Below are 72,089 nucleotides of genomic sequence, written 5' to 3' on the forward strand. Positions count from 1 at the left end.
GGGTTCGAACCCAGACTGCAGAGGTAAGAGGCGTACGAGCTAACCGCTCGGCCACCGACAACCCATTTTTTTTTTTTTTTTTTTTTTTTTTTTTTTTATATATTATATTATGTTCAAAATATGTTACGCTTTATTTTCATTGGATTATATCTAGGGACGTATTACTATACTCTGCAGAGGAAATAAGATGATGGATTTTTTGCATTTGAATGGATTTTAGTAGTAGGAAAATTTATGTTATTCCAAGTAAAAGTGTCTACCATTAGATCTCTGATTTACTGACAGGGATGAATGGAGGGATGGAGTGATGGATTGATTATTTGATTGATTGATTGATTGATTGATTGATTGATTGATTGATTGGTTGGTTGGTTGGTTGGTTGGTTGGTTGGTTGGTTGGTTGGTTGGTTGGTTGGTTGATTGATTGATTGATTGATTGATTGATTGATTGGTTGGTTGGTTGGTTGGTTGGTTGGTTGGTTGGTTGGTTGGTTGGTTGATTGATTGATTGATTGATTGATTGATTGATTGATTGATTGATTGATTGATTGATTGATTGATTGATTAATTGATTATCTTTGACAGTCATCTTCCAAAAACATCAAACCAATGACCAGTACAAAATTTTCTTATTCCTGTACTTTGTTTACTATTAAATACAAGATTTAGTGAAAGTTACAGAAATAGACAAGAAACTCCAGAATCAATATCAGAACTATGGATTAGTGAGTTTTGACTATCTTTTAAGAAAAAAAAAGAAGAAAAAAACTGTTTTACATCTCTGTTTGTAGTGGATAACACTCTTGAAGTGTGATGGTGAACAAATTTGCTGTCACCCAAATTATTAGTATAACCAAAGAAAACAAAAAACCATAAGATAACATTGATGACATTAAATGAAATACCGGTAAATGTAGCAAAAAGTCCTTTTTTTCCTTAGATTTTAATCAGATTGTGACTATCTTATAAACTACCAATGTTTGGTTTTAGTGGTTTTCCCTTGCTTTGTGTTCTATAGATGTGTATTGAATTGCATCTTAACCAACACAGTATAGAAATGTCTGTGTGTAAGTACTCGGTAATGTTTTAAACCCAGCTCTAGAAAGATATAGGATTACACTATTCATCATCCAGAATACTTCACACAAAAAAGTGAGTCACCAAGAAGATTATGGCCTGCCATGTCATGATGTATTGGTAAACCATAGTGACTGGGTTTTATGGACTTTAATGACACTTTAAGATGTACGCCTACCAACAACAAAACCACAAAACACAACTTAAAGAGGATTGTCATCTTGTTAAGGAGGGTGCATCAGGTCTGAACATTTGGTCCGACTTTGAGAGATTTTTACTCCAAATTAAGTACGAAGCACATTTATCATGTGAGGAGAACATTTAGAGTTTATTTGTAAGAATAATTTAGATTTATTTGAAACATTATGGATGTAAAATAGATGGAGATCTCGAGTTCCTCGATATCTTTTTTGCTTTGTGAAGACTTTCCTTAACAATTTAGTGACCATAGACTAATTGAGTTTGCGACCTAGATGTCAAATTGTAAGTGATAATGAGGTACATGTGTAATGAATGAGACACAAAGTGAAAACGGTTAACCTCTTTTTAACCATAGATACCCACGCAGTTATTTGACTGGGATAAGTACAAGAGACAGGTGACAATTTCTCCTGAGAATGCCCATTTTTGATACACTTTACTCTAAAAAGTGACAGAAAACCATTGATATTTCTAATAAGCATGAGTAATACCAGTATCTTTCCCACTGTTTCTCAAAGAAAGGTTCTTGAAACCCCCCCCCCTTTTTTTTTTGGTGTCATATCTTGGTGAACACATTTTTAAAATCTGTCATGGCAGTGGAATTATGAACATTTTTAAACAAAAATTTAGATGTGGAGTCATTAAAACATCTCACTATTTCAGTTCTGAAATTTAAGAAATTTAAAATTGACCAGAAAGTCTCAACAAACAAGAATTTTTATCTGAAACATTTTGGCGGGAAAGTACTTTGTTGCCTATAAAATGTGCCAGTATTTCACATGTTGATGCTAACTTCTCTAGAATGATGAACAGAGTTTATTTTTTGGGAAAATAAAGCAACCATATGTATAGATCTCCAGAGATAAATATTCGATATGAAAGAAATAGAACTTTATTTGTTGTTTAAAAAAAATAATGTTGTTGTTAACTATTTTAATGGGTAAATGAAAATTAGCTGTATAGCTACATTATTCATTCTGGTTGCTGCTTGATGCCAAAACTAAGTACATGTAATAATATTAAAAGAAAATAACAGTTCCTACTCCCGTAGGCTACCAATCTTCCAATTTGGTACTTCAGGAGACTTAGGGATGATCGCACAATGTCATACAAGCTCAATAAATAAACTTTGTTCATTTAGGGTGTGAGGGGGGGGGGGTCTGACATCAATGCTATTGTTGAACTTCATTTTCACTCTTCTAATCAAATTTTGAAACTTTCATGCCTTCAATTATAACAGGTTCTGTATTTACTACTGAGATGTTGATAAGTTGATTAAAATTGACATATGATTTGATATACAGTGCTGGGTTTCCAGTAGTATTTTAATGTATTTAACATCATGTTTTTACATTGCATCAATAATAGCAGTGTGACCGCTTCAATTTTCATCATGGTTTACATCATATATAAATGTATCGATGTCGTACTTGTGAACGTTTGTTTAGGGGGAGGGGAGAGGGGTGTTTTGTCTACTTTGACTGAAATACAGCAACAGTTTATCACTTAGGAATAAGTTTGTGATCTTTGTGCAATTTTGGATGAGTATGTTACACATTTTATGGAGTAATTTAATAGTTCCATTAATCTATCATGTCCTGGGATTCCACTGGTGACCGTGACAACCACCACACAGAAAATACACCTAAACAACAATAATATACTTCCAATCAGTTCTGATAAGTTGTAGTTAATTCACACGATTCAGTGATTGTAGCCAGCAATTAACATTGTTTGATACTTGATTTACCTAATATTCATCCTCATGAATATTGATGACTGATTAACACTCCTTTTGGACGGTGAAGAACCCTGGTGTCCCATTCAGCTGGTTATCTTTTCACATATGCTACCAAAGCCACAAGTATGGAGGCAAAGTAGTTACAGATTCTTGTTTTTCCAATGATTGCTTTTAAAAATGTGACTTCTTTTTTTCATTTGTTTGCTAGGCATGGAGAGGTTACCATGGTAATGTTTACTTTGAACCTCTAACTTGTCGGAGATTAGACACGGCTCCTGTTATGAGAGACAAGTCATTTTACAACTCCATGGTCTTAAAGAGCAGAGGAACCAGATCCGTCACTTTCTCTCCAAAGAAAGAAATTTTGAACAGACACCAATATAAGCGAGCAACGACAAAGAAGCCAGGAACAAGACAGATGGCATTACTGGATAAATCATCAGTCATACAACGAATGGATGAAAATGTTCAAGAAGACGTCAGGTGGATTAGCGGAATGGAGTCTCTTGGCAGTTTACGAGTCGGCAGAGCTCAAAGTCCTAGTACTAATACAAGTCCTGAGCGTGACCGATATGATAAAATGAAGATCTGTCGTGGATTTGTGAGTCGTAATTCGATGCAGTTCCAAACACTTCCTGTGGTTCCCGTCAAGGGAGGTAGACTCACACATCCAGTGTCAAAGAGCCAGTACTTGACTAGTCAATACCGTGGAAGCAGTCGCCAAGGACTTCTTAGTAATCGCATGTCAACCAATGTATCTCCTGATCTGTATGGCTTTCCTTCATCTCCTCTACCATCACTTGACAAATTACAAGCTAGTCTACAAAATGTGGAAAAGTCCAGAGAAATGGTGTTTAGTATACCATCATATACAAGTATACCTACAACTGATGACTCAACTCCAAGATCACCAAAAGGCAACCCTATGAGCTACCAAACAGATACAAATACCAAACTACAATCCTACTAAACGTGATGATCCTTGACATCAGAAGTGTGGACTATTGTGACATCTCATTCTAGAAATTATGACATAAACAAATTGTATCACCTAAAAGCCGAAATTTGAACATACCTAACCTCAATTTTTCACACTGAACCACCCCCAAATGTAATGGATGTTAGTACTACCTTGAATTGCAAGCCACACTCACTCTGACAAGATGGGTTATACCATTATTATCTGAGGAGGTGCTCCACAGAGGGGGCTACAAGAGAGGAGAGCACTTGAAGCCTACGTAAACTGAGTCACAGTACACGTTTCAACATTTCCATGGCAACCAACTCACAACAATAAGACCTTTACTTTAATTATCTCATGTACATTTGTATAAATAGTCCATTTCTGCTTTCCAATAAATTTCAGCATTGGTGACACAGAAGCATAATGTTTTCGTAATGTAAATAAGAAATATTTGTACACGTTTGATATATTTTTAGACTGTTATGATGTAGAACAACAGAAGTGATGACATAGACACATGTTTGTGTTAATTTTAAGAGCAGAACTAAAAACCACACACATTGCTGTGATGTAGAACAACAGAAGTGATGACCAAACACATTATTGTGATGTAGAACAACAGAAGTGATGACCACACACACTGTTGTGATGTAGAACAACAGAAGTGATGACCACACACATTGTAGTGATGTAGAGCAACAAATAGTGATAATATATAAAGTCAAACAAACTAGAGAATAAATTCCATAATTTCCATAGAAATGTCACAAGTATTATTTGCATGTTATAATGTGAAATACAGATTTCCAAACTAGTATCCAAGCATAGATTAATCTTTGTTTGAAAACAAATTTTGTAAAGGTAAACTAGGCCCTGAAAAAGCTAAGGAACCATTTTTTCACACACATCATGAATTTCCTGTTAAACAATTCCTTGTGCAATACTCTAGTTTCAAAGTAGCTATTTCTAACCTTTGAACTTTAAACTTTGAACTTTTGAAACATTCCAAAATATGACAGCGTGGTTAAGCAACCATATTGTTGTGATGTGCTTGCTTTACTTACCTGTGAATAAAGATCTTGACTTGAATAGTAAATGGAAATCTTTACAAGTTTTAACAAGATTTAAAATGACACAAAGCATTATTACTGTCACTTTCATTTCTGAACTCTAGTATCATTTACTTCCTACCTCACTCGTATTTGTTAACTTTTTCTTGTGGAGTTTATGATTTTATTTTTGTCAAGTTATAATCTACTTTAAAGTAGTAATTCTAGTCATTACAAATTGTTTATGTCTCAGTCTACCATATTTCAACCCTACAACTTCCAGGACCAAACTAGACCAAGGGAAAAAGTCAGTTTCAAAGAAGTAGTCAACACTCCTTTTTGCATGATTATATAAATCACTTTTTTGCATGGACATACCCTATTTCATGCTACCATTATCATAGGGAGCCCAGGAACCATGTTACAAACAAACAAACAAACAAATATGCATGTGTGGCCATGGGTGAATGGAATATCATTTTAAACTCATGTATAACTATTTATATACATGTATATATGTATATACAGGCCTGTATACTATTGAAATAAGATATGGTACTATATTTTTCTCTATATACTATCTATACACTCATATAGTACAAATAGAAACATATGGTACATTCTGTCAATAGCATTCATACATGCCCGTATATATATATATATATATATATATATATATATATATATATATATATATATATATATATATATATATATATATATATATATATATATATATATATTCATGATAAATAAACGTTTTCATGATAAATATGACCTACGACCTTTGAACATGTTGAACTCAGTTCTGAAGCAAATGTAATGTATGTGCAGAGCTCATGTGCCAAAGTATAGTCATGTACATTTATAGCATTGTCAAATTAGAATTAAATACTTAAATACAGCATGAAATTTTGATTGCCATTGTCTTTTTTTCTGCAAACCAAGCCTTGCATGCTTTGGCATACCACAAGGAAAAATACTCGGAAAAATTGAAACAAAATAAAAATTACGAAATCTTCCAATTACCGTTGTTGTGTTTACGTTTCTGTCTTGAAAATGATTGATTATTTTGCTAATTTATGCTTTTGCATGCGACCTTGCTATTCCAACAACCGAACAAACGTTTTCATGGTAAATATCGCCCTCTCGTGGCAAGTACCCAACGTTCTATCCCGATGACATGACAAAAACGAATAGAAAAAGAAAAGATCACGATAAAGTGCAGAAATTCAAAACTTCCGATTTGTTCTTGTTCTGTGGCGCCAATAATAATTGTAATTGTAATCGGTGACTGCTGTGTCCGAAGAGAAGAATTCAAAGCCGTGAGTATTTATAAATCTGCGGTAACTCTTTTGCATCGTCGTTAACCCCAGGCCTCTGCACCGTCCCAAACGTACCCGCCAACCAGAAATATATGTATATTGCTCTGGCTTGCGACAGTGCTCTTTTGTAGAACATGTCCACACTCCTGGAACGATTTCTTTAGCTGGTGAAAATTGGGTCTACTTGAGTATAAGGTTAGGCAAAGGGTAGCTATACTGTACAGTTCACGAAATAAATAAAAGTGTACGTTACGAACTACGTGATAAATTATACACCTTTTTTTACATTCACGCCATTTCAATTGAAGGATACGATTTCTGGAGAAAATGGCTTCATTTTATATTTTGTCCATTTATGGGTTCATTTATTCACCGGGAATACCTTTGGAAGCTAGTCCAATTTATAAAGTAAAAAAAGACAAATGAACATTTTTAATAACCTTAATTACATAAGTGAATCATAAAATGTATATTTAAAAAATTACACGTAAGTGTGAAACATAATTCGTATCGTATATTCAGTGTAAATGTATTAAGACATCGAATTATATCAGGAATAGAATAGTCTAGTTTCTAGTTTCTATACGGTATCGTTACGTTGACATCCAGACTAGGAAAAGAATTATAATTTATGTTAATGCAAGCAGTACTTTTTGCTAAAATGGTCAAGTAACTATGGATTGTGTAGAAAACAAATCAGTGACATCACAAAATACGACATGAAATTATACTTTTACTATCTTTATTTTTAGAAGTTTTACAGTTTACGAAAGTTAAAAGATTCGATTATGAGTTATAAAAACACGCCTTGCTCACCCCCTTTTAAAAACTTACTCGTTTTTACGGGTTTGACGAGTAGTTTTGTCAATACAATTGATGGTAATGGTCTGGAAACTTTAAACAAAATAATCTAAAAGATAATTTCGAAAGAAATACCATGTTTACAGGGTCGATGTATGTGTCATTTTTTGCAATCAATGCAGTCATTTGGTTTGCCTTCACAATATTACAAATGTAAAAATGATTGTAAATCGTTAACAAAATTGTAAGCCATTTGAATTATAAAATGTAAATAATTTTACGCCTACTGTACTGGCGATATCTCACGACGCCATCTCTTGTTACAGCCAGTGCACGGCATGCTACTTGACTAAAATACAACGAATGTCGACATATGTATTTTTAAAAGAATGGAACCGCAGTCGGATTTAAAGTGAATTGAAAATAAGATTATATTAAAATTGTTTTAAGTACACTTTCATTTCCGTGTCCGAAATAGATATTTATTCGTATCCTGATACAGATGGTGCACGACATTTTGGTAAAAATAGAACACAAGTGGTACAAATGTACTTATCGTGTGATAATAAAAATAATGACAGCTCTTCCATCTAAAAATAGTTAGTTGTGAAAGGCAATATGTTACTTCCTAAATCCCTAAAATCTACAGAAAATGATTATTCTTCTACCTTTGTAGTACAATGTCTATTTTTCGATGTCAATGTTTAATTTTCATTTTTTTACAGGAATTGCATTGACTTACTCGATATACAAAAGTTTCCAATTTGGCTTGATTTTGTTTACCAAAAATTATATTAGCCTCGATGTGAATATAAAGAATACAAAAATACCAATACTTTCATCACTATTGATTTTATTTTAAGAATTTTTGAACGGATTAAGTATAAAATCGGGTTATTTATACGAAGAACGAAGGTCATCGAACTATGTGTATTCAGTTTTTATTTTCAAACCAGGCCATTATGAATTTTGAAATAATGCCTTACTCATCCTCTATTAAATCCTAGCGTGCTTTCGTGTGTTGGTAAGAGTTTGGCAAACCTGACCCAAAAAAAGGCCTATTTATAGGAGATAATTCGAAACAATAGCCCCGTCTACACGGCACTAAAAATCCTACCTGAGGTAGGATTCAGGATAGTTTGAAGCCCGTGTAGACGCAAACGTGTCCTGAACCTGTCCTGAAAGCGTCCTGACTTATCCTTCGAGAGGTTTCCTGAAACCCTCCTGACTTCGTCCTATGACTGTCAGGACGGAAGGTGCGACATCCACGCTGTAACCTTCCTACGTGTAGACACAAATCTATCCTACCTCAGGTAGGACTTGGGACTGCCTCAGGTAGGACGACCTACGTGTAGATGGGGCTAATGAGTCTATATAAGTAAACAAATAGATAAACTTATCAAACAATACCTTATTTAGGCAATTGAAAACAGAAAAGATTTTGTTAAAACTAATATAGAATAGTTTAGCGGTTAGATTTTCTGACAACTAACATTTGAAGCGTATGTTTTTTTTTCCGTTTTATCAATCTTCTTACCTCACTTTGGTTTGTTTTGTTTGTTCCTGTATACTCGTCTTTTTTAGTAGTGTGTGGATTTTAATTTTTGTTTCTGCTGCTCCTAACAATCTTAGTGAGCACTTGATACTGAAGGGATAAATAAATAGATAAATAAAAAAGGAGCATTTTTCGAGAGGGTCGATTTTCACGTTAGTTTTTCAGTCATACAGACATACAGTCTGTATTATTACATTTGGTTGGCCGTAACAATACTTCAAAGGTAGAAAAACGTATTCTAAAAAAACAACGAATTAAAAGCAATTTTGATTGGTAGTGAATTGAAACAAAGGATTGCGTCAGTTTAAGCACACTTTCACTTCCTTGTCGTAATATTTTAAGAGACCGTATCATGTTACAGAGAGTGTGACGACATGCGCTTACAATAATTGTTTTAAGTACACTTTCATTTCCGTGTCCGAAATAGATATTTTTATTCAAATCGTATCCTGATACAGACGATGCACGTCATTTTGGTAAAAATAGAACACGAGTGGAACTTATCATGTGATATTTATTAAATAAAAAGAATGGTGACTCTTCCATCTAAAAATAGTTTATATGTGAAAGGCAATATGTCACTTCCTAAAATTGATATATGTACGTAAATCCAACGTACCTACCCGTACGTGAGTATGACGATTTCCTACGTGTGAGTAATATTGTCAGGATTTGTGTTTGAGATTCGACAATATGGTATTGGCTTTCATGTAGGGGTTACATTTTTCATACCACAATTCAGAGTATAATAACACTTAAAACACTTTAATACACAAATCAAATGATCTTGACAAATAGAGCGGTGACGTACAGAAAAAATATCGTAATTCTGACTACTATTCAAGTTCAAAGAAAGAAAAGTAGCCAGTAAATATCACTAGAAACTTGTCTTATCAATAACAACTTTCTGCACGAATCCTCGAAAAAATATGGTTTTGTTTTATTGGTCAACAATTCAAGTAAATCGTCAAGCAAGAACGCTTACAGCCTCGATCCCACACTGTTCCTCGATCAGTGCTCCGACGAGTGTGCGTGTTGTTTAGCCCTATCAGGCTTCTAAACCACTGTAAGATATGTCGTGTTGTTCAGCCCTATCAGGCTTCTAAACCACTGTAAGATATGTCGTGTTGTTCAGCCCTATCAGGCTTCTAAACCACTGTAAGATATGTTGTGTTGTTCAGCCCTATCAGACTTCTAAACCACTGTAAGGTATGTTGTGTTGTTCAGTCCTATCAGGCTTCTAAACTACTGTAAGATATTTCGTGTTGTTCAGCCCTATCAGGCTTCTAAACCACTGTAAGATATGTTGTGTTGTTCAGCCCTGTCAGGCTTCTAAACCACTGTAAGATATGTCTTGTTGTTCAGCCCTATCAGGCTTCTAAACCACTGTAAGATATGTCGTGTTGTTCAGCCCTATCAGGTTGCTAAACCACTGTAAGATATGTCGTGTTGTTCAGTCCTATCAGGCTTCTAAACCACTGTAAGATATGTCGTGTTGTTCAGCCCTATCAGGCTTCTAAACCACTGTAAGATATGTCGTGTTGTTCAGCCCTATCAGACTTCTTAACCACCTGTATCTTACAGACTAGGCTATGCCAAGAAGGTAAGAAACTCTTCTAAAGTAAGCAGGCGTTTACTTCGATCACGAAAAGATTAATTATTCATTAAGAAAAATGTTCTTTCTCAAAATAACATTCCGAGAACACAGAATCAAATGAGGGATCGTCTTCCACCAAATTAGGGTATAAACTTATCTTATGGAATTAGATAGATGGATACTATCTATCTATCTATCTATCTATCTATCTATCTATCTATCTATCTATCTATCTATCTATCTATCTATCTATCTATCTATCTATCTATCTATCTATCTATCTAATTAGATGGATGGATGGATGAATGCAGGCAGGCAGGCATCTATACATACATACATACATACATACATACATACATACATACATACATACATACATACATACATACATACAACATGTACAAACATACATACATACATACATACATGCAGATATGCATACATACATACATACATACATACATACATACATACATACACACACACATACATACATACATACATACATACATACATACATACATACATACAGACAGATACACACACACACACACACACACACACACACACACACACACACGGATGTGTGTGGGTTAAGCGTGTGGGTTGTTTAAGATTAAAAGATTCATAATGTCGTGTAAAATAATATCTAACCGATTTTACTTTTGTATATTTCATGTCGTTCCATTTCACTTGCATACGTTTGTTCCGGTCAAAGTCATATTCATTACTTCTGACGATGTCAGCGTAAACTTGTGTTCCTATCTGTCAGTTTTGCCATCTCTCCAATATGATTGGTTATTGTTGTTGTATTGTATTGGCTTTGGGCATCGCATTTGCATTTTGTTCCAAATTATTCCAATGTCGTGATTCGTGAATGATCGATGACTTCTATGTGTGCGTATATCGATATAGTTTCCGGGATTCGTGAAGTAAGTTAATGCCTTCAATCTTTTCAAACCGTTGTCAGTTTAAAAGGTATTTATTTTATCATGTTACCATTTCCCGCCGAGTATTGAACCAGATCCGTACCCTCACGATAAGAAATGACGGTCTCAGTCCTGTAGCTGCAGATCGTATCGTAAGGCCAAAAAAATCGCCAAAATCATCTTGACTAAAGTAATTTAACAGACAGACTATAAAGATAGCTAGCAAAGAGTGTCTAGGCTAGATTCCAGTCACGTGGGAATATTTGGCTCTCGCCTTTCCTTATCCGGCGGTGTGGAAACACGAACTTTAGGCAAGAAATTGTGTTGTTCTTTTGCCTTCTCCTTCCCTTTTAAAAATGGTGTTCTGTAAAATGGGGGTACAAGCATATTCATCTCAATCACCACAATTATATATACAAATTATACGGTAGCCGTGAACAAATAATCAAATTTCAAATGAAAGAGAAATTGTTGTCTTATTCATATTTTGAAACTGACATGGTTGATGACATGTCCTGTCTCAAGACACTATGCGTGAATAATCTCAATGTGATTGGTCTACTGTGCTAAGTGTATTAAACAAGTCTTCTGGTCTCGGTACTGACCTCCCCCTTTGGAAGAGACTTGCATTGTAATATACCGATGTATATGTAAACGTGAACACAGAGGAATACTTGTAAAAGACGTGAAATACAGCCCGGATAAATAAAACGAATCGAACCTTTTTTGTGATTAGATTGGCATAACCTACGAATCAGCGAATGAAGCAGGAATTCGAAAAAAATGTGATTCTTTCCTAATAAACGTATAATACATAATTATGCGTTCAGTGATAATATTCCACAGTTAAGAAGTGAAAATGTTGAACATTTGACGGTGATTTTTATGTTATTTTTATTTTTATTTTTATTTATTTATTTATTTATTTTTTTTTTTGGGGGGGGGGGTCGACTTTAGTCTCTGTCATATTCTGTATTCATGAAAAGTACAGATTACAACGCTTTCTCTAATCAATGAAATATACACACCCATGGGATAAAACTTAACAAATTTTATAAATAAGTTTTTAAAATAAAAATGTGCCTATGAAAAACTACTTTCCTTATCCCCATTGCACGAGTTCATTCATTAATGAAATATCAATATTTGATCAAAACAGTGAAACACGACTCATCCCAGACACAACGCCAACGCACAAGTGTCTAAGTAGAAATTGATATTACTTGAAATACGGGCTTTCAAACTGATCAATATGATGGTATCAAGTTCTTGATTAATTTACCAGTTTTGCCGATAAAAAAAATCATCCGACTCTGGCCATGGGAGGTTTAATTTCATATTTTAATTAACATATCAATTCCGTTATCCATTAATAAATCGCCATTAGCTGTTACATTCCATTATTTGTTATGCCATTGTAACATGTACTAAGCTTTACTTGAAATATTCACATTATTCTGATTAGCTCAGCTGAATTACCTGTCTTCTAGTCATTGATGGTATTACCATGTACATTTGTATGGAGTAAATAGTGAACAAACTAATTACATTGTATATTGTATCGGGAATGCTGATAGAAATTGAAATACAGGCGATCATGCATGATTCATCAGCAAGTATAACATACGCAAGGAAGTCGAAAACAAGGAAAATATGTGTCTATCTGTCTGTCTGTCTGTCTATATGTAATACTATGTAATACTATGTATGTAAGTATGTATGTATGTATGTATGTATGTATGTATGTATGTATGTATGTATGTATGTATGTATGTATGTATGTATGTATGTATGCATGCATGTATGTATGTATGTATGTATGTATGTAAGTATGTATGTATGAATGTATGTATGTATGTATGTATGTATGTATGTATGTATGTATGTATGTATGTATGTATGTATGTGTGTGTGTGTGTGTGTGTGTGTCTGTCTGTCTGTCTGTCTGTCTGTCTGTCTGCCTGCATCTACGTCGGTAGGTAAGTAGGTAGATCCGCGGGGAGATAGGTATGTATGTATGTATGTATGTATGTTGGTTGGTAGGTTGGTAGGTAAATAGGGAGGTGGGTGTGTAGGTATGTAGGTAGGTAGGTACGTAGGTAGGTAGGTAGATAGGTGGGTATAAATTATTTTATGTTCATAAATCCCAAGTAGAAAACCTGTACCTTACATATAATCATAAAAATGATTCCATTTAATTATAACACAAATGCTGATCAAACAATTCCAGATGCGCCGGTGCGCATACATCCGGTGCGTTCTTAGACTTTTGAAATTTAGAGTAGCGGTTGTTAGAAATTTAAAATAGTCCACAGTTCGATGGTCACATTCACAGAGGAGATGAGGAGATGTTTTCGAAGTCAAATATAAAAATCACGCATTACTGTTTCACAGGAAAGATATACTTTACATGTAATAGTAGTAGTTTCCAGAATGTGTCAATATTTATTAATTTCAAATTGACACTTTTCATCTCACACATCTTGTTGTCACGAATATTACATCAGGCCTGTGCCAAGAGCTCAATTATTGACAAAAACTGTATTAGGCCCTGACATAAAATGGTAAACTTACATGGCATCTCAAGTAATATATATATATTTTGTACATTTGTGAGTAATTCTCGTCTGGTAGACCACCGCCGAATTTGCATAGGCAAAAATGACTTCGCTATGTCGGATTCTTACTGTTCGACTTCGAATTCCTGCTTCGCTATTACATCTTGAAGTTTGATATCGTTTAGATTTTCCAACTTTCGCAGTTTCCGCTATGGACAGAGGAAGTTTTGTAAATTGTATGGGAAGCGCGTGTTTCTGTAGCCGTAAAAAGATAGATGTTGTATGTAGTTTTGCGACGATTACTTCAAACGCTATACTTGTTGAAAGCTTGTAGACTTTATTATGTCTGTTCTTTACTCGAAACAAGTTCTATTTTCCCAGATCAATACTAGAACATAGACTATAAGCAGTACACATTACCGCCTTTACTCTCATGACAACCGATACTACATCTGAGAAGTCTTACTTTATCTTCATACATGGTTTTTACTTCCCTTCATGAATATCACATTGTGGGAGTAATCGCCTAACGATTTAATTTATCTCTTACTGGAGGCGGACGAATTTCTCGGAAAGGTCTGTCACACACACGAAACTACTGCGGCGGCGTGTCACTGATATAGTTATCGTGTGTACTGTAGCAATCAATACCTTCCGAAAACCATGGAAACTATCAAGTGTGAAAAAATGATACATTTGCCAAATTTGCCTGGAGGAGACAGGAAATTCATTCGCCAATCCGTACAAAAATTATATCGTGTTTAATTTTACTATGATGTAACCCATTTCCCGGATAAATTAAAGTGCGTAATTTGCTGAAACGTCACAGCTAATAAGAGTGCATAAAATGTCCTGCTATAACAAGTATTTCGTTGTTCGCTAGATAGCATAAATATATCTGTCAGTCTCGAGTCCACAGCTGCTTTTCTGCTCCCGTAATTCACTACTGAATATTGTAAATTTCAGCAGCTAGGATCACGTGCCTTCTTGAAACAAGGTAAGGTAATGTTTTTGTAAATCCAAAGCTCTGCAAATTTGAATACCGTTTACAGATTATTAGTTTTTCACGTATTGACTCAGTGTATAGCCAGTTCCTTCACAAATCGACTTTTGCTTTCTTGATGGTAAGGTTTGATAATGTAAAGCTAGTTAACATGGTTAAATCGGTCGGTTCCAACACAGTACCCGTCACCATGTCACCATCACCATGACCACCATAAACCTCTACCATCATCATTGTATTCATCATCTTTTTCTTGATAATGATGATGATGATGATGGTGGTGGTGGTGGTGGTGGTGGTGGTGGTGGTGGTGGTGGTGGTGACGATGACGGTGCAGTGATAATGATGGTGATTAAAGATACCCCCAACTCGCTCTCTCGACGTATGTACATTTGTAATTTGGCGAGAGTGGAAAAACTACCATGGCCATATTTGTGATGTTACTGGATACTTTCATGCATTTTTCTAGATTCTATTGATCATCTTAAGGGAACGAGCAGAATTTATAGAGGAGGGACTGAGGAGAAAATATTTTGGTGAACATTTTTTTCGCAGCCTCACCTTTGTTATCTCAAAAAATGTCATGCCTCCCCCCCCTCACGAAATGAACCCAAGAATTTCTGTAGCCCCCCCCCCCACAAGGCTATACATATTTTAATATATATATACAGTTATACGGTATCCCCTCCCCGCATTCTGGAGATGTACAACTGTATGGTAAACTATATTAAAATAACAGTGGCAATCGACCACACGATAACATATTTCTTTACATTGTCAAATAGATGTGGGCTTTGCAAGGAGAGATTTCACATTTGGCTGTAACATATACTTGGAGATAATTTGCCAGCAAGGCTTTCCATTTCAATCCTGATTGGGGGAGAAACAGTATCACTATGTTGATAGTGGGGAGTATCCCCTCCTACAGTGAACACTTTTTAGAAAATTAAGACGTGTAGGCCATTTAAAGGCATACAATTTCACACCATACACATTATATTGAACGCCATAGAATACCATCGTCGCAAACCACGACCGTTTTACGGTGCCGTTCTTAGAGGTCGGTCCCCTACTTTTATTTCGAAATAATAATAACTCTGGTTTGCGAGAATTTAGAATACTTGAATATTGTCTTCCAATACCATTCAAGAGATTAAGGCATACACAAACACATTCTCTGACAGTCACCCACTTCATGATAATGATGCAATGTAGGTTTCGGGTTAAAGCACGTATTGCGGCGAAGCAAGAAATTTGGCAAATGTACCTGGCAAACGACTGTTCCTTCGTTAAATTTGGTTCAAATCATGAGCAAAATATTTCATGACCTCTCTTCCTTTCAGACCATCAAGAAATTTCAAGGCCATCCTCTGACCCATTCGCAACCCCATTTTTTTCGCGCCCCCATTTCCTCCTCAATGCCCCCCCCCCCCGCCATAAATTTTTCCTGGTACTAATCTTTTCTGCAACAACGTGCCAAAGTAAACAAACAACAGACAGCAGATATAGACAGACAACAGGACGGTAACCAAATGACACTGTTACCCAACTGTGATGACTGACGACTGAATATTGGTGTGCTCTTCTTATACATATACTTCTCTTCCATATTCAATTTCTGGGTGTTTAAACATTTCGTCGTTTAGTTTTAGTGAAGGAACTTAAACTCATCGTCGTAATCTACAGCCTCTTTTACGGCACCGTCCAAGACGCACCTTCAGTAGAAATATGTGCTCTGGCTTTCGAGAATGGTTAAACTATCCTTACACAATAAACGAAACAGTATGTATGAAGTATAAAGTTTGTGAAGAAAAAATAAGACATCTGTAAAAAGTTCCAGGTATACATTGAATATAATACGAAATAGAGAACAAGTGGGCCTTGTGAACATTGCTTAATCTTCAGATACACTAAAACGATAGTTATTATCACCACAACACAACACTAGTAAGAATATTGTAAATAAGTAGGCTTGCGATGGACGGAAACAGACCCGGTGGAGAGAAAAGCCGACAGAGCTGGAAATGCACGATTTCATCCGTAATCACCCATATATATCGTCAACAGGATATCTCGTCAACGTGACGGATTTTTTTGCTTCACTGAAAGTACTGGTTTAGAACAACAATCCATTTCCGAGTCATCTATTCTGTCTATGACGTCACAGAAACGCAAGCGATCGATAAGGCGCATTGATGATGCCGTTAGTAACGGCAAGATACTAACTGTGACGTCACAAATGAACAGTTTCGTTTGTTTTTCGCATATGGGTTTATTGCGGCGTGACTTTCCATTGGAAAGTTCTGTTTCAGTCAAACTCATCCGTGTCATTCTGAAGTATGACTTTTAAAGGGATAATCTAATCATTAACATCATCACCGGCAATATAATGGGAGCCTTTAGTATTTACAAGGGGCTGGGGAAATGGGAGGGGGGTCACCTTTTTACAGATCGGCTCTTGGGGGAGGGCCGTATTGTAGAAAAGGGATTTGGGGAGGGTCATATTTTACTTTGACTCGTTATAGTGTGTCTACCTTGCATTATTTTGGGGTTTTTTGCCATTCAAGCGTTGCCACCAGTTCCAAAAGCCATTGCTGTCGTCATTTGGGTTAGGGTTAAAACAGGGACGTATAAACACATCATCATCATCATCATCATCATCATCATCATCATCATCATCATCATCATCATCATCATCATCATCATCATCATCATCAAAATCATCATCATCATCATCATCATCATCATCATCATCATCATCATCATCATCATCATCATCTCTTTTTCATGCTACTATGTATAAGTTTGGCGACAAGTCCTTAAAACCAATACGCACAGTAGATGACGTCATCCGATCGTGCATATCACAGGTATATATCCTTATTGTGACCGAACATCCCAGAAACCTGAAAAGACATAATTGGTTGAGAGACCACAGACAGCCGGACAAGAGGTGTTACATCAACTTAAATAGGTATTGCAATGAAAGCGTTTCCTCTACGCTGTATTGATATAAGTTGTAAAGTGTACCGACCGGAATCGGATGTGTTTTATGCGGGTATTCATAGTCTATCCGATACCTTTGCTACTTAGGAAATATCATTCATCACTCAAATTACAGAAATGGTGAGGTGGTAAAAATAGCTAAGACAGTTCATAATTATACCTTTTAGAATATTTTCACCGCCAATATATTCCCTCTGGATCTCTTCAAAGGATGCCTTGTTGTTCATTACTTACTTGAATGGCCATTGCACAAGCCTTTCATTTCAGCTTCGTATTCTATTTTGGGCCGATTGTTTGGACTTTTTTAAAAGTTATAGTGACACATTGTGGTGTTTCCAAAATAATACATTAGTGGTGATTATTGAGACAGTGGGAGGGGGTAAGAACTCCTTGGATCCACCCTTCTCTGTGTTTTGAAAAACCGCCAGAAGGAAGACGTTTGTTGTCGATTTCTTCACACGGGTAGATCACGGTACGGAGTCTGAAAGGTTATTCGCGGTGGTTGGCTTTGGCGAAAGTTGCTGAAAGAGTTTGTGCAATACCTTCAAACTCTTTAAAAAAAGGTCGAATGACCACTGTAGTCCGGACTATCATCTCAAGTAAAAATGAAATTGTATATTCATGGATGTATCACGATTAAAATAGTCACGTTTGAACACTTTGAATGAATGAATGGACGAATGAATGAATGAATGAATGAATGAATGAATGGATGAATGAATGAATGAATGAATGAATGAATGAATGAATGAATGAATGAATGAATGAATACAGAAGTGAAGGTATGAATGAACAAAGCAATGAATGGATGTATTTATTGTCTCACACTTGACCTTGGTGGTGAATTGATGGGTCAACAATCTCAACATTCTAACTACATGTACTTTCAATTCATTCTTACAATTTGTGTGTTCAATGAAAACTTGCGAAGTTAGTAAAAAAAATCAGCTGCTAGTGACTTTGAGTCAACAAAACTCCTTCGAATAGATAGAAATTTGACGGAATATTTTATCATTTTCACTTTGGAGACATCGAAATGAAAATACACTGTAATGGTATGCGTATACTAAGAATGCATGCGTTCTCTATTTTTGCCGCTCTGCAAGCACGTGACTTGTAATTCGTCCTAATGGATGTCACAAAAAATACACACCTTTATGACAGCTGTTCATGAATTATAAAAAAAATAATGGAAAGGGGAAATACAGAAGCCTGATAACTCGTCCGATTTTATATTCTATACTTGGCAATATTTGATGAACTTGAGACATGTGTAACAAAAACAACTGTTAACGGTTAATTTCAACAGCCACACATAATCATGATTTCAGTATTTCATCACTATGCTTGCACACGATGATATATAGGTTTTTTCTTCTACATTCATCGTCTATATAAACAATGTGACTACCACATATACGTGTAGGGTGTAGTTTCGATCAATTTCATGATTTCATGATTTCCTAAATGTTTAATTATGCATCATTAAATCGTTATCGTAATAATTATTGCATCCAGTTCATTTTCAAAACCGCGCCTTATTTTGTTGCACACATATGACATAATATTCGATATCATGGTCGATCGTTCGGGTAAATATTGGTATCAATTGTGAAGTGTATAGTTATGCGACTCAGTAGGAGGTCCCTTTCGTTGCGTTTCGTCTCCTTATATTACTCGCATCTGACAATTTGTTTCCACTTGACGTTGAGAAGCTCGTCAAAATCCGCGTTCCCCTCTCTTTTTTACACGGCCAGGTAATGAGGTGGAAACATATTGAACTTCAAGGTCCCGTATGCAGCGACTGAGTAGCTAGCCGCCTATCACGCTTTGTATGAGGTGAACGACCGACACTGGATCATTACACTAAACATACTCCAGAGGAATAGGATAAATGTGATGTCATTACCCATGCCATTCAGTGATGACGCTGATTCGTCAACCATTTAAAAGTCTCCACTCGTTTTCTGCTAGTACGTTGAAAACACCGTCAGTTTCATAATCTTTTTGACAAAAACACTTCTCATCACGAATAGAATCATTCTAAGACCAAGTGCTAGAAATTAGCCGTATTTCTCCAAGTTCGTTGTTTTCGTCGTCGAGAACCTAAGTCTGGATTGTCAGGTCAAGCGACGACCGTCTATGAATTGCCAAGTCTGCGACAACCAATGCATACCTCGGAGCTGAATATCGAATACGCATGCAAAACAACAAAACGGTGAGCAAGTTATACATTTTCGTTATATTATTTTCTTTTGATTTTTATCATATACATGCATTATGTGTTGTCCTTGGAGATGTTTATCGGATTGTCAAAGTCCCCGTATGTTATTAAATTTACACCTTCGATGTGCTTAATATCACATTCCACACACAACAAATTGGTTATCTTATATAGAGCTGTTATATCAGACAAAAATCAGGCAAACGAAGACCTCATGGCAATATTAAGATAAAAATACGACTTAATGCAGTTGAAATGACCACCGACCACGTGTATCCAAAGAATCGCAACCCAAGCTTCCCGGCACATGCGACGCTAACTTCACCAAGGCTTCAGAACGAATAGCGGAAGTCTTTTTATATTAACCATATTGACACAGAATCCAAAATATTTTTTTGAAAACCACAAAAAAAAACTGTCTTCCTGAAAACTCACAATGGAATATGGTGGACTTGTTTCATTAATTCAAAGGATAAGTTTATAGACATTCTCGCAAACCAAAGCTGTTAAATATTCTGCGATACTGCGATAAACGACTTGCCGGTGCATCTTGGACGATGCCGTAAAAGATTATTGTTTACGACATTGGATGATAGAGTGACCCTTTCCTAACTTCCACTGGAAAATCTCCCCCCCCCCCCCCGGCAAGCACAAAATATTTGTTAAAGTTTAATAATTGCACTCAAATTGTTATCGCAAGGGAGTTAAATGTGACGTCATGACCCAAGGTAGACTGTGTGTGTGTCTTTACAATCCAATGCTATTGCCATTTTCTAAGTTAGAAAAGAAACGATTCTAATCGACGTAACGTAGGCAATGAACTCGTAAGAATTCTGATCAATTAGGAATCAAGTATTACCTTCTACTTTTGACTATAGGTCGGCAGAAAGCCATAATAGCATCCTGGTCATAGAGTTATTTTTTTAAAATTATTTTCTTTGAAATCTACGTATTAAAGAGACACATTCATATGAATACTGAATTGTCATATCTCATTATAATCTAAATATGTAGAGTTTAATACCAATCCATATACACGCTAAGCGGCATAACTGTTGGAAGGGGACTTGTTGAAATGAATTTTTTTATCTAATTACTATGGCTTTCTTGTTACTAGTACAGCTAAGTAAAGTCTGTATTCATCGATTACTTCATCTATTCCAGTTTTAAAGCAATCTTTTACTAAAGTTTATTGTTGACGAGTCATGTAGTCTTATCGATATACAAATGTGTTATAATCAGTATCGTTATGTTGTGTTTGAAAACGCTATTTTTCGTTCTTCCATGAGTATATAATGTACTACGATATCGCATGTTCTACATATACCAGAATTGTATCAATGTTTTTATCTTTTAAGTACTTTAAATATATTTGAGGACAAAATTTAATGGAAAGAGAGTAGAATGTCGGATTTTTATTTTCATTTTAACGGCTTGGGACACGCCTTTAGTGAGGTAGAACAGTGTCATGAATCTATAATTCCCACTTTAGTGGTTTCTACTGTTATGGTTAGACACGCTATGTATTGTTGTGATGTAGATTGCAGTAGTTACACTAATTAAAAGTGTGTGTTATATTGTTTAATGTATTATTAGAACAAAAGACTCGAATAGGGTTATATATTGTAGTTTTTGTATTTTTGACACACGAGAGAGAGTGTTTGCCTACGATGGACGTGGCTCTACCATGTCTGATCTCAGTGATATAGCTATAATTGAAATTAAGTCACATTGTTATTCGGTCTACTAGGTACTTCTATACATAATCGTCTTTTAGGATCTCGAATCTCAATGTTTTAGGATATAAAATTATTAATACATTGTAGGCAGACTTTGTGAAAGTTAAGGCTTGTTTTCTCTATGACAAGTTGTGTTTAAATTTGAGAGAGAGAGAGAGAGAGAGAGAGAGAGAGAGAGAAAGAGAGAGTGAGAGAGAGAGAGAGAGAGAGAGAGAGAGGGGGGAAGGGAGAGACAGAGAGAGGGGGGTGTACTGGGACGGAGGAAGAAACACAGAAGACAAAGAAAGACAGAAAGATAGAGTCAGAGAGCTAGACAGAAAGACAAACTGAGACAGATAGGAGATCATGGAGAATGTGTGTGTTTGTGTGTGAAGGGGGGGGGGGGGGCTGAGTGGTAAAGTCCCCGGGGTAAGATATTTCCATAATTCACAAAACGGTCTTTGTATACACTGCATTGTCGAATAGCATGACTTATACATGTACCAACGTAGCGATACCTGAGCCGTATTATTTAGATAGCCAATTAAAATATTCCACTGGGACTGGGTCTTATTAAATACAATCAGAGTTACTGCCCTCATTCGACGAGACGGTAACTTTATCACGTCTGTTCAACCTTGATACACAGTTGGTTCCTTTAAATCTCTATCAAGACCACCATACCTCCTGTCAAGTGCTGGCTAATTTCTTCCATCGTGACGTTTGTTGTCTCTGACTTTTATCAGTGCAAGGTGAATAGTCATAACATCAAATACATGTTTCTGTCCTGTGTATATTTGCCAATGTATGTCTAAGATATGCGCAAAAAGATGAACATCACTGTATGCCTGCATGGGACTTATATTCTTGAATTGAAGTTCAATCTTTCTCACTATTACAACTCTGTCACCATGTAGTGATCCTCAGAACACTGTTCGGAGTTTGTAGACCACCTGTAAGTAGTATATATGTATTCGTGTTATATGTTTTGTCTGCGTCGGTTCAAATCTAAACAATAGTAGCCTTGACGCACAGTCACTTGTAACTGTGGGCACAACACGTCATACAATTCATGCTTGGTCCCATAATGCTAGTACAACATATTTTCATGTTAACCCTTAGTCATTTGATTATGAACATTCATTAAAAAAAAACAACCAGAAAAAACAGAAATTTTTGAAAGAGATTTTGTTTTGTAGAGTTCATCGCAGAACTTTAATTGCCTCGAAGTCCACTATCGTTGGAGGATATGTGCACAACTGTAAATTGTACCAGCCTTCTGTAAATACAATATTCAAAACATACACAGTACTACTCTCCTGTTGGTCATCGGTGTATATGGACTATCGGTAGTCAACTATAGACACCCCTAGTCCTAGCATAGACTCGATTTGGTGTTACTATCTCAAGAAGCTGGTGTAGAGAGCTTCGTATTGGTCTAGTTCCTGACGGACCGTATTCCGTACTACGTTATCTTCATAGGTATAGCACAGGGGCGTGTAATATTTCATAGATTGTTGTTTTCCAGGTCTACAGACTAAATATAACAACCTTTTGAATATATATTCCTACCTGTACAGGGAAAGAGAGATTGATACATTTGTAGCAGCAAGATTCGTATGATATTTTCCTAAGAAAACGGAAATCTAAGCAATAATACACGCCCCTGTGTCAGGAACTAGATTAGCTTCGTATTGATAGTATAAACACTTTTAAAGGCATATCTCTGCGACATGGCTTGTAAGTGATTCCTCAACGTCATTCTACAGATGATGAAAAAATGTCGTTGGCATGCCACTCATCAGGCCATCCTCGTCCTAAACAATATAGTTTGAGAATTTGTTAGGACAGATTTGTCCTAGAAAATTGTCTGAGGTAGAATGCGCCTCGGCAAGAAATTTTCCTGAAAATCAGTTATCTTCATTTCTCTCCAAACTTTGACACATGAAAGTTTGCTCCGTATCCTTTGAGATACATGTAATGAAAACAGAAACAGTCTTGATTTCAAGGAAATAGAAAATCTATTTATTAGTTATTTTCCACTGTATTCGGCAGCCATATTGGATTCTAAAATGACTAAATTTTGGTATCATTGTGACTTCTAAAATTTGTACGATGAAATACTAATTTTTTCCTCCTTGAGAATAGCTTAGCGTTTTCTTGAAGAAAGTAACCAGTCTTTAAAATACCACGGCGTCGGAAATACAAAGTAGTTGCCGTGCCTTTGTATTTATAATTGTCTGACGAAACGCCCTTGATTCAGTATTAACGGAAAACTTTCACACCGAGCACCGAAAGCCTGAGGCAATTTTATCGCCTCTTTAAAGGTGAGAACGATGTATTTTGATCGGAAAGTAATTCCATAAATAGTGCGAAAAATGATAAATGATAACCGAATCTTTGAATGTCTACATATAGTGCCTTTGAAGTTTATTTAGAATAGTTGCTCTTTGACATATTTCGCACATAGACGAGTGTATGGCTTGAAGCAGCGTTATTTTATACTCTTTGTTAATCTTGGCTAGTGAAGGGGCATGACACCACGTTAGCTTACTTGCGTCAACCGTACCAAATATACACTTTTATTTGTGCAGAGACGTGAAATCGAAACGTTTGGTCGGCACTGTGCGCACTGACGATTGACGCAAGCAGGACAGCAATATTTGCGAATAAACCGCCTCGCATATTGCACATCATGGTCCGGAAGCTATCGGTTTCCTCTTATCGGTTACCCATTTGACCTTTGACACTGACGTCATAAATTAATTCGTTTTTGCTTCTGGTTCGAATGTTTGGGTGGTTCATATCGTACGTATCGAGTGTTTCCAAAAAAAAACTTTAGTGAAGGTCTTTGAAACTAGCAATTGCAAGTGTGTGGGTGTATTTGTAGAAAAATTGTTTTGTTTCTATCGAAGACATTCGGACCCAAGACACTTAACTAGTATGTGTGGGATTGTAGCCCATTTCGAACCAGTTTCTTAACCCTTTTCGAAGTTTAAACAGTGAAAGGATAACGATGTGCTTCCAACTTCAACAGCATACAAGTTGCAGCATTGGTATATGATATTAACTGACTGAGGTATGTTAAACTTAAAAGTTTGTCATTTTAATAGAGCTGATCTAGGCACGACAGATTGTCACCCCACGTTTAAAAGTAGAGCAACTGTGAAACGTTTCAATCAATTTACAATTCTCAGCTCAGTTCAAACGGTTTGGGAAAAAAATGAAATACGAAGAAGGTTCTGCTGGAATTTAGAATATTGTGTGTTGTCTTCAACGCCACCATGAAAGCTGATGTAAACGTTCATTCATGGAGGGTTTAGAACGGTTTTTGCTTTACATGTAATAGGCTATGAACAGTGTCATGTCTCGCTGTACTTGATGAAACAACATTGTGGTACTGAAATCTTCAATCGATTCGTTACGTTTTTTTGTAGTTATCAGTGACATTCATATGTCCCTGGTACTATCGATTGCAGTGTGCAACGTCAGACTCTCTGCCTTGTAGTGTGAAATCTTTGGTTCAAGTTTGTTTTAGGGGCTATAGATATGTGTAAACTAAACTACAACGTTAGACTAGACTACTACATTATATAGTGTAAAATCTATCTCTACCATCCTTCTGTGTATATCTTGTATCACTATCGCGATAGCACATTTCGACTGTGTTTCTGGTGTCTCAAACATAGCCGAAATCCGCCAACCAGAATGTCTAGGCTACCACTCATAACATATAAACGTTGGTCTTTTCTCATTTCTTGTCTTCCACTTTTTTTTGGGGGAGGGGGATTTCTCGTCAGTTTCGTTCTCTCCATCGTAGACCATCGTCACCGTAGACCCCGTAGAGGAATCCAAAGCTAGTAAATTATCAGAGCCAGGGTTGTATTTATCTCAATGTGTGCTATCAATTGCATGTTCAGGGTTATAATGCTGTTGATCAATGATAAGTAATACCGGTACTCAGTGTATCGTTGATGAATAGAAGGAATGAATGCTACTAAACTGGTTCTCACGACCAATTAATATATCATTTCAGTTTACTGCATACCAATTGTAAGTTGTTATTTTCACCGCCCTGTCCTAAAAAAAGCTTATTATTGTTCTGGTCCTGCTAGTAGACGAAGATGATAGCATTCAATTGAGTAGTTTTTTTTTCTGCAAAATAACGCTATACATATATGTCGACTATCACTGACCGTTTTTGTCATCGTCGAGTCAGAACGATTAATCGCACCACAAGGGTTATTTTACTGGTATCTTGTATCGCTGTCAAGAACATGATAGAGGCTCGTTACATGCAAAGGTAGCGGAACTGACTGACACACAAGTTGGCGTTTGGTATTGGATGTACTGTTGGAAACATCCTAGGAAAATATCACAAACACGCAGCAGACTCAATCTGTGTCATTTACCACCTTGTATGTAGTAGCTACCCGCCAAGACAAGCATTTGACAGGTCCGCGGGGCATTGGTAGTGAATACGTGCTCATCTCGACGTCAGAATCACATAACAGAGCCGTCATATCGACATGCGGGAGTCATCGCTCAACAAATTCTTGTCAGGCTAGTGACGACTCCCGAAAGTTTACAAACACAGATGGGGAGCTGAAGTGAACGTGATACGAGTACATATTTCATGTTAGTAGACTTGGTGTGACTTCATCGCACATTTTTTTCAGTTATCGGTGGCTAGTGTCACCTTTAATCATCATCATCATCATCATCATCATCATCATCATCATCATCATCATCATCATCATCATCATCATCATCATCATCATCATCATCATCATCATCATCATCATCATCATCATCATCATCATCATCACCATCATCATCACCATCATCATCATCACCACCACCACCACCACCACCACCACCACCACCACCACCACCACCACCGTCGAGCTCTTGCCTAAATCGTCATTATGGACAGCCAGTGAACGCATTCCGTATTTGATGCACATATTTAGTGTGACTGACGATGCATTTACACAGCTGGTTAGTAATGGTTTCCTCGACCGAGGCTGCCCTCTCTAAAGGTCCGGGCACGTGTCTTTGCCATTTGTCGGAATGCTTTGAGAGAAGCGCTTGCAGCGAAACATCATTGATGTTAACATGTTAAAGGCCAGGCAATATATTGCTATATTAATTAAGTAGGAATGGCAGTTTATAGATGGCATGATTCTCTTCCAACCTCCTGCTACCTATAGTACCAGATGTTCAGTTAGGTCTAATCATATTTGATCTAATCTTATCTTATCTTGTCTTATCTTACCCGATTGTATCTTGGGATCTCCCCATTTTCTTGTCTTCTGCACATAAGAGTAAAAGCGTCGATTTTTGAAAACTCTTACATTGTACATGTATTTTTCAGAAGACGGGAGTTGGATGGGGTGGGGGTGGGGGAGATTTCTCCCGAAAATGCCCACTGTTTTGTTTTCGATTGGGTTTAATTTTTATTTTTTGTGCAGGAGTCTATCAATTATCAGATTTCTAGATGAATGAAGAACAGGCATAGAAAAATTTAAATCAAGTCCACGTGGGAAAAAAGAACGTTACAATGGATTGACAGATGGAATGCTGCATGGATTCATGATAGATGACTGGCTGGCTGGATTGATTTGATGTAGCATAAGACCCTACCTGATATTTAGAATTTTTGGATTTGCGCTCCGTTCCGTCGCGCTCATCGTCGCAAACCACAGCCTATTTTACGGCAACGTTCTTGACGCACCGCCAAGAGGCTAGAGGTTCGTTATTTCGTAGTGTCGCGGAAGAAATAACAGCTCTGGTTTGAGACAATGATTGCTTCCTAACGGAGCGCAAATTTAAAATGTCACTTCGGATAGCGAATAGTGTAGTGATAGTCGTTCTCAAGTCTAGGTTACCTTAAAACATATGTATGTATACTCCTCACAAGAGGGACAAAAATATACTAGCATATCTAACGTTTTTCATCAAATTGGTACTTTCTACCGTTTACCAGTGTGTAGTATAGCAAATATAAATAAAGTTGACAGCAGAGATGGTGTATGTAACTGCGATGGTTCTGCATTATGTACGTATAATATCGCAACACTGATAACTGTACGTAAACAGAGTGTATTTCGAATGAATCGGTCAGCCATCTTCAGCTGTTATTATCCTATTACAATGTATCTGTCAGTTCTCTGCCATTAGAAGAAAAGGCAACACCAATGTGTCCCTCCACCCTCTGTGTTACTCCGCGCGGGGTTGGGTGAGGGGTTGCAGAATTGTGAAGTTGCTAGGAATAAGATTGAGAAATGTAAGTGTGTTGTGATGATAGATACCGGAACTGTTCAATGTGGTTTTAATAGCAAACTTCGTCCTTGACAAAATTATTGGCTCTGACCAATCTCGATTTTTAGCACGTATATATTGTTGTTGAAATTCGAGTCCTTGGACATAGCGTTCAAAGTCTCCAGTGATCTTCAGTTAAACATCTGTCGAGGTATGTGTCAAGACCCTCATCACATCGTGACCATCGCTTCACTTTAAATATAATTATTCATTTCCAGGGCCAAGTTACACATATAACCATAGGAATTTGAAAGTCACGGTAGCTGTGTAGTTTTATTCACGGACAACCACACAAAACCAAAGAAAAACGACTTTACATGTAAGTACTTGGTCAGGGAGTGCATGGCATCTTGTGAAGTGATTTATACGTAAAACTGGGTTGAATTTCAGACTGGTTTCACTGACTGATATACATGTGAGATCCTTAGGTTTTACGCAATTTACTCATGTTCTGCACTCAATTCACGCGAGCATTTTGGGGTCACAAAAATATGTTTTGTTGTTGCCGCAAAGAGGTGTGGTGGCTTTACGACGATGTCGCAAACATTCGTCAGATAAATTAACTGTAAAATACAGGTTAGGTACGGTGAACAGGCTCAAAATAGAACTAAGAGTGATTGATCACAACTTTTAATGGTATGAAATAAACACTGGGTTGTCTTATTTCATATGTTTGAACACATATACTTCAGTATTATGTAGTATCTGACTAACAGAAAAGTGATAACTTGGCACGTTTTCAACACTACGAGTGTGAGTTTTTCTATTCTACCACACTATGTTCACCCCTAGGCTTAAAATATCCACCTGGAAATCTTCGACTTTTCCATGTGAATGTTCTTGTTTCAATTTGACCTCATAGATATAGAAAAAAGATACAGGAAAGCCATTGGTGTCCTCTCAATCACCTTGTTTTCATCGGAGTTTCTTTATGACGCAGGCTCTTAGCTAGTCAACATGACAATATAGAAAATCAAATCTGTTTCTATGTGAGCTCATGTATCTCTACACAAATCGGACTAAAATTGAACCTGTAAATGTAGGTGAGCTGTATGATGGCATGATAACGATACCATACCCTTATTACTATGATGTTTCGTCACACTGTGTTTAGATTTCACCCTTTACTTTATTTTTTTCAGTAGTAGTAGTAGTAGTAGTAGTAGTAGTAGTGGTGGTGGTGGTGGCGGTACTAGTAGTAGTAGTAGTGGTGGTGGTGGTGGTGGTGGTGGTAGTAGTAGTAGTAGTGGTGGTGGTGGTGGTAGTAGTAGTAGTAGTGGTGGTGGTGGTGGTAGTAGTAGTAGTAGTGGTGGTGGTGGTGGTAGTAGTAGTAGTAGTAGTAGTAGTAGTAGTAGTAGTAGTAGTAGTAGCAGCAGCAGTAGCAGTAGCAGCAGCAGTAGTAGTAGTAGTAGTAGTACTAGTAGTAGTAGCAGCAGCAACAGCAGTAGTGGTGGTGGTGGTGGTGGTGGTACAATGTACCTAACACCGCCCAGTAAATAAGCTGAAATCATACTTTTATCTCGCAAAAAAAGAAAAAAAGATTTTGGAATCCGGAACGTCTAGATGCGAAGAACGTTCAATTCGAAATGGCGCAAATAACAACGATGCGATGGATGTAGTCTGGACGTGATACTTTTAAAGCTTCCGATACGTCTGAAAATATTGTATGGAGGGCTGTTAGAACAGTTCAAAGTTTATTTTCTTGTTTTAGAGAGAATATACGTCGCACGTTTAGGCTTTACTAACATCGTAATGTATTTATCGAAGACAGTAACAGTTGAAGGACGAGCATAAGCACAGAAGAAACGGAAGTAAGGGGTTATACGTGATTACTAAATCACAACAAAGTGGTCCTTTTTCTTGTCACAGTACCAGTAATTTGTAACATATACAGCGAACTCATGTGAAGCTCGGGAGTTCTACACATTTTGATACACAGACTAACAGTACGAAAGAACATTTTATGCTGATTGACAAGAACAGATGCAAGAACAGATGCAGGGGTATTTGAAATTCTCAAGTTCAATATTTGTACGAGAAGATATGTCTGGTCTTTGGAAAATCTAATATGCTCATGATACTTTACAAGTCCGATGAGGTATACTGACTATGAAATTACAGTAGAGAGAAATTGTGCGAAAACTAAAGGACCCTACAGTAGAGTATTGTATATAAGGATTACTGTAATATTTATATTGACTTTTTGAATAGCAAAATTGACTTCAGGATTGTGTGGTGGGATGGGGATACAGAGACATTCACAACAGAGAGACAGACCGGGATAGAGAGAGATCTCTGAGATGGACACATTTCACTGAAAAAAGTACATTCTCGAGTCATAACTTGTCGCTCAGAGACTTACTTTGGTGTTACTAATAAATACCATTTCAAGATCAAGAAGCTCTCCACAATAAACTTCTTGCGAAATCCAAGACAAGTCTGTGGGCTATAAAATTTCTGCTTGCAGACGGATTAAGTTGGGACTCGATTCTGATAATGCCCTGTGTAGGAACATTTTTCGAATCGATTCCTGTACAGTAACTCTGCCTGCAGGCAGGACTAGTGCTACATGTATGTAAAGTGCTAGTACTATGTAAAGTGTAACACGTTGTGGATAGAATACCGACCACATCCATCATTCAACACAAAGTCACAACACAAATACAACAACAGATGATATGACGACATAAACAGTTCATCAAACTTCATTAAACTATAATTATATTCAAGGATCAATCAAAGTATAAATCAAAAGTTCCGGTAACTGTTTCAATCAAACATCTGCTACATCGCGTCTTCTTCGGTTGTCCTTGCTAGCTTTAAAGATGTCCTCCATTTTAATTACTTCCTGGAATTTCCATAGTAAAAGAATACCTCAACGTGATCTACGGGTATCACTTGATCTGATAGCCATCCATCGCTATTTTACAATGTAACATTCAAAAAATACTGACTCGACTGTCGCTCAAACCTCACTCACCGGAAGTGGAGGAATAAAGAAAATAGTATCCATAGTAACACCCATCTCACAAGAACTTTGTTGTTGACCTTCAGGAGATCTTTATATAAAGATGTGAAGGAATTTCGGCGGGCTCTACAAACTGTAATTAGGCTCAATCTTGTTGTGGTTGCCATGGTTTCCATGTTGGATACTTGAGTCTTACCACGTAATTGACATATTCGGGACCAAAGAGTTTTCCTCGCCATGCCATGACGCAAGGACGTGGGAAACTGCAATCCGTATTACACACCCTTGTTGAAAAACAAACTTGTTTGTTCAGCCAAGATGTAGTCTTTTATGCCCCGAATTCAATCAAAGTGAAGTTCATTCAGAGATTTAATGTATTAAAGTCCCCACCGAGACCAGACGACTCAACCCTACCCTGAAGGTCATGTGGATGAACAAAAATTAACCACCCAAATTCATTAAATGGCGGAACTTGCCCGTTAGCATGGTTAGACTAGACATCATAGAACCAAACAAAAATAACTGAAACGCTCAATCAGCATTTTGTGATTGGACGGAAAATTGAAATTTTAGAGAGAGCGAGAGAGGGAAGGAGGGAGGAGGAGGAGGAGGAGGAGAGAGAGAGAGAGAGAGAGAGAGAGAGAGAGAGAGAGAGAGAGAGAGAGAGAGAGAGAGAGAGAGAGAGAGACAGACAGACAGATGGGAAGGATGGGTGGATGGAGAGATGGTGGAGAGAGATTAATAGAGGAGAGAGAGAAAGAGAGAGGGGGGAGAGAGGGGGACGGAGAGAGAGAAGGGGGAATGTGTGTTCACAAACTGAATATGGAGCGATTATAATATCGAGTGATCCGAGAAGATGAAGATCAGAGACGGGGGGGGGGGGAGGTGTTGAGGATGTACGTTAGGGAATATTGTTGGATAATAATTAGTGTACAGAGTTAACGGCAATAGAGGGAGAGGGGTCGTCAGTTGCTAAAAGAAAAAAAACGACTTTTTAGAGCTTTATTCATCTCGGAGCAGATTACATTTGATTTAGAGATTGTCCTTACGCAAGGCGTTCGTGCTTATCCCTCACCTGGACGATTTAAAAAAAATTTTGTTTGTCGATTCATCCGTAGAAACGGGCAATTTTCAATAGCACATTCATTACTTCAAGTTCATTTAATGTTCATTATATATCATTATTGTATGATTTTTTCAAAAGAATGACATGGTGAGCTTGTGGGATTTACCTTTATAATCTATTGATTACCACTTATTGGCTGAGGGACGTCATCCTTTCTCCAGCCTCCGATCACACGCGGAGCTGGTCTATTTACACCGTCGTCATTTACCACTGTGACAAAACCTTTTTTTGGGCAAATGCAGAAGATGCTTACCCTTGTCCGTCACAATCTTGGTGGGATGTTACCATGATGACCAAACTTTCAGTCCAGAGATATGAAACCTTGACAACATTGTAGACTACTGACTTATTGTGTAGGGATGAAACTGAAAACTTATTACAGACTTCGGGGTCCTTATATTGTGTTTGAATTTCGTATTGAAAAACTACCGTAGCTGACATTACTTACACCTACTCCTTGTCTGACAAAAGTGCAAAGTGAACCTGAATTTACGTTACTTAACACGTCACACACACTTCATGTACACGTCATACACATGGGTCACAGTGACGGAGGTCGGTATGATTACGTGACAATCTGATGTACTTTCTTTATTTTCTTTTATTTCCTTCGTATATTGTCAACTTTTTTGTTCAGGCGTGGTTGTCAGAAGAAGATGATCACTTCCGGAACAAAAAAATCGAAAACCGACGACAATTAATGATTACGAAGGAAATAGAACTAGATAAAGTAATCAAACCGTATTCCTACATCTGATTGTACATGTAATTAGACATAAGGATTGCACTGGCAAAATACATAATAAGAATACAAAGTGTTAGATTGGACTCATATAACGTAACTATACCGTAACGAACAAACTAACGTTGTTGGATCTGAAATAATCCAATGAATGGTATGACCAAGTACTGACGGCATAAATGTTTAGCATTCTGGAATATTGAGATGAGTTTAATTGATTTTTTTTTAACGGAAAATGGAAAGTAATACTGTAACATCGTGATGTAATAAAAATATACTCGTTGACTGGGTAACAAAAATGCGAACAAATCATTCTGTATCGTGAGGACCGTAGAGGTTGTAGCAAATACAATGTAGTTGTCATCAAAACAATTTACATAGCAAAAGCAGTACTGAATTTTCATCTGTCTACATCGCGATTTGATTTTGCTTCGCTTCTCGATCTGTGATTTTGCTGCGCTTCTCAACTATTAAGAAGGCCTGAAGGTAGGCAAAATCACACAGATGACGGTGTATACAGGATACAAGGCAGATTTTATTTTACATTTTAAAACATAAATAATTCCAAATTAGAACACATTCACTCTTTTCACAGTTTGTGGGCTTAGTAGAGTGATTGATAAACGGTGTCCGAAAGTAAACTATGATGCTGTGGGTTCCTGTATCTCCACACACATATATTTTAGTTCTAAATATGCGAGGACGGATTACTTTAATATGTCTTCCTATAATCGTTGACTCAGTGGAAATTGACATGACGTCATCGATTTTAATGACGTCACCCGACTTACTCGAATTTGAGTAATGCCGACCCCTAGGCGTATTTCCTTTCCAAGTAAGTCGATATTTGGCCCTGATTTCCGAATTCACTGAACCTTAAACCTTTTATTCAATACTTCTAATTGTTAGCGTAGTTCAGAGACAAAAAATACTCTAACCCTTTCTGCACAAGGCCTCTTTTTATGTTAATATACGATTAAACGAAATACACAAATATATTTGTACACGTAATAATTCAACAATCGCACAACACAATATATATGCATGTAAGTGTATGCAGATTGTTCAACAATATAACATATTTGGGACCTGTAATACTATAAAAAAAATCTTCTGCAATCTCCTCAAAATGGAATTCTTTCTTTTCAAGTTAACCCACTGTTCACTTGTTACGTGTGTGTCCATAGAGTCAAAGTGATGTTGAAATTATCGAAATGTTTCTCCAGACCCCCCCCCCAATTTTAAATGAGAAGTTCCACGTAGGCTAATGCATCGTTATGTCAATACTACGTATATATCATGGAAAACAATAGGGACTTCATCTTATATGTTCTTGGAAGTGTTTTGAAGTTTCCGTAAAACTATCATGTATGGTACAGTGAAGATATCAGCAATATGGGGTAATTTTAGTAGTCTTGCGTAAACTGTCTTGTTCTATTTTTTAATGATATTTTTTTTAAATGTATCTCACGTGTAACCTACATCCATCCGAGTCACCAAGTGAAAGTATTTTGTTGTCAGAATTATTTGACACCCCTGTCACAGTGTCAGAATTATTTTACACCCCTGTCAGTAATTCAAACCTATGCACACTACAAAAACTGTAAACCCACTGAACACGAAATGTAACAACTGTTTTCAGCGTCAATATGGGTATCATTGGCGAATACTTGACTTGTAAAGCGTGACAAGTTCTGTTGGTGTCCGTAACGATCGTGATGTCGCTTAGTCCAAATAAATAAAGTTGTTTGGTTACCTGACCCCACCTAGTTTTTCACGCCGACCCTAAACTTTTTTATTACGTATTCGAGAAAAATAGTAATAAAATCGTGAAAATCGTGAAGTCTCGCAAGAAATAGTGGGTGCGGAAACTGACATCAACTTATAAAGACAATATAAAACTGTTCTTCCAATCTGTAATGACTGTACATCTGATAGGATGAAATAAACAACACAGAGACCATTTGGAAAACAATGGAAAACCTGAATTAGACACTCGCACATGAAAAAAAATATAATAAAATGAAATATCTACCTACCCCACCTATTTTAAAATTGAATGTAATCGGAACCACACATTTTTACACCTATTATGCACACCATACATTTTATTCGAACTTCACACGTGATCTCTTCAAAATACATACACAAAGTTATCGTTGCCTTGATGCAATGTTTTATCGATTTAAATATACATTTACTAAAATAAATCAATGCACGTCACGAAATCTATGATGACAAAGACAGTGATAAATATATGCAGTGTGCTGCGATGCGTCAGTCAGTCAGTCAGTCAGTCAGTCAGTCAGTCAGTCAGTACGATCGGTGATATACGTCTATCCAGGGTTGCTATTTTTACGTGTATATACTTACTTTAACCAACACGTGGACCTTTCGCCAACTCGACAGCTGCCACGGAAGTGAATTAAATTTCTTTCACGGTTTTTTATTTGGTGTTTCTTCAAGTACTGACCCATGCCTGACCCGACAATTTCAGCTCGCTTAAGTTAAAAGACAAATTAGCAACAACTGTTTGAAACCCTAGTCAAGTCGCATACGTTGCTGTTTGTGTTCTATCTGACAGTGACAGAGAGCGATCTGTGATAGACAGTGAGCTGAGAGGTATTTCAAACTGATACATGGAGTTGACACTTAAAACGTGTATATGTAACATTTTATGGCTGGAACATGGAGGTATGTGAAGAATAACCCGTGTATGACAGATAGATATGTGTGTGACATAGGAAGAAGTTTTGATATGGTTAATACATGTACAGATAGGGACTGTATGAATGAAATTATATACTATAATATACTCGCAAGTATTTACTTTTAAATAAAAAATATGCCTCTTAAATGGTGAATACATAGTTTTTAACTCCGCAGTGTTACTTTATCGTGCCATCACGTACAAATACATACTAAAATCGTTACGAGTAGGTTCACGCAATGTGAGTAAACGTAGTTTTTGGGAGTATAGATCATGTCCCTTCAACGCCTTCCTCTCTTCTCTGCATAACGTAGAGTTAGTATCGCATCGATGTACTGTAAAAAAAATTGGAAGCAAGAAAGACCACACGTTTCGGCACCTATTTATGTACCAGCACTTTGTTCGAGGAGGAAAGAACTTTGTCGGTGCAGAGAAAAGAACTCAGTGTGTCGTATTTATTTACAGAAGTCATTGGAACTTTAAGATGGTTGAGAATATAAACCCGATATAGATAAAAATAGCACGACCTTGGCTAGAGGCATGCTAAGTTTACCAACATAGAATTTGTATTAGTCATTAGCCGACAGAAAATAACTATGGTTGAGTTTCAAGTACCACGGGAAATATGATATTACCATATACTAGTATTATGATATATGGAGTTGGTTGACACAAAATGTGAACATGTTCATTTATACATTCAATGACAATGGATTTGTATCTCGACCCAACTGAACTACCATAGAATTAGTACATTTAAGATATTTCTGAGACAGATCATAAATATCGTTTATTAAAAAATGAAAACAGCATGGGTTTATCGAGAATATTTTAAACTGTATTAGTTATTCAGGTATAGTTATTACAACTAATTAACTATTCCGACTACAGGTTAGTCCTGCTTTCAGTCGGCTGAAGTCAGGACTCGATTCTGTCATTATACCCATAACAGATCAGAGTTCCAACTTCCTCCGAAAGCAGCACTAACTGCAGACATACCACGATTATGGCATTCAGGTTACTGTATATAGTTGAAACAGTTCCGAGTCCCAAGCCATGACAAACAATATACTTTTCTTGACGAATACCGACTATTTGTAATATCGTGCATTTATAGTATTTTATATCAGTTTCTGGTAAATCGCCGAAACAAAACACGGAGAAAACTATGTCGTTCAGTCGACGCCTTCTCAATATTTACCAATATAATTCTTCAATTGAAACGGTGATACGTAGAGTTTCGTTGTTCTATGCGGGATATCCAATGTCGGAGACCGGATGACTTGCGTCTTGGTCTGCTAACCGACCTCGCAATGTAAGCATAGCATCCCGTCACGACTAACACGAAATATCGATGTGAGATATCGACTGAGGAAATAAACAGCGTGTACGTCCGTAATTCCTTAGTCTAGTTCTTATACGGTATCATTACGATTTACACCTCCACTTACTTTAGTTAGAAACCACGTTGGCATCCAGACTAGTACAAATGTAGTTCCTGTGAAACGAAGAGTATTAAGTAGTAAAGTGTTGGAGAAGTTAATGTTTTTAAAACAATTTTGTTTTCATTGGCTGGGTTATTCCATCATTGGAAGGTAATAGTTTATTTTGTTACATTCCTTTGGTCACAGCTCACAAAAAAACCCCGATTTAATGTGATATTGAATACATGTATATATTTTAGTTCACTTTCATTCTTTTTCAAATATCATCACTTCTCGATCTGAGGTGTAAATTGAAGTCTTCAGGATATATTTCCGAAGTATCGGTTCACCACAGTTATGGTTGAACAATGGCTGTATCTGTAGTGGTGGTGCAATGCATATCCAGTCTTTAGTTCGATCTTCCTTTGCAGAGGCATAATATTTCCTGTGTAACACTCACTTCCACTCTACATGTAATACAGCACAATTGAGAGTGTAAAAACAAAATTATGTCGACAGTCAGAGAATGTGAAGTTTAACTCCGTCTGTAGAGGGCGCGATTTAAGGTATGCTATTTCATCGACATCATCATTCGCTCGTATTCGGGGTGTAAAAGGAACAGAGTTGCGAAAAACAGTTACAGGACATATATTAATGCACTCATATTTATGTGATGAAATACCACGCGGTGGAAGACGAAAATAAATCTCAACGTCAAATATTTTATAAACATTTTCAAAGTACGAGTAACCGGTATTACGATCAAGGTGTACGTGCAATTGCAAGCACACACTTTCACTGACGGACGAAGGAACTTCTGCTAAAAAAAATGATACAAATGTATTACTGTAAGAGTTAAGAAATAACTCGCTTTTTTGTTGATGAAATGGTCTATCAATAATAAATGTTTTGGATGGGAATCAGTATGATAGAGAAGGCGTGTGATTTAAATCATACTTGATCCCATGCGGTTTGACCTCTGACCTTTATAGAAGTTTAAATCACAGAGGTGATGACACACAGAATGTATACATTAATATCAGTCATAGCTAACAGTACACTCTCTGTACGAACAGATGGTTGAAACCTTCGAGTGGGTGTTCAAAACTACAAATTCGCTAAATATTTGTTATTTGTTTGTAAATCAGTTTTGTTTTAAGTATAGTACTACTTACAGATGGCGAAAGTCGGGATTCGATTCTGACATTGCTCCTCTTCCTTCAAGAAGAAGGTGTAGATCGAGGGAGATGGGACAATGTCAGAATCGAGTCCCCATTTGCACCATCTGCAGTCAGGACTAGTTTTATCGTAGAAAGTGTTGTACAATGGACATATTACGATAGATTCCTATAGTACATCCATGGCTGTAGTCTAGTTCTGACGACGTACCGTGTTCCGATTTTACACTACGTTATGAAGACAACGTAGTGTAAGATAACGTAGTGTAAAATCGGAACACGATCGTCAGGAACTAGACTACCATGGTGGTTTTACAGAGTACGAAGGACGGCTTTTACCCACAATCAAAATCTTTCCAGTACTCGATTAAATACATGTGTAACACGTTAAAAACCCTAAAACAAGTTTTAGTCGGGTGACAGCACTTTCTCATCTTATTGGCCAACAAAGTAAGATTATGAGGTAATTAATTTACATATTGACAATTCACTGACCTTCTGAAGTCAGTTCTTTTATTTCAAAGTTAAAAGTTGATCATAGACAATGGAGCGAACGTCCGCTTCAGGATCTTGAGTTGATAAACAGCCGGTCGATGTCTGGCATGCTCAGATGTCCACATAAATATAAACGTCCTCAAAGTGTGAATTCACATTTTGTTGTGATTTGTATACAGACTGGTTTATATTGATAAATACTGAATAAATTAAAATAAATTGAAAACTAAATCGCAGTTCTGAGTAACCCCCGAGCAGAGTATGATTGATAACAGTTGCAAGTTGCTCCTGAGATTCTGTCAAGTCTAATTTATAGGTTGCTTGACAAGGTCGTTCTAATCTAGATGTTGTTGGATATGGGTGGCGCCCCCTGATTCATCCGCTGTTCACTATTTATAAGTCGGCAAACGCATGGGTGCGTGCGCGGCGTGTGGCGTGTCATATATGTATATTTGTACATTGTCTGATCCGTAAGCCAATAATTCCATCATACGTGCTCCCAGACTAGTCTACAAACTGACGCAAACATTGGCAAATACCTGTTTCATTCTTGACTCAGTGCAGTGGGGAAAGGAGCTCCACGTCTCGTCCTACTCATATAGTCACACACGCCTAGTCCGTTCGTTCCTCCTTGGAAATTAGCATCGTTTTCTCTCTCCCCAGTCACTGCGTAAAGGCAAGTAACTAAATATGGCTATATCTCCATAGCAACCGAACCAGCAACGTCACGACCGAATTCAGGAAACTACTACTCATATGCACGTCGTCGAGGAAAACCGGAAGGTTTGTAGGATACATAGTGGACTACGTGCGACCTGTTGTGGGATTTCATACCAGTGAAAGATTCTGAATCAGTGGTGTTTCCTCTTGGCTGTGATATCAACCCTAAACTGTATATTCGTCTATTGCCTTGTCCATTGTGGACGTACTGTTTTGTTTAGAGTACTTGTCCCCTATCACCATATCACAACTTGCTTCCTCTCTTCCAGTCTATATACAAATCACCAATCATGGATATCCTGCTGTTTGTAGTTTCCGAACCAATGCACATGTAAACTACACAGACATAGTGCGTGTTGGCAGTGTAAGCTTTACCCTAAACCAGCTACGCACCAAGCAACACATTTCAGATGCTGATGAGTTGAGGGAAATTCTTGCGTTTCGTAGTACCACAAGGTAACGTTTCTATTTTGTATTTCTACTACTTCCATTTTCCTCATAACTTTGATGTCCGGACTTGTTTAGTTTCTAGAGTGTACGTTGAAATTCGCAGAGATTTTAACTTTTTATCGCAAAGCCAAACTACATTCTCATGCACCTTCCTGAAAGAGTCGAAAGACTCAACAGTGCCATATGATAGAATCCCTAGCCTGCATCACGGTGTTACACCGATGGATGACCCCCCATATTAAATTGATTACGCTCAAACAGACAAGATATTTGCAAACTTTTCCCCCTACTGACAGTTTGGCGGTTACGAGTAGCATATCATGCTTTCTTTTTTCAAGAGAGATGTCATCGGGTTGAAACTCATGTCAATGTTAGTCGTCGTATCATATATTGCCAAGCTGCTCCTCTTGTTAATTGGCTCATAACTTTAGAGAAAACACTTGCAAGTTGCTTTCTTGATTTTCATGTCGATTTTAGCAGAATTTCTGCATCCGTCCAGGACCAAACTATGCCTGGATAGTTTAATAGTATGCCTTTTTGTCTTCTTGTGTATATGTAAGCTAATATTGTGAAACACTAATTGTACTAGCAGCATCATCGACATGAAGACCTGGGTCTTTGGGTTAAACGTATCATCCCATGAATGGTGTACATGTGCACATTTTTGGAATATTTATCAGCGTAAACGGTTTCTTCGGGTTTAAGGTTGTAAAAATGCTGATTTTCAGGGTACGCATTGATCAGTACTGCACAATGAAATGAAATGAACTTATAAAAGTTTAATTTAAAAGTCACATTTCACGCTTCGCCCCAAGTGCAATCTCGCCTGTTCGTCGTTCCATATGAACCTGTGACCAAAAATGGTCAACGGTTATCAGTTGTCTGGTGAATCAGACCTTCACATGCGTAAAGTTGAGAAAGATGAGACAGTGTGACTGTAACAACCGGTATCACATGGCCCACCCTCGCAGTCTGTGGTTTTTGTGGTGGGCGTTTTATTTCCTATTTCTTATCTTATCGTTAACACACTACTTTCTGATACCGACATCGCAATTCCACTACGACATACCATTTACAGAAATGCAAGTGAACATGTGGCCCTTGGTGCAGACTGTTCCATAAATCTTTCCAAATTCTTTCAAAGTTTGGACGTTAGATGGATCTGGCCTGCTACCGTATCCATACAGTAACACTCGTAATCTTACATAAACGATTGAGTACGTGCGGATGTCATATTCACACCAGTTGTAATCACAAAGAAATATTAGCTCTATTCAGAAAATTGTAGTTTGTGTATATGCAAATTAAATATGACGTCTCTGGAGTAGGTTTTTTTTGTAGTAATTCATCTGAGAAAATGATAGAAATTGTAAATAAAACATTAAATTCCACATGGCTGTTGATGTTTGGAAATACGCTTCATCTATAAGGCTACGTACCATTTCGCCTAATTTTAGGGGAGTGGTCTATTTTTAGTAGAAGCTGTGTTAGATCCGTTCTGTCAGCGTTCTAAACGTGGAAACTATCATCTGGTGCCTAACTGTAGATCTGACTAGCTGCGAAATTTATATGGTTAGGAAGTGTGTCTGTGATTAATGATTGTCCACATTCCTTGGCAGTCAGCCTCGTGTCAGAATAAGAAATACCGAGGGGTGTACTTTTCTGTAGCTCTGTATATCATTTAGATATATAATTTAACTAACAAGTAGGAACTACATCAACTACTGTGCTTTAAAGACTAAGGTCTACCCACACAATTAGTAGATTTACTTTTCTGGTCGACTCAAATTAAAAACTACCCAGAAAATACCAAATGTCATAGGAAGGGTGGGATTTTAGCAGAATTTGGAAGTTCGTCGGCAAAAGGTTATATATATAGATATAAATTTATTGCATTTTATTAGTTAGCTTAGAATGGGGTGCCCCCTCATTTGATCGGAGTATCTTTCATTGGTGTCAATTTCCTATTTGACTTGTTTCAACAGACGGCTGAATCAGATTTTAATGAGTGTAAAAGTGGTACGATCGCCCACGTTCTCTTTCCGCGTGATCCTTTCATAGATATAGTTTTTCAATCGTAACACTTCGTACTGGTGACGATACATTGTTATTTTTTGTAAGTTAAAAGAATAGACGTGGTGACTGACATTGATAATAAAATACCTTAAGCATGTTCATACACGAATATTTGAAACGTGTTCAATGATAAATTTATACTTTTCGTTTTTAAAAAGCGGGGAGGAAAAAAATGAGAAACGTACGTAATTTTCCCTTCATTTTAGTCAAAATCTACAGTTGTTGGAATCGGGTTGCTGTCTTCAAACTTCAGTAGACAATGAAGAGCCAGAATTTTGTCTTTGATATTAATAGTCAAAAATATTGTAATGGTAATTTTTTTTTCTTTTGTATAAATAATAGTTTAAATACCCACTGTACATCCTGTCTCTCTTTTGTTCTCCATTTGGAGGCTATCGTAGTAGTTTGCTCAGATAGCCAACTCGCTGCTAGGCACGTCACGCCAGGCCACTGACACCGGCAGATGATATGTAACAAGGTCATTTAAAAACCCCGTCATCTTTGCTTCAGCGGTCCACAGCTACACCAACGAACGGCCGCGCGAGGTTGGATCTTTAGTAGTTTTTCGACACGCTTCTTTGCTTTCAGAGGATGGCAAGTAGATCACCTGTAAGCAACGATTTAAGTGTCTCTCAGTAGTCGTTCTTCCGACGAAACCATATCTGACGGAGACGAAAGTCGACGCGGTGGGTGTATCACTGACTCAACCAACTTTTGATTGTCTGATCGTCCTTTGAAGCAGGTAGATATATATGGTGAGCAGAGAAACTATTTTATGATGTACCGTGACTTATTTATAGATTACTAGACATATAAGATTTCACAATTCTGACAAGTAATAACATATAATTAAAGTGTATTAGACTGTAGAAAGTTTAACGGAGGGAATACAAGATGGGTGGGGAATCGAACCACTTGTTGCTGCATGCCACTGTGACGTCACAGGTCGGCCTTCAACACACGAACAAGTGGAAATGTTGGCTACATGATAATCGCAGAAGCCACGACACTAAAATTAAGTACTGGTTATAAAGATGTTGTGTCTTTTACCTTTTCTATGGCAAAGTATGACGAGGCGTGTTCATAGCACATAAGATTTTTTATGACTTAAAATTGAAAGTCTGATTTTTCCTTATAAGTATTGCACCGACGAGATATTGTACATCAGGCTTTTCGATCGTCAAGGTATATGAACGTTCTATTTTTTTCATTTATTAACATTTGTATTGTTTTTAAAGCTCGGAAGAAGTAACCGTTCACAAAAAAGTAAACTACACTGTGTTCAAGTTGTGTAGCTTTCCTGAACAGTTAGTTCACCGTGTGTGATATTTATGTTCCTCTTATTTACCCCGGTGTTTTCGTGAGGTTTGAGAAACCTGGCAGTAGGGAGGGAAATAAGAAATACAGCTCACCTACCTCCAATATATTTTACTACAGCCTCATGTACGGTTTGGAGCCCTGTTGAATCATAGCCAGCAAAGTTTCTCTCCATTGCCCATAAGGTGAATTTACCAAAGGGAACCCGTGTTGATTTTACCTGCGTAACGCCCATTTACACCAAACAACCTAGGATCTACAGTAGCATTGATGCACAAAGTGAAATTGACATACATGATAAAATGATAAATAATGCAATGCCTTCTTCTCTAAAGGCATAGCATGATCAGTTTTAATTTTGCAACAGAATAAATGAGTTATATATAGCATTGCAACTGCGTAGACAGTATTTCAGGTGTGACGTTTTGCTCCTTCAAGGGAGATAGGGCCTGGTGATAAGACCGGTTGGAAACTGGGCTTTTCCCAGTGAAAGTTTCGTGCATTACAATATACAGTCTATGGTTATATATTTACCGTAGCTATTCATATGCAATATATAGTTACAAGTTCGTGTTACAGATGTCACACTCAATATTCACCGATGTCATACAAAACCCAGGTGATCTTGGCGCCTGCAGTTGTTTCTTGAACACGTCTTGACTTTCATTAAACACCATCTTACTTTTCCCCAAATAATTGTGCCAGCACCAGTGTGTATCGAAGTCATATCCCGTACTGGAGAAATTGATCCTTCTCCCGTCCTAATGAGGCTGGCGGAGCCATAAAATGATAAGCAATAATAGCATAGACATGTAATCCATATGCAGACAAAGGGAAAATGTAATAACAATAAAAAAATTAATATATCTACAGATCTTCAGAATGAAAATACCTTATAAATTCGATGCTTTAAGTAACCCGTACAAAGAATTTCCAACCTGAATTTTAATGTGACAAGTAATTAATTTGACTTCTATTATAAAGTAGTTAAAATCGAATGATTGTAATTAGTTTTTGATTGAAAGATGTCGCTTTATGTTCGTACGTTGTGTAAACAAACACGGGGAACTAGAAGCACTCTGTCGACGTCAAAAATTCGAAACAGTTGGAATAAAATGTAACAAAAACATTTTCCGCGTTGGCTAAATTGTTTCAAATATGTCCCAGCGGAATTTTTTTTTTGTAGCAAACACGGCCCTTCCGGAAAGAATATTTCCGATATTTACGGCTAGCACACTGTATATAACCTAGGTCGCTTTTCCAAACACATGCTCGTAAATAAAGCGAATAAAAATGACTTTCGGATGGAAAGGGTGAAGTCGCATGCATGTGTGAGGCACGTGTTGGGGAAACACCTGGTGAACTTGATCGCGGCGACATCGAGAGTTTACAAAAATATTTAGACCGGTGAGCTACAGAGTTCATTCGCTGTGACAGTTTTCTTCCTTCTTGTGAGCTTTTAATTCATCACTTGTTACTATACATCGATAATTTTAAGTTTTGCTCCGTCGCACTCGGTGATGTATCATGACACAAATCACACGCCTCTTTTTGCTGTGGCAAATGCAAACACGACCGTCGACATGTTGTTGTGCTTATCGTATCGGGGGCCAGGGTAACATGGTCGATAGCACGCCCCAGTGACTTTGAAAACAAAATTAATAGGACTGTGTAGCAACAAACATATCACCTTCCTCCTCACCTTTTTCTTTTTTAATTAGTCAAAAAATGTGTCTGTATGACCACAGACTGATCTTTGTGCATTGAGATTTCATCGCACATTGCTTGCATCACTCTGATTTTCGCCCTATATTCACCACATTCCTATGTTCTGCCTTGTCTCCCGACATGTGGTTCTAGCGCGGGAAAAATGCCGGTGGAAAAACGTGGTGCGCTGCAGTGCTAGCTCACGCCGCACCCGGCAGATGAAGAGTAAACATGGCCCTATTGATAAGACGGCCAATCATGTCACGGTGATAAGAGAACGGAACAAAAGAGACCGGAAACAGGCCCGATATAACTAGATTGTGTTTACAACTCGCAGCATTCTCAAGTAACTGCCAATATCACCATATAAGGCTTAAACCACGCCCATTTATAATTACTATTCAAAGTAAATATACGCGTCATAGACTTACTTCAATTCACTAGTGTACTGCAATGGACTAACTCCGAAACTGACACTTGAATACTGTCCGATCACCTACTTTATATCGCCGATTTCTTGTTCAGTTTCGTGATCAGTGTTGTTCTGGATTATTGAGTGTGTCCGCTAAAGCGGCAAAAGCTCTTGGAATGTGAAGTAAGTGTTCCTTTTTTGACGAATTTCTGGCGACTTCATGTTTCCTCATGTCCATTCATAAAACCTCATCTTCGGCTCGTTACGTATGCGCACACGACTGACCTATTGGAACTAGTGTCCTGTTTTTCAGACCTGTGTGCTTACAGAAATGTGAACGTTTTAGTCTTACGTGTTCTCGAAAAGGGCAGCTATTAAGTCTTTTCCTGAGAAGGGTTGGTAGTTAGAGTATTTCTTGCTAAGCAGTGATTTGAGAACGAATCTAAATGAGGGTGTTAAGTGCTGGGTAAGTGTGAATGGGTTCGTGTCTTTACATCCGATGTGCATGTCCGCCCACCATCACTGTAAGCATGCATTGATATTCGTGGTGCATACAGTGGCGTTAGTCGGGATGTTATTGTATTGGCTTATAATAGCCAGTTAGGGTGAAGTCACCACGCCGATTTTATTCCCAGGATGGCCAGAATTATTCACGTATGAATTAACATTATTTATTATGTGAAATAATGTTGGAAGTATGGAGTAATTTTGCTTTGAAGATTTGAGATTGAAGTAATTCACTATATATTATGTATATAGGCTTACACGGAGTAAATTCTACATTATGTATTCTTGTTTTTCAGTGCTGAATAGAAATGGCTTTTCATCCACCCGATGGAACAACTGTGACTCGACAACCGCGTCCTAGGACCACGGAAACAAACAATAATAATAACGAACTTCCCCGTGGAACTGGTAACATTTTATCAATCGACGAATTTCCGCAAAGTAGAAAGGAGCGACGAAGGGAAAATGTGTACACAGATCCGTGGAGTCTGAGACAGTCGTCGGTTGCTCCTCCACGACCCCCTCGTATGCATCACACAGTTCATCATAATCAGCAACGAGTTAGTTCAAGAACCCATTCGTCTGTGAAGCCCTCGAATGGTTATCCAATGCTGAGAGGGAATTTTAGTCCCGACTATCCCGATACTGCCACTATACCATCTGGAAGGTTAAGGCCGCTAACTTTAATCACAACTACGGAAAATGGAGGGAAGATTTCAAATGGAACAGTTACACATCTTGTAACATCGCCGCCAAGTTTTAATAAACCACCACCGAAGCTGCCACTCAGTGACTTGAAGGAAAGCTATGATAGGAAACCGCAAGAGAAAGATGAAAAACCGCTGCCAAGTCCACGTCCTGATATCGACGATTTGAAGGGCGAGAAAAAGAACCACAAACATGACGGACCGCATCAGTCAGTGTTGATGTGCCCATATTGCGGACTGTGTAAGTGTGCAGGATGTAAAAACACTCGTGATTTACCAGAGACGTGGCTATGTAACGATCGCTGCCTACTTTCTGCGGATACCCTCGTGGAATACGGGTCATGTCTGTGTCTCGTCAAGGGATTATTTTACCACTGCTCGACGTGTGCGTCGTGTGTAGCGAACGATTATGACGATGATTACGTTTGTTCGGATAAGCCGTGTCTGTGTTCGGCACCTAGTGACAATCACTGCTGCGCAAGGTGGACTGCAATGGGAGCCATGTCATTATGCTTCCCGTGTTTGCTCTGTTATCTACCAGGCAAGGGATGTGTGCGACTTTGTCGTGCTTGCTACAGCACACAGTCGCGAGGATGCCGGTGTCCTCCAAGACGACAACAGGAACTCGATCATTTGCTTTAGCGGATGTTAAAGTTTTCAGACTGTAAGAAAGCACGTGAAAAGACCTTGTCGAAACGTGAGTTTTTTTGAACTCTTTCCTATAAATATTGTTAAGAGAACACCCTCTTTCTGTATATAATGTGCATAAAGTTTATGTAAAAACTATACACCCTGTTTTGACAACTGCAGTTAGCTAGGTGAAATTTGACCTAGTTTATTGTAGGGTTTTCTTTCAGAAACATTTTAGTCTCTTTTTGTTACGAGACTACCTTTACGTTTGTTGGCATGGTAAAGCATGCCATTTAAATTTGTTGTAGACCAAACTTTTCTTGCGTGAGATATCTTTGTAGCAAGTCTGAAGTTCGATGTTATCCTTTGATAAGTTATTTACATTTCGTATTGTTAATGAATCGATATCTTGCTTGCTCAGCCTTTTCATCAGTCATGCCAGTCATACGAAGTTGAGTGACATGGCACGGCACGGTGGATGCATGGTGTCGGTGTCACTGTGAGTATGACCAAAAATAAGTGGAAATCAGTGCACACTGTATTTAGAGAGAAACTCCCATGCGCGATTTGAAATAATTCGTGCATGTGTATGAAATCATGAGTTTTAAATTTTATATAAAAAATCTGTCATTGATGTAATCTTATATAATCATCCGTAGAAAGTTGTATGTGACAGCGCGATTTTGACGACAGTGGTAGATCGTGTTCATTTTAGGTTTCCAGTACACAAGTTCTCACATGCAGTTGTGCCATGAATCGCCCAGCTTTTGGGGGCTTTCACCGGATTTGTTCAGTAGTTCCGATCTGAATGAATGGGTTGCATGCATAAATACGTCTTAGTGCTTTGATGAATGGATAGGCCAGTATGCAGTGAATGTATTAACACCACTGCCCACTAAAAGTGCCTGTTACAGGAGATTGGCTTTCCCATTGACATGCCCCATTAAAAAACAAAAAACAGTTCACACGGCAGGACACCACAAATGTTTGTAAATATATATTATTAAAAGTTAGTTCATATTTGATGCCATGAACACTGCCATTATCAACAATTATTAAAGTGAGCAAATAGATTGTCAAAAAGGGTAAAAACAAGGTGTAAAAACGAACCAAATCTGTGTATGTATTACATGTAACTGTATAAAGTTCCTAAAAATACATCTGAAATCTACAAAATTGAAAACAACTCCTAGATATTATTTGAAGAGAAAATGTAGATAGGTTGATGAAGAAACAAATATGGTGTCTTGCTGACCAACAGTCAGTCATATATTATTCTTGGTGTAAAAATCAAGCTTGTATTTCTTTAGAATTTGGAGAACTCTGTGACTGTTGATTGTTCAAACTGACACAGGAATTCTGTAGAGATATTATTTTGGTGAGGCGAAAAAGTTCGGTTTGCTTTTTGTTTTGTTTTCCAAACCCAACCTCTTGCTCTCAGCAAAAAAATCACAAGTTGAAGTTGTAGGATTGAAGTTATTTATATATGACTTCATGAGAAAATATATTCACATTTTTTGGAGTTATATTTTATTATTATCTATTTATTTTCAAAGAGTTTGTGAAAAAGTGAAGATACTGTCAGCAATAAAAAAAAAACTGAAATGTTATGTCAAAAACACTGGTTATTAGTTTGCATTATTTTATCAGAGAGAATTTTGTAGGATGGTGTGTGTTTGATGTATTTTTTAATCACTAAATCGTCACGTCATCTCTTTTGCAAGGGATATTTAGTGTAGCCTCTTAGTGAATTTATTCAGCAAAATATGGTATTGGCAATGAGTAAACTCTACAATTACTGTAGCCGAGTCCCATTTCATGTTATAGTCAAATTCTGAATGTCCTCTGTGGTTGTCATGGTTACCTAAAAGTCGAATGTTTTGACATCTTTTGAAATACTTGTTTCCGTTTCTTCCCAAAAAATAAACAGTTGTGGCAGAGCATTTGAACCTTTAAATTACTCCCATTCCTGAGAAACGTTACATGTGATTTTTGTCCAACATGTGGTTTAATGCTCTGGCTTGGCATTCCAATAGTGAACTATCCCAAGCAGAGAACATCATCTTGCTGTTACCGAGAGGGGAAAAGGGGGAAATCTTGATGCAGAAGAATGTGCCGACCTGCTCATCATCAGATTTGGCCTACTTTACACATAGAGTCTTTGCTAGTTTGATTAGAAGATGTTATACTATAGGCACAGCTGTATGCTCTCCTTGGGCCAGTGTGGGGGTCAAAATGTTAGATTGTGTATAAGTATGTGGTTTTGTCAATATTTCCGGTGTGAGTAAAGTTTTGATTGCGCAGACAAACGGCCCCTGAAATACCAGCAATGAAATTAGCCATAATACTCCGACCCATACTTCACGCCTGGCTGATCAGACTGCTGCTTCTAAGCGCTCAGGGAGAAAGTTGCATGGACCAACTGCAGGGGAGAAAAATAACAGTTTATCTATGGTCAGTCTTGACTTTGAGATAGAAAAGGAGAAAATTAGTGTGGAGAGAAGTGCTGTTGATACAACAGTTGTCGCCTGTCAATCATCATGTCATTCAAGTGATCTATGTGCATGCTCTTTCTCTTTCTGTGTGCTGACTCCATCCATAGACTAGTAAACATGCAAATTATCAAAAGCTAATACACACATGTGTTGAGTGGGGAGACATAGTGCACAGTGCAGTGTGTCAGTCACAGATTTTCACAGCTGTAAATTTATTGGATGGGTGAGGGTAAAGGACTTTCAGAGAATGTTTGAATAAAGTTATCCTATTCTTTTACCTTGAAAATGTCAATTTTTTGTTCGTTTGAGGACAACACATTTGTCCAATGTCCAGATTTGAAAAGGGGTTCACTGTTTTTAACAATTTAGCACGGAAGTGTATGATTTCTCAACTTAAACTGAAAGGAGTTTTAGTCAACCAGGGGATGATAGTAATGTTAAAGATTTGAAATCTGAAGAGTAAAGTTAGAAGAGTGGAAGTTTGACTTTGTAGTGTATAGTTAGAACTCATGACACAAGCCATAAAGTTGTAAATCCATACCTAAATAATTCAACGTGAATAGAGTTAGTCTTTCAAGAAGGAAAAAAACAGCCTTGACTGGAAAGAAGCCAAAGGGGAATGGTGTTTATAGAGACAACATTGGTGAAAAGACAACTGTGCAAACAGTTCAGTTATTTGAAGAGTTTCCGATGGCCTTGGTAGGTGGACGCCAACCATCTATCTTACATTTGTGTTGAAGTTGGAACACTAGAAATTTGACATTCCATGGAGCAGAAACAACTAAGAACTTGAGAAATCTCTATCCAGGTAAGAAGCAGATATTTTCACATTATTAGTGAGTTGTTGCCCTTTTCAGTAAACCTCCCCAGAGGAAGCTGGACCCCCTCTGTGAAAGCAGTATGGTACAGTCCAGCATGCTCTGCTTGTTAGTGATGATGTATTTGTTGAAGCTGGAGTTGAATATAAATGAATGGTATATTTGCCAAATGTGAGGCTAAGAATGCTCCACTTCAGATTTTTTTTTAATTTGGTTATCAGGAAGTTTGTCTTGCTGTTGAAACCGAATTAATGATGTAAACATGATGTGAAATAAACTAGAAAAATGCTGCTAATAAGCATTGTCTTAATCAAGAGCATATGGGAGTCTTACAATGTTTAATTAGGATTTCAGCCTGAAGAAAACATCCCACGTTTTTTTTTCAGTGAAAAGAACCCTGATTTTATAGTTGTGGCCCCACACCACAAACTGTACATTGACTAATAACTATTATTTGTAGACTAATTGTAGTGTGACAGGATTGATTTCTTTTTGTGTGTGTTAAAGCTGCTATCTTGTTGTTTGTGTTGAAATCAGTTTAAACCCCAGCCATGTTGTTTGTAGGACAAACACTAAGAGACCACAAAAATGTGATGTAATATGTATGTAGACCTAGCAATGGTAGCCTGACAGGATTCAAAAATGTGATGTAATATGTATGTAGTCGTAGCAATGGTAGCCTGACAGGACTCAAAAAGTGTAAAAAAGCACAGTCGCGAAACTGCATCATAAAGCTTTCTGATTTTCAAGCAAGTGTAAGATGAGTTGAAATCTCAGTTTTTGATTCTTTTCTATCCTACTTGTCAAACCAAGCCATGTGATAATTCCATTGATAAATAAGCTATATTCAGCCACACCCCCAAAGCTACAAATCTGTGTCAGGTCAGTCCCTTCTCTTAGCTACATAACATATCAAATACTTTACAAATTCAAAGGAAGTGAGAATTTCAATTGAATTTGCTCCATGTCAACAAGTTCAGGAAGAGGACAAAAGAGTCTTGTGTTCTGGTGTTGAGATCCTAGTGTACAGTGAGAATGGGGTCAGTTCATTCCAGAAAACAAGAAAATAATTCTTTAGCATTTATCCTCTGGACCTCTCTTTCAACAGACAAAAATGGATGTGTATTTGACTGATTTTGTCAATTTATTTGAAGCTATCACACAGGTAAACAACGTAAATTCATGTAGTTCTCTGTAAAAATTGAACATACTTGTGTTGGTGAATATCAAGTCTTATATCACAGTGATGTGTTTTCAACATGGGTTGAATTTGTCTTAATTTCATCCAGTGCTGCTAACTAATATATAATTTGTGTAAAATATCACCTTGGTAATTTAAGTTGCTCAAAAAGATCTGAGAAGGAAACATGCATCCAAAACTAAATTGGCATTCAGTTTTTGAAATTTCAAGAAAAGTGGAATTATTTCAATGTTCAAGATTGTTAATATAAAATAGATGCATGTGAAATTTCTTTGAATATTTCTCTCCACATGGAAAAAAAATCAGTATTTGTTGATTATTTACCACATACCTTCATGGTAGCTCCAGAAATGTGATGAAACTAAACAAATTGAAATTAGATTTTATGTTTAAACAAATATGAAAAATGAAATATGTAAAAATTAAGATAATTAATGGAGGCAATCAAACATATTTTCAGTCTTCAAAACTGAATTTGTCTGAAATGTACACACAGTGTGCCTCATAGAAGAGATCGCTGTGATGCACTGATGTCCTCTGAAATGTACACACAGTATGCCACACAGAAGACATTGCTGTAATGCACTGCTGAAAATTATGTCTCAGAGTGTTTCAATCAGTTGTGGTATGGATTTAGATGGCACAGTTATCTGACTATGTTTGATAAGCAAGCTGATACATTTATTTGTAGCAGAAGCTGGACATTGGATTCTCAAGTCTACATCAAATTATATGGTTTCTCCATTGAGCTATGTGAAATTACTGTGCTCATCAGGCTAGTAAGTCGTGACCTTGTCCAATAAGGTATGTACATTTCTCATTGCTATTCAGGTTGTTGAAACGGTATGATAGTTACAAATGTAATATCCCTACTCACTTAGTAGCACAGGCACATATCCTCTCTCTTCTCCCCCCCCCTCCCCCCACCACCACACACTAAAGTGAACAGATGTGTTCACCTATGCACATGTCATAGGTGGACACAATGCACACACAAACACATAGATTCATACACATACATGTTGTGTACACTCTAACAGGTTCAGTTGTTTAAAAGCCATGAGCACTTTCTTGATGTCATGGGTAACCTGTAAATTATGTGTAATTTCACATGTAAAGACGGGTATACAGTGAGTTATTGGACCAGAAAATGGCTGGCAGACATTATATAAAATATGTATGAGAACTGCTGACAAAGCGGAAATGAAATTTTAAGAGTGGTTTTAGTATATGCACTGTTCATGCACCAGTGAAGGCCTCTGTGTATTTAATATCTAGGGAATGGAAACAACCAAGAAACACCTTAATTAACAAGGCAAATTGTGTGTTGTGAAGATCTATGTATGGTTAATATTTAGGGCATACAAACAGCCAAGACACTGACAAATTGTGTTGTTTGTGAAGGATGGATGTTCATATTTGATTTTCTAATTTAGAAGTCTGTTGAACTTCCCAAGACTAAATTTCACTAGTTATACAAAGAGACATGGCAAAGAAATGAAGTCAGTTTGAAACAACAGCCATATCATGACAATTACATATTATTTCCCACTATTTTTCTTTTTCAACCAAGGAAGTGACCTGAGTGACCCTTCGGTGAGTAGTGACAACCCTTAGGTCATGATTATATTCTGACTGAGTAAAGAAAAATATTGGGGAATAATATAATAATACAATCACCAGTAAATTTTAAAAATTGAGGAAAGTAATGGCAAATTTTAGCATTTTGACTCATATTTCGAACACAGCTGAACCAATTATGCAGACACATGTCGTGACATAAATGTGCATTGTCATGATGTAGAACGACCAGAGTATATATTCCATATTTTTTTTGTTGAGCATGGCTCTTGCATGGTACAATTAGGCTTATTAAACCCATCTTACCACCTCATCTGCAGGAGAATTTGGCCACAAAAATTAAATAATGTTGACATTCAAATTCTTCTAGCTTACATTTTTACTTCCTGACTCCAAATTTGACCTTGACTGTCTAAGCTTGTAGGTCTTGGAAGGGGGTTTCTCTATGATAATTTGGTTTTCAGGAGTGACGACGTTTTTCACATATATTATATTGTAGGGACCCATTTTCGATAAGCACAGACTCAACATTAAGGACATTTTAAAGGAAAATATTCAATTTTCAAAATTTCAAAAAAATGATTTATCTTACGTTACTAAACATTCCAGAGGGTTGGCGTACATGTTTTCAGACATTGTATTATTTTGAGCATTCCTAAGAATTATTACAGAATATAAAGACTACATATGGTTCAGTAAAAATTTTGAGATGAGTAAAATATGCTGGTGAATATCATCACACAATTATTTTTGTTCAGTATTGCATATTAATAAGCTTATTTGAATAATTTGTCTTTTTCTCAAATAAATTAATTGGTATATTACCATATTGCATGAATCAGTTGGCACATTACTAGGCTTACCTGTAATAACAGAAATGATGGGCATGCTCTGAAATTCCATTTGATTTGAGTAAAGTGTTATTAGAATAGCAAAGATACTTGATAAACATTATCAAGTATAACCTTATATATAGTACAGCTGTGACATGTTTTTGTAAGAAATCGTTGATTCAAGCTCTGATGAAAAAAAGGAAGACATCAAATGAAAGGATAGCTGTTCAGTTCATCTAGGTGAGTCCATTTGTGTAAGCAAAAGATGTACGTGTTAAAAATAGCCCACATGCAACCATTTCTTTGTTCTTTCATGATGGATGGCCCTATTCAAATATGACCTTTGGGCTCGGGGAGTAGTTTCGGAAGATTTTTTTGTTTTTTTGCCTACCACAGCTTGACCTTACAGCCAAAACCGGATGGGTTTACTGCAAAACATGTTCAGACTTGTGTGACATGACTCACACGATGAGATAACACTCTGGGCAGTTGAAAAAACCTTAGGTACTCTGTCAAACCAATTTGAAAGAAGTGGGTCGACAATATAAGGTACTTAGATTTACAATGTGTGTGATTTCATGAAAGGAAGGGTACAAGTATATGATTTGGTTATAAAGACGGGGGTCGGGGTTAAAACCGAAAAAAAAGGTCAAAAAAACTATATATATCAGACATTGTAAACACAGGTGTAAATGTTATGTATGGAGGAAGACCCTAGTAGTAGAATGTAAGGTGTTTTTATGAAGTAAGAGAGTACAGTACCTACCTTGTACAAAATATTTGGGTGGTACAAAGTTTAACATGGGGGTGGGGGGTGGGGTGGGGGTGTAATGGTATTTAGGATTTAACTTTAAATCTAGGTTTGAAGGGAGGTTATGATGAGGAAATGGAGAATATATGAACAATGGTAGATCATGATGATATTAGAACAACCTCCTCACACCTACCTACTGCTAGTACTGGGAATTGGGGTAACTTAATACTGGAGATATTCCCAATCCCTACATCCTCACACTGCTAGCAGCCACTGTAGAACAGACTCTCCATTCCCATCTACTGCTAGCAACTACTGAACATAGCCTCCCTATACACCTGTATGTTATTAGCATCTACTGAGGTACATCCACCCTGCACCCACCCACCCACTGACTGCTAAACTACTGCAGGTAGCCTCCTTGCACCCACCTACTGCTAGCAGCTACTGAAGAACATTGATGCTGTGCCCACCTACTGTGAGCAGTGGCTACTGAAGAACAGCCAAGCCATATCACCACACAGGTTTTGGACAGCAATAGGGTAAGTAGCAAACTTAGAGCCTGCAAAAAAGTTCTACATAAGTTCTACAAAGTGTGGATACTGTTCAAGTGTTGTGAAAGTTAAACCATGTTTGTCAGTCAATTATGTTTACAATCTCAAAATTGTATTTATGAAAGCAAAGTATGACAGATTTTCATCTGAGGTGAGATGTGATGGCTTGTATTCGTATCCTGGAAGTATAGACACTATGAAATGCTGCGATTCTTGTGCCGTTTTTTATTCCCAGTGATAGGAGCATCTTGCTTGTGTCAGTTATCTAGGTGTTACCACTCTACTCTTCGTACTTTGAGAGAGAAAACCAGATATGTCATGAAATATGAACACAGTAGATCATCCATATGTGTATGTATGAAAATCTGGAAAGAAGGAAAGAAAAAGGACAAAGGGTAAACAACAAGACATAATTATTGAATTATACTACAGTGCACCAGGTTTGCTCAGTCTGGCCAGTGTGGTTAATTTCCTGCGTGTGCAATTTCTCCTCATTTGGGGGAAGTGGGTGGGTGGATGTAACAATGTTGCTACCAGGTCCAAATGAATTACAAAAATATTATTACTATTTGTAACTTTGCCAAAAAGGTAATCAAAGTAGAATATCTTATCCTGAAGACATACAATTTGCATAGGCATGTTCATATCCTTTCAGTCATTGTAGCAAACCACGACCATTTTACAGTACCGTTCTTAATGAGCCGACTGGTTTGCAAGAATGCCTTTCAGTGTCCAAGTGTTCAACATCTGATATAAAAATAACTTCACTCTAGCAGTTTATGGCAACATGAGTACCTCTGTACCTCCACCACTCATAGTTGCCTAGCAAATTTGGCACCAGTGTGCACACGCCATGATCATCACTGCTCAGGGTAGGATATGAGGGCTGAACATAGATTGACTTAGAGATTACAAGATAGAGGCAAACTCTGTAAAAAGTTCAACCTTGTGATAACAACAGCTTGATTGTGGGTTGATTTAAACAGATGGTACACACGGAGTACAAAGCGTGTTTGTAAGATTTCAGGTTGGCATAGAAGCAGTTTTATTGATTTATTTCCATATTTTGGTCACGATTGAAGTTGCTAATCTAGGGATTAGAGGGCAGCATATGTCAGGTTTTGGCCTATTTTCTTTTTGACTTCATATGTTCATATAAATAAAGTATATGTGAAGTATGTGGAAAGCCGATCCTTACTTTGCAGGTCGAATCTTGATTTGAGAAAAAATGAAATCCATTTCTGTAAATTATATGTTTCCCCAGGTCAGTCGTATAAGGTCACAATGGCAAATATTCGGACACCTTAAAGTAGTGTTAAACATTAACCATATGTGAATTTTATTTTGTCATTATACATACTTATATGTTTAATCCCTAGGTTTTATGACTGCATTGAATGTTACTTTAGTGTTTGTTGTTGAGGCCAACCAGAGTGTGTCATGTGGGATGCCCAATCACTGAAAGAACCTTTGTATTTGTTTTCCCCCTCCCCTCAACATACATTATGGCCCCCTCCTCTCCCAACCAGTCTAGGTAATTTCAGCCAAAATATATCAAGTACCATTCATATGTATGAGATGCTTTCATTACAAATCATGTGACTGTATAGATGACCAATGGTTGGGTTCTATTCCATGACATGTTTGTGATTGGTCAAGTGATAAACTCTGTGTCAATGGTCATGACAGGAGTTTTCCAGTACAATCAGGGATGACTGTAAAAAACTGTAAAACTCTAAGGTCTTTATGTGTACATCACCAACATTTGAGAGTATTCTGGTCTGTAAATGTCATTCGTACTAAAAAGCACCGTGCCTCATCTACCCTATTGCATTGGCCAACAACTAAACTAACCCTGTTCAAAGTATCACTATGGTTACATTGATTGTCAAAGTCATTATTATTGTGGAGTCAAGGTTGCTATGGATACGATCTCATTAGCCATATTGGAGTCTATGGAATTTATGAATGTTTCAGAGATTGAGATGAGAAGTTGTTGTTGTTGACATCGAAAGTGTCAATGTTGTTGTAAAATTTGTTATCTGTATGGAATTACATCCAGTGAAATGATATCACTTTCCAGTGGATGAGTGATAGAATTTTATAATAAGGCCTAACAAAAAAAATTTTTTAGAATAGGTGGGGTGGGTAAATTTTTTATTTTATTTTTATCATATGTGAGTGTCTAGTTCAGGTAGTTATGTTTTCTGTTGTTTTCATATGATCTCTGTGTTATTGGTTTCTTCTCATCAGATGTACAGCCATGACAGATTGGAAGAACAGTTTTATATTATCTTTTTAAGTTAATGTCAGTTTCCTGATCTACTATTTCTCACAAGACTTCACAATTTGTGCAATTTTTTTCTTGAATATGTCAAAGAAAAGTTTAGGGTCAGCATGAAAAACTAGGTGGGGTTGTGTAACTGGAACCAGTTTTATTTTCTAGGCCTCAAGCAGAATATTTTTGTCTCGCTCTACTTGTACGACAAATTGGATAAACACGCTTTACTGTTCTTGTTTTGATGCTAAGCAGGTACAAACAGAGTTCCCCTTCAAACTTATGGGTGTAACATACACCAAAGAGTGTAAAGTCTTACATAAAATACCCCTTTTCATGTTTACAGAGTTGTCAAATAATAGCAAGAGAAAAAATATGAAAATAGATAAATAAACAAACTGGGTTTGTGATAGATTATGCTGAGAATTTCAAATTAAAGATTTCCTAAAAATTACAAAAAAAATCACCTCAAACAAGAAAAAAAATTGTCGCAAATTTTTTTTGACCCTGATAGATAAATAATTATAAAATTATAAAATTGAAAAATCGAAACTTTGAAATAATTTAATTGAATTTCGCTAGAATAAAACAAGTTGTAGATGTTGACAGAAGCTTTCATACTTCGTACTTCTTTGATTAATAAGTGGGTTTCTAAACTGCTACATTCTCATGAATAAATTATCCGTGCTTTGACAAATTCTCCCCAAGGCATGGAAATGAAATTTCAGCCGTGAAATTACATTTTGTTTCCGGTTTAAACATGCAGGGATTTGTTTATCTAAAATGAGTCTAATGTATGAAAATAGAGTTGAAGGACACTGACTTTGATACATTTTACTACTTGTTCAATATTATTAAATTAACCTGTTCTGCACTAGCAGTTTTTCCCGCCAAAAATATACTGGTATATATAAAATGTGCATTACTGTTTGTCATGAACTTTCCGTACCTAAAGTACAAATAAGGAATTGTTCACTTAAGATTTAAGGTACCTGCTATTTGCGTTTTAGATTAGATGGATAAAAATCTAACTGAAACGATATTCTTTCAAAATTTTTACTGCAAAAAAAAAAAAAAAAATTAAAATAGTTACAAATATTTCAGTGAAGTCTACATTCAGTCCATACAGGAAGTATTATGTAAAGATGCCATGACTGGAGGTCTAATTAAACATCTTAACTTTGTAAAATACAATTTATGTTGTGTGAAGGTGACCATGTTTGGGGATTTAAGTTAATTTCCTTTCCCTCCAGGATAATTATTTCCCCAGTGTAGCTAAGCTCAACTTATTATTCATAACTTCCTGTCAAATCTGGTTTTAATCATGCTTGTTGCTCAAAAGATCATTTTTCCAAAAAACTTCTATACATAATTCATCATTTTTGGATCTGAAAAAACAACCTTGTTTCAATTATAATTTGTTTTGTGTTTTACTCTATTTTTACTACATAAGTGTAAATCCTGTGATGGATGGAATACAAAATTCACATTTTCTATAAAAACCCTCAGATCTTGAGTTGAGTGGGATGGATGTGTGCTTGTGTGTGTGTGTGTGTGTGTGTGTATTTCTCCATTTTTGCTCTAAAACAATTTTGCCATTTAAATTGTGATTGTGATCAAAGGTGGGCACACACATGCACACACACACACACACACATACATACATACATACATACATACGTACGTACATACATACACACATACATACATACACACACACATACATACATACATACTCACATACATACATACATACATACATATCAAATTCTTTTATTTCCAACTTACATGAACATAGCATGTACAGGTAAAGTATTTACATAATTCCTTTACAGAATACACACACAATACCTTGCAGGAAATCATACTGACTAGTGAACGAGTTTCTCTTGGTCACTTATGACAAACGTTCACATGATATCTGGTTGTTATAGTACCTACATCTCAATCTCCAAATTTTGTAAGAACCTATTATTGAGCTGACACTACAATATTTGGTGATGGATTTGGAATTCCTTCTATTTAAACCAGCTTTGATCAAACCACTTGTGACTTTATGATGTACATTTCCGAGACTTCCAATGACAATAACTATTATTTCTGAACGAAAGCCTGTAGTGTTTATTTCTAGTGAGAGTGGAAAATATTTGTCGAACTTCTTCTGAAAACACAATGAAATATGTGCATCAAAGGGTACGGACACTTCAACTAATATTGCATGTTTGTTCTGTTTATCGATGATTGTAATGTCTGGTCGTTTATGCTGATGTTCAAAAGTTCTCATATGAGCATCAAACATTTCAGGTTTTAAAACCGTGTCTTTGAATGTCTCCTTGCCAGGATTACTGTTCGCGATTTTACCGAAGATTAAATCAACTATTCTATTGTGTCTTTGTTGGTATAGTTTCTGGAATTTTGTGCAGCCATTCAAAATGTGTGATACTGTTTCAGTGGGGTGATTGCATATTTTACATGATTTAGTGTACGACTCTGGATAGTACAGGGTCATGAGACTTTCGCACTGCAGGAGCTGTAAACGACCTCTCGCGACAAATGATCTCAAATTATCGTCAATCTTGTGATTGTTGAGGTAAGTGGACGATACACCATGGTTTACTTTCCCTGCCTCTCGAGTCACTCTTCCCTGTGAAGATTTCGCCTTAAACTCGGATTGATATTGCTGCAGCAGCTGCTGTTTAAATGTTGTGTAGAATTTGTCTGGCGAATCGAAGGTTATTGACACTTCCTCGTCTACTGCCATTTCGTAGAGGTATTTATCGTCTCCTTTAATCAAGGAGATGTGCTGACATACATACATACATACATACATACGGACACACACACTCACATACAGGAGTTTTTGAATCCAAGGCATTTGTTACATTACTAAGTGTGTGTAGTGAGATATATTTCAAAATTAAAGATTTGATTTATCCTTTTTGTATTATCTGTGTTAATGTGTAAAAAACAACAGAATCACAGATCTAGACATAATTACTTGTCGATTCAAAGATTCTAAGTCCTACCTGTCCTCCTTCTCTGTTACTTGATCTCAATACTAGATCCCTGCTTAGACCCATTTTAATAGTCCAAGGTGTCAACTTCATTTTTTTTCGCCCACTTGTCAAACCATATAACTACTTTACAGCTTGTAAAGTGCTTGCATCACACTGCTTTCACATGATGATTTTATCACCTTCAGACAGTCTAAAGCTGCTGTGACCCATTACAAAGCAATATGGTGTGGAAGTAAGGTTTGCTGGAATGCAACATCACAGTCTAGGTGTGAAAGTAATGTGAAGGCATCCATTGAATTCAAAATAACAGTTAGGTGTGACTTGTTACTTCCTCTCACAGATTCCCTACCATACTAATCATATCATTTATAGTCACTCATATTGTTTATTAGTTTTGGAACACATTGTTTTGGAACCATTTGCAGTTGTATTTCAATATATTCATGAGTTTGTTTTCTCTTCTCCATGGTAAAAGTCCCCTTATCCTAGTAACCGCACACTTCCTCCCTGGTAACTTGTTCCAAATCAGTGTCTAGGATTCATTTCCTTTCATTCCAGCCCCTTCCTCCCAAGTCCCCTGAACTATTCATACATATCTTTCATCTCATCCTTTCTGCAGTTTCTGGAAAGTGTCACACACACTGGCAGTTACATGGTTGGTCACTCTCTGAACTCTGGACAAAGGATATGTAAATCATCTCATAAATATGCTAAGTACATTGTGTTGCTTTCAGGAAACTTTCAATTATGTGTATTGATTCTAAGCTTTCAAGTAGAAAGATTAATATAGCACCTTTTGAAAGGCCAGTCAAGTCTTTTATCTGGGATGACAAAAAGAAGTAGAAAACAAACACAATTGCATATTTTTGATAATATTTGATTAGCTGGTTTTTTACAGGCAGTACATTCAGTGTTGGAATTTCTATTGACCACTTCCCGGCTGATTTTCCATTGTTTTTAAGTACAGCCTTCCTCTCCGCATCCTGTTTGCAGATATTTTGAGACACAGTTTTCCCTCTTGATCTAAAAAGAGACACTGCCTTCCTGAGCTGGTGTTGTTTAGTCAGGAAACACACTTCATCTCTTGATATAGAAAACAAAAAAATGTTGTCGCGTACGCAAGTAATCTAGGTATTAAAGTACAGCGGAAGAATATAGTGAATGTTAGGATGTGTGTTTTTCATGACCAGCCTGTCAGATTTCTTACACCAATATAACTTTGTAAAAAAATTATTTCTTGATTTCAAAAACAGGGATTTCTGTCAAATGAAAATTTCTACTCAGGCAGTCAAAAAACTTATTGGAAGAGAATCTTTGACAAATTTGATCCATTTCCAAACAATTTTTTGATTCTGTGAGTAGAATTTTTATGGGATACTGTTATAAATGAACCCAGAGTCCACAAACATTCTTGCAAGGATTTCTGTTATGTTTGCTTAATTCAATCAAAAATCACTACCTGGATATCTATTCCTGGTTCACAAAGTTAAAAGTCATGTCGATGGAATTATGTATCCCAAATTCTTATACATATAAAAGTAACACCAAATAGAATAGATAAGTATGCTCTTCATCAGTATTAGATTGGAGATACAGTTTCCCACAGTGATGTCTGACAAAGTCTGTGAGCTTGTCAGTCTAAATTAATTCCTTGTCCACCATACGTAACAACACCATACATGTGTGAGAGAGGATTGTAGTCTGCTGGAAGGAATAACAAAAGTCAAACAAATTGAAGTGTATCAAAAGTAAACACTGTGCCAGATGTGTTGAGATCACACATGCCGCTTACCACTTTACATCCACAAATTAAAGATATTGCTTTTTCTGCTGATGAAGAAAACAAAAATCCTACCATTTCTGAATCCATTCTGACAATTGCAAGATTGTAATGTGAAAAAAAAAATGTTTTGTTTGATAGTAATATGGTTTTCCATGTATTACTAAGTTTGTTGTTTGTTGGGACTTGACTTTGAACATATGAAGAAAAAACACATGAATGTGTGATTGGAAATATTTTTTTCACATTTTAATATTTGATGGAAAAAATCACAACCGAATCTGGTAAAAATTCCATGAAATCCACATTTTTTTTTCATATCAGCAAAAATAATATTCCACTGTAGTTGATGGTTACTTAACAAACAAGAAATTGGGTTTCACGAGAAAGAACGTTTTGTTCATTTGACAGCTGGCAACTCCATGGAGCATTGCAATTAGTACTACATGAAATCATGAGCCATACATTAGTACAACATTGCCAGCTCTGCTGTGTGTTAATTCCCTACATCTTTTAGCCACACACATACACACCTAACCAAACATACACTGTTAGGCGCTGTTTGGTTGGGGCAAAAAGAAGTGAGAACCACACCCCTTAATTCTCCCATATGCCATTGCCCACTTCCTGATATTCTATATCACTAAAAGTACAGTAGCCAGTGTCTAAGTTACAAGCCTTGTGGGCATTTCCACTTCAATAAGTATTTCATATATACAACAAAACAGAGCAAGGCCTGGATTTTATGTAACTTCCATATACAATTTTGCGCTCTTTGAACCTTGCTGTGAAACTTGCTTTAATGGAGTCAAATGCAGTATGTTCCTACTTGACTTTTTCATTTGTGTATTTTCCTCTTCTCTAAGTAGATTCATCTGGCAGTATTTCGACTGCTACTGTAGAAAGAAATTCAATCTATGAGCTTCCCAGCTGACTGGTGTGCCTGGTGTTGCATACAATGATTACTTTACAATCTTGAACTTCAAACTGTGTTATGGTTATTATCATTTCACACAGGGAGGAACTTTGGACGGCTAAAACTAAAACTAAACATCTCTTTGAAAAATATGACCAGGTTGAAATCTCATAAAATTACTTTGAGAAAGGATGGGAGAAAGGATAAGAATTGGTGAAATTTAATCTGAGAGGAATACTGTAAATAAAATTACCTTGAAAGAGGATGGAATCATGGAAAGTTTGTCAGTAGTAATGAAACTTGTAAATAAGGTTACCATGGTGAAAAATGGTAGGTCATTAGAAAACTTATTTGAAAGAGGATAAGAAATGTAGAAAATGTGTGGATAATGAAAACACTAAACTTACCTTGGAAGAGGATGGGAATGTACATCAAAATGTAAAAACAGTTGTTATTCATTATCGTGTGGAATTGCATTCCATACGACTTTACTTACATATGTTGTATATGTGTACATGTACAATTCTTAACACAAAACGAAATCTAGTACTCTGTGGCTCGAACGCATAAACTACATACATACTCATTCATTTAGCAGACATAACAAAAGTGGATTTTTTGTAAACCATGCATAATTTATTTGCAAATATGAAAAACGATATTCGCTAGGTTTGAGTACTACATGACAGAAATAGTACTAGGGTGAATTATTGGCCGATAAATTTGTAGTCAAAGAAATGAGATTGTTCCCAAATCATACATCAGAAATCCAAGAAGTGAAATAAATAAACATTGGTTTAACCAGGAGTGTAGGAATCACCTAATTTTAACTAGATTTATGTTGAAAAAGTGTGCCAGGTTCTGTCTATTATACAATATGTGCAGGGGTATAGATACTGGAAGGAAGTGGTACAAGGGTAACGTACAAACAATGGAAAGAAATATGAAAACTTTTGAGACATTTTTTCAGAGATTAGAAATTTTGAGATCAGGATTAGGATGTGTAGAACTTTCTCTTACATTATTTCACTTTGTTTCTTTTCCATGTTTTGATTGGGGGGGGGGGGGGTGAATGCAAGGAGAGGTGAACATTGTGAAAAAATGAAGTCTTCTCTAATACTTTCCCAAAGAAAGTAATAACCACTAACTTGTGTTTAACGAGATGGATAGGCAAGACAAGGCAAGACAGTGATTGCCAGTGATGACCTTGGGATGGCTAGCCAAGCAGCTAGCAGGCACTGTAAATGATTTGAACACATCTTTTTGGACTCCTGCAAACATGATAAGCATTTGTTATGGATCACAGCATTTGCAGACAAGATGTGGAGACCCCAGCATAAACGCTGATAACTGGGGTTTATAGACTTCAACAAACACAGGTCACACAAGTAGCTGGACTGTTTATTGAAAGTTAAAGACATAGAGATAGCAAAACAGACAGTCTTAACACTTGACAGTCGTCTTACCAATCTTTGGTGGGTGATTGTCTTCAAAGAGGTTGCCATGGGTAATAACTTGGTGCTCTTTTTAAATACAATATTCAGATTTATATTATAAACATCTCACATGAGTATTTGAGGAACCGGTTAGGTTAATTTTGATCATATAACAAAGTTGGTAATGTTTAACACTTTGGTGATTCCATGCACATTTTGAGCAAAGTTTTGGAAAGTTTCAAAATATTTGTTATGAAACATAAATTTCATGGTCCTTACCTTGTTTTAATGTTATTGCATACCTGTATGCAAATGAGAATATGAACATTCCACATACATGAAATCATGTGAATTAACAGACAGTTGCTTTTTTTATAACTGAACTATGTTGATTTGTACAAACATACATAACATAATTCCATGACTCGTAGGTGCCAGTATGGGTAAGTGGGGTATGCTAGCAGAGTTTTCTACGTTCATGAAAGTACTGTCGCTGAGAGCACTGCAAGGACTTGTGCAAATACTAAGAGTACACCATGCTTGCACTCATTCATCATGGGGTTCTGTTATATTATCATGTGACATAAGTGGTATATAATAACAATAATTATATTCAGGTGCCACATTTTGTTTTCAAACTTTACATGAAGTAAAGTGGTATGTAGATAAATAATTAGAGATGCCCCCGGGCGCCCCCCCCCCCCCCCACAAATCAATGATCAGGCCCTTGAAGCCATGAAATCATGTCCCATAATGATAAGAAAAATAACAAGATCTTTTAACAGCAACTGATATATGCTATCATCCTTGCTATGTAGCTATGTAGTAGATCTGTCTACATATTTAGTTCAAACCAACAGACGCATTTCCAGCAACAGTCGACGTACGACATAAATGCATCTATCACACGGAATAGATAAAAATGTTTGGCATTGAGACAGGATATATTTTCTTTCTGTCTGAATAAATGTGTAAAGTCAGCAAATTTGTATACACAGGAAGTGAGTATAATTATTTTGATATCAAGAGCCGCTTATAGGCACACATGAACACATCTATTTTTGCTGCTATTTTGAGACTAATGTGAAAATGATATAGCCATGGTGGACATATCAAACAAGACATGAGATTGGTGACTTGGAACTAATGATATACGGTGATAGCAACGGAACTAAATAGATAAGCACTGGCCACACATTTGCTTTTTTTTCTCACCAGTGTCAACTGTTTTAACAGTAATTTCCTGACGTTCAGACAAAATGATGACCAAAATAGACATAATTTGTGCACAGTTCAGCTGCTTCATTTTTTTGTATAGGGCGATAAATAGGTAGAATCAATCCTAGCTGACTGTTTACTTCTGCTCACCCCACAACTATAAACTATTTTTTTCTCACCTTTTTCAACTTTGTTTGTAACGACTTCTGGACAACCTTGACTAAAATGGACATAATTGTAGTTTTCCTACCACTTTATTTTATTTAATGAATAATTTGAGAAAATGTGTTCAAGGTCCCTCACAACGGACCCTTATATATTCATTGGAACAATTACAATAATTGTTCATAATCATCATCATGAATTAATATCAATTTCCTGCCATTAAATATACAAAAATAGACATTTATGCCTAGCTCAGTTGCTGTATGTTACAGCTAATGAGGTGGACTATTTGAATATTTGACTACAAAGACGTACACCAAATAATCATACTGACTTCCGGTAATATTGGGTACAATTTTAGCAAAACAAGAAGAAATAATTGAATCTAGTTGATAGTAAACCTTTTTATTGTTGTGAAGGGCTTCAGGTAGTTCCATATATATATAGAAAAATCTCAATTTTAAAAGGTTTTACTCCACTTAATACAAAGGCTTCATTAAAACCTGGAAACTGTTGTTTTTATCCAATTTCTCTCTCATTGTTGATTTCCATGATGCTAAAATGAAAACTGAGAAAATGATTTATATGCCATTAACACTCGAAAGTTTAACCACAGTATCTTCACCTGAGTCAAAAAAATGAGCTTTTTGCTATTTCAAGGTGTTTTCTTTGTCAGTTGATAAAAAATGAAAACATTTCATTTGATAAAATCATTTCTACTCTTCATATATGACACCATTAAAAAAAAGAATTCAACATTAACTTTAAAAATCGTGACACAAACTTTTAAATAAGGTGCAATGTTAGCAAAAAGTTAATCATTTCACTGTAAGGTGAAGATGAACTTCACAAATATCTAATATTATTGGGCAATTTGTGGAAACGTTTATAGCACACAGAATGGCTGTAGTTGGTGGAGGATCTATGACAAGGGATATCATTGACAATTGTCAAAATACAGTGTCTGACATCAGGACAACATCTGGTATCAAGAAAATGGGATTACAACTCTGTTAATTTTGCTAATCCTATTGGACAATAGAGACTTCTCTGTCATTGTGTATATGTCTGTTTTCCTATGTTTTTCCCACCTTTTTTTAGTCTGTATATGTCTGTTTTAGTGCTTATTTGGACTGTCTGGTGTATATATGTCTGAAAGGATAGTGAGATAGCTGTTTTGTGTATGTCTGTTTTAGTTTGCTGTCTGGTCTCGCTGCATGTGTCTATGTTTGTAGTATATACAGGTGACTTTGTGTATCTGTTGTAGGGCAGGTTGGTTTGTTTACTACATGTATGTCTCTTTTAGGTTTGTGTATGTTGTCTATGTGTATCTTTTTAGGGTTTGTGTTACGTTGTCTTTGTATGCCAGTTTTAGTATTTGTGCTCTCTTGTTTGTGTATATCAAACTGTTTTAGGTTGTCTGGTCTGTGTACTAGCTGTATCTGTAGGTTTAATACAATGAATAGAATCTTTAGTGCATCCTTCAAGAAAACTACATTTCTTCACTGGATTTTCTGCAATAATTATTTGGTGCTAAAACAAACTAGTAAAATATATAAACTAGAGTAATAATAGTTAACAAAATAACAAAATAAGATTTATACTAAAGTGTAAACTTTAGGTTACATAAATGTAAATATCTTTCCTTTTGATGAGCGCTGATTTTATGAAAGTTGTCAATGCCATAAGTATGTGTATTTGATCACAGTTAAAAAGAGTAATAAATTTTGTTTCATTGTCTAGTACTTTGAAATTACCTAGACCACTGATTGCACTTAGACTGATATACATTTGTTGTCTGTCAATGTTATAGTTGCTACATGTTGTGATGAAGTGTATTTCATCTTCTATCATAATTGCAGGTGTTGCATAATCTGTTTTCTATCTCTATTTTTTGGTCTTTTATGTCTTACAATTTCAATTTGTAGATGATGTGAGCTCAGTCTAATTCTTGAAATTAAACCAACTTCTTCTCCAGTTTTGATAATTAGCTGTTTGTATCTTATTGTGTAACAATTTGTAAGTTCTGAGCTTTGAGTCTTGTCCAATATTGTCTAATATTTCTTGGTGAAATAACCAGTGTGTTACTGAGAGTTTGCACTCTCTGATCTGTGTATGTCTGTTGTAGGGTTTCATACTTTTTTGGTCTATTTTTAGGATTTGTGTTGTAGGGTTTGTGTCGGCTTGTTTTAGGGTTTGTGTCTGTGCTTGTTGTAGGGTTTGTGTCGGCTTGTTTTAGGGTTTGTGTCTGTGCTTGTTTTAGGGTTTGTGTCGGCTTGTTGTAGGGTTTGTGTTGATGGGTTTGTGTCTGTTTTAGGGGTTGTGTTGATGGGTTTGTGTCTGTTTGTTTCAGGGTTTGTGTTGATGGGTTTGTTTCTGCTTGCTTTAGGATTTGTGTTTCAGGGTTTGTGTCTATGCTAAATGGAAAAAAATCAGTGAGACTATGCTGGTCCATGCATATGGGTGCGTGTTGGTGTTTGACTAACAAATAGGGGTGGGGATATGAGGTTGGGACTATCTGCCCCTCAAAGAAATCTTTTTATATGTTATTTGATGAGAGTGAGAAAAATCAGTGCCCTAGTTCCGTGTATATTTCATATTCACATATATTTTAGTATTTGTGTCAGTGTCAACTCTCTGTAACCTACTACAGTTATTAATGCTTCCACAAAATATCAACTGATTGAACATCGTGGGAGAGCCAATTTAATTAGAACTGAAGTGCACTGTTAAAGAAACACTAAGTAAATTTATTGATGTTCTGAGTTACAATTATAATATGTGTTGAGTTCTAATTCATACCAGTATAATCAACTAGCTCCTAGCAAAAGCCAAGTGTTTCAATATCCAGTCATTAGCTAATCTCCAACATTGCCAAATACACATTTACCTCTCACTCCATTAAAAATCCAGGAAAATTTAAACATCTCTCCACAGACATTAATCTTTTTTTCTTTTTATCCCAGAATAAAGCCGATAGTTGTGTTTCTCCTGCTTTATAAACAGCAAAACTCGTCTTGGGATTTTAGTCTTTATTCCAGGAATTAAGATTTTCTTTTCCTGAACAGACGGATACTCTTTGCAGGATTCTTTTTCTCTTAAGGTCTCAGAATACAGATGATAGGTTTCTTTCTTCTTGTATAGACAGAGAAACATAATTCTAGTTGAGAATTTGATCTCTGAGGCTTCTCTCATAATAGAGGTTTTCCAGATGTTTCGTAAACCTATTTTCTGTACAAATTTCAAGACACTTTACTTCAATACTTAAATTTGAACACACATCAGGATTTTATTACAAAATAATTTTTTTTTCACTTCTGAGAGAGATATTCCCATTTTCTGCATGTTACATTTAGAAAATTTTAAAACTGTTTAGTTAATTTCACATGGTGGAACTACTTCTATAAATTTGTATGTATAATGTACACATGTGTGTGTACGTGTTTATGTGCATGTGTATCAGTATGTATGTATGTATGTATATATGTATGTATGTATGTATGTATGTGTGTATTTATTTATTTATGTATGTATGACTGCTTATGTACACGTGTGTATGTGTTTATTTACATGTGTATGTATGTACGTACGTACGTACGTACGTACGTACGTACGTACGTGTGTGTGTAATTATGTATGTATGTATGTGTGTATATGTATGTATGTATGTGGTTTGTCACATTGTGTGTATGTATGTATGTATGTATGTATGTATGTATGTATGTATGTATATGCATTAACTTATGTAAGTAGATAATGTTATTTGTTGCTATATTAATATTAATTGTCAAAAATGTCATCCTGTCAAGTCCTGAAAAATTAAATAAAAGGCTATAAATCCATTTAATAACTAATAATTATACATTGCTAATTTGATAATGGTTCTTTATACTTATATGATGTTGATTTATCTGATGAAACTGTCCTTCTTTGAAATGAGAATTGAACCACGGTGAGTAGTTTGTGATATTTAGTTATATCTCTGATCAGTATTACCATGTATGAGTCATACAAGGCATGCACTGAATAATAAGTATGTCTTCTACCTAGACAGCTAGTCTGTAGCCTTCATATTTTCCCGCCTAAGAAAATTGTGTAAATTTTTGCTCCGAAACTGGTTCCCAGACACTAAATTTTGTGTATTATTGAGTGTAATTCAAAGCATTTTAAAGATGGTTGTAAAATATACAAGAACGAGTAGATATTTTTTGTCCTTTTTTCTTTCAATGAAATAAGTGAGTATTTGTCAGCAAAAATTCTCAGGTTTACTGTATTATACATTTGATGTACTGATATACTAATGTAGCATCATATCAACTGTGTTTTTTATGTTCAGGTAAAATCTAACTTCAAAAATTTATATTGAACAGGCATAACCGTCTAAAATATTCAAAATAATCTAAAAATAGACTACATGATTTCAAATAGTAATTTTACGATTTCAAAAACATGGTTACATATAGGTAGTATTATTATTTGCCTATTGAAGGGTAACAGTATTTTGAATTTAATTAGTCACTCATCGGCCTTCAAAATGATGAATTGGTTGACTAGTTAAAAAAGGAGAGAAACTTGAATATCTCAGGGTTGAGTATTCTACTCTTTCACATAGGTTATGATGGAGAAAATTGTTGATTGAGTGTTCAAATTTCTTTTAATGCCAGATTAAAAAAAAAACCACCTCAGGGTCATTCAGATATACATAAAAATGATAAACGAGAAACATTATGAAAATAAATGTGTCCTAAATACTCAGTTGTATTATTCATTTTTATTTTACTTCTCAATTTTAGTTGTACACAGAGTTCTGTCAGTAGACTAACGTGTGAGTAATCACTCAGAGTGGAAGATTTCTAGCCTTGCAGAGGGAGGAATGCCCACATGAAACGAGAGTCATACGTATATACGTATGATGAAAGCATGAAGGACTTTGTCCAGGGGCTGGTATTTTGTACATTCATGTAGACAAATGGAGCTGAGGTGACCTGATACCAAACAGAATTCATATTTTGATATTTATGGATAACAAGATCTGACACGTTTTTGTAACAACACAAATTTCTTTGATGTGTCATTTCTGCACAAAAGATAAAAATGAATAGCATGCATATTTGACTGAAATATGTGCACAGCATACATGCACTTTCTAAAGTAAGAGAATTTTCTGGATTTTTGATGTATTCACTATTTGATTAGTTGTGTCTAAAAGGCAGTGACCAACCTGACCCATTTATTTTACAGAGTTCACCTTTCAGTGAACTTGAACTAGAGGATCTCGAAACATATAGCTAAAGTAAATTGAGAGACCAAACTTTAATACATTTGTTAAGCTATGGAGTTCAATGTAATTTTGAAAGAGTAAGTATTTGACTTTGAAAAAAATCAAATTTTGAATTGTTTTGAACTTGACCTAGAAAAAGCCAACACAAAAAATCTGATAGAAACCCAATTTTAATTATTCTTATTGTCTACATTGCTGTTAACAAGGATAATAGTGTTGATAAGAAAAGGGCAATTGCAGTAAATTCTTGCTCAAAAACGCAACTACAGGCCAAGCAATACATGATTCAGGTTACCCCTCTGAAATGGAACCCACTCATCCCTCAGTTGAAATGGAAGAGTCCAAGATAATACTCTCAGCTATCATGGCTATGTACAACCGTTGTAATTCCATGCCATGGACTAGATGGAGACCATTACATATCTTCACAACTATTCCATGGATAAAAAAAGTTGCATTTTATTATTCTGCCTGTCCAACAACTTTTATCGCATGAAAGTAAAAATATATTACCATGATGA

General features: G+C 36.5%; 1 protein-coding gene across 10 annotated transcripts; it reads left to right on the top strand.

Moving 5' to 3' along the window:
* The first annotated feature begins 9,275 nt into the window (after window positions 1-9,275).
* On the top strand, window positions 9,276-48,864 carry LOC144438853 (protein sprouty homolog 1-like). 10 transcript variants are annotated; one of them, XM_078128047.1, is made up of 3 exons: window positions 9,351-9,365; window positions 39,705-39,891; window positions 46,201-48,864. In XM_078128047.1, the coding sequence occupies exon 3, from the start codon at window positions 46,213-46,215 to the stop codon at window positions 47,251-47,253; it is 1,041 nt and encodes a 346-aa protein (XP_077984173.1). In that variant the 5' UTR covers window positions 9,351-9,365; window positions 39,705-39,891; window positions 46,201-46,212; the 3' UTR covers window positions 47,254-48,864. The 10 variants fall into 10 exon arrangements, with proteins under 10 accessions (XP_077984176.1, XP_077984177.1, XP_077984173.1 ...); XM_078128045.1 differs by lacking the exon at window positions 9,351-9,365 and adding an exon at window positions 14,657-14,794; XM_078128046.1 differs by lacking the exon at window positions 9,351-9,365 and adding an exon at window positions 19,776-20,024.
* The last annotated feature ends 23,225 nt before the right edge of the window (window positions 48,865-72,089 follow it).

Source organism: Glandiceps talaboti, chromosome 8 (assembly GCF_964340395.1).
Source record: "Glandiceps talaboti chromosome 8, keGlaTala1.1, whole genome shotgun sequence".
Taxonomy (NCBI): Eukaryota; Metazoa; Hemichordata; class Enteropneusta; family Spengelidae; genus Glandiceps; species Glandiceps talaboti.

What these genes read in the sequence shown, in the direction of transcription:
- LOC144438853 (XM_078128050.1), top strand. Translation starts at nt 46,213, where the DNA reads ATGGCTTTTCATCCACCCGATGGAACAACTGTGACTCGACAACCGCGT.